The 71,336-nt window shown below is 35.2% G+C and overlaps 5 protein-coding genes and 3 long non-coding RNA genes across 12 annotated transcripts; 3 read left to right on the top strand and 5 right to left on the bottom strand.

Annotated features, from left to right (window-relative positions):
* The first annotated feature begins 12,116 nt into the window (after nucleotides 1-12,116).
* LOC125471522 (probable serine/threonine-protein kinase PBL19) lies at nucleotides 12,117-15,512 on the top strand. Of its 3 annotated transcripts, none has more exons than XM_048572005.1 (5): nucleotides 12,117-12,265; nucleotides 12,663-13,036; nucleotides 13,275-13,535; nucleotides 14,533-14,655; nucleotides 14,763-15,512. In XM_048572005.1, the coding sequence occupies exons 2-5, from the start codon at nucleotides 12,680-12,682 to the stop codon at nucleotides 15,309-15,311; spliced, it is 1,290 nt and encodes a 429-aa protein (XP_048427962.1). In that variant the 5' UTR covers nucleotides 12,117-12,265; nucleotides 12,663-12,679; the 3' UTR covers nucleotides 15,312-15,512. The 3 variants fall into 3 exon arrangements, with proteins under 3 accessions (XP_048427962.1, XP_048427966.1, XP_048427954.1); XM_048572009.1 differs by lacking the exon at nucleotides 12,117-12,265 and adding an exon at nucleotides 12,308-12,554; XM_048571997.1 differs by lacking the exon at nucleotides 12,117-12,265 and having other exon boundaries at nucleotides 12,308-13,036.
* Nucleotides 15,513-15,591: 79 nt separating this feature from the next.
* Nucleotides 15,592-19,658, bottom strand: LOC125471527. Of its 2 annotated transcripts, none has more exons than XR_007253660.1 (3): nucleotides 16,540-19,658; nucleotides 16,303-16,454; nucleotides 15,592-15,992 (listed from the first exon to the last, which is right to left on the bottom strand). It is a non-coding gene; the product is annotated as an uncharacterized LOC125471527 (long non-coding RNA). The 2 variants fall into 2 exon arrangements; XR_007253659.1 differs by having other exon boundaries at nucleotides 16,545-19,654.
* A 6,710-nt stretch (nucleotides 19,659-26,368) lies between these two features.
* LOC125471519 (FCS-Like Zinc finger 3-like) lies at nucleotides 26,369-27,299 on the bottom strand. Its single transcript, XM_048571995.1, has 2 exons — nucleotides 27,081-27,299; nucleotides 26,369-26,922 (listed from the first exon to the last, which is right to left on the bottom strand). Exons 1-2 carry the CDS (start codon nucleotides 27,200-27,202, stop codon nucleotides 26,757-26,759), a joined length of 288 nt encoding a protein of 95 aa, XP_048427952.1. The 5' UTR covers nucleotides 27,203-27,299; the 3' UTR covers nucleotides 26,369-26,756.
* Nucleotides 27,300-31,746: 4,447 nt separating this feature from the next.
* LOC125471513 (ATP synthase subunit delta', mitochondrial-like) lies at nucleotides 31,747-35,029 on the bottom strand. The gene is made up of 2 exons (XM_048571979.1): nucleotides 34,656-35,029; nucleotides 31,747-32,382 (listed from the first exon to the last, which is right to left on the bottom strand). The coding sequence occupies exons 1-2, from the start codon at nucleotides 34,911-34,913 to the stop codon at nucleotides 32,038-32,040; spliced, it is 603 nt and encodes a 200-aa protein (XP_048427936.1). The 5' UTR covers nucleotides 34,914-35,029; the 3' UTR covers nucleotides 31,747-32,037.
* A 6,158-nt stretch (nucleotides 35,030-41,187) lies between these two features.
* Nucleotides 41,188-48,486, top strand: LOC125471502 (putative disease resistance protein At1g50180). 2 transcript variants are annotated; one of them, XM_048571950.1, is made up of 3 exons: nucleotides 41,188-42,898; nucleotides 46,434-48,148; nucleotides 48,249-48,486. In XM_048571950.1, exons 1-2 carry the CDS (start codon nucleotides 41,857-41,859, stop codon nucleotides 48,143-48,145), a joined length of 2,754 nt encoding a protein of 917 aa, XP_048427907.1. In that variant the 5' UTR covers nucleotides 41,188-41,856; the 3' UTR covers nucleotides 48,146-48,148; nucleotides 48,249-48,486. The 2 variants fall into 2 exon arrangements, with proteins under 2 accessions (XP_048427907.1, XP_048427902.1); XM_048571945.1 differs by having other exon boundaries at nucleotides 48,246-48,486.
* Nucleotides 48,487-48,839: 353 nt separating this feature from the next.
* On the bottom strand, nucleotides 48,840-53,012 carry LOC125471516. Its single transcript, XR_007253653.1, has 2 exons — nucleotides 52,874-53,012; nucleotides 48,840-49,343 (listed from the first exon to the last, which is right to left on the bottom strand). It is a non-coding gene; the product is annotated as an uncharacterized LOC125471516 (long non-coding RNA).
* Nucleotides 53,013-58,693: 5,681 nt separating this feature from the next.
* Nucleotides 58,694-59,566, bottom strand: LOC125471517. Its single transcript, XR_007253655.1, has 2 exons — nucleotides 59,053-59,566; nucleotides 58,694-58,973 (listed from the first exon to the last, which is right to left on the bottom strand). It is a non-coding gene; the product is annotated as an uncharacterized LOC125471517 (long non-coding RNA).
* Nucleotides 59,567-61,404: 1,838 nt separating this feature from the next.
* Nucleotides 61,405-69,379, top strand: LOC125471497 (putative disease resistance protein At1g50180). Its single transcript, XM_048571940.1, has 3 exons — nucleotides 61,405-62,938; nucleotides 67,294-69,060; nucleotides 69,160-69,379. Exons 1-2 carry the CDS (start codon nucleotides 61,900-61,902, stop codon nucleotides 69,039-69,041), a joined length of 2,787 nt encoding a protein of 928 aa, XP_048427897.1. The 5' UTR covers nucleotides 61,405-61,899; the 3' UTR covers nucleotides 69,042-69,060; nucleotides 69,160-69,379.
* The last annotated feature ends 1,957 nt before the right edge of the window (nucleotides 69,380-71,336 follow it).

Here is a 71,336-nt window from a genome sequence, read left to right as displayed (position 1 = left end):
TGAGAATAGACATTTGATTAGATTTTTCCCACTTTGCAAAACTATCCCTCTGCAATGGTGTGTTTTCTTCACTGAGTGCAGTTGGTTGAGGCAACTTGAAAGCTATGCCAAACTCTAGCATCCCCAAATGCATTTCAATCTACGTTTACAAGACTTCGTGTATATATCAGTAAACCCTAATTGGAGAAGCTATTAGGGGACTTACTTGCAGTGGAAGACATCACGATTTTGACTAGTGTTTGATCTTCCCTTCTCTGAAATCTTTTAGTGTTCATTGCTCTCAATAAGACTAGCAATCATAATAGCATGATATTGATTTGAGGGGATCAAACCACTTATATGACAACTGCTTTTCCTATCATGGAGACAGTTATTATCAGTTTTTAAAGAGTTTGTAACCAACTCTAATCTAGGAATTAATTATATCATTCAATATTTTGAACCCTTGACTAAGAATATGCTTACCGCGTGGTTTGAGGACTGTCATTTTGATAAGACAATTTTCCCGCCATTAAGGGGAGAAAAAACCATTACAGAAGAATGATGAGAAAATACTGTTCTAAAAGAAACACAAGAAAATACCGTTCCAGAAGAACAATGAGAATTGTCGTGGAATGTACCCATTTTGTCTTATTTTGATTCACGAAGCAATCAATGTGAAAATGAAGTGAGCATAATTGAATGATGAAACGATGTGACAATCAAATGCCAAATGCATTTAATGATGCTACGAAAGTGATAAAATCACATATACTTGCTGCAAATGTGCCTATAAGAATTGATGTTCTTGTTGGAAAAAATAATGTGGCAGCAAATGATTTATATGTTGCACGCTTGAAGTATGGCAGACCCTTAGACTCAAAAGATTCAGTCCTTCAAAAGAAGAAGAATATGGCACTACTAAACTATTGCATTCCCGAAGCAATACTGTTGCATGCCGGAAGCATGACAGTAGCCGCATAGATACACATCCCAGAAAGGACAATCCGAGAACATGGGAATTTTAATGTCTCATGCATGAAGCATGATAGACGTATAGGTTCCAATGACTCAACTTTCTGAAGTGGAGATTAAAGTCCAAGCTCTATAACCCTCAAGAGGAAGTTATGATCCGCATTCTCTAAACTATGACTATCCCATAAAAGATAGTGTAATGCCCTTGAAGAGGCAATGGATATCTAAAGAAATGAAAAGCTTTTATGCATGCACATGGACATGAGATTATGGGATCACAAATTAATGATAACCAATGGTAATTTTGGTTTTTACAAGTAGCTACTAAATTCATCAATGAGGTGTGTTGATATTGAGTCCCATTCTTTTTTTGTCGATGAAAAGGAAAAATTATTGGCAAAAAATGAAGAAAGGCAATTCCATTACAATTTGTAAAAATGTGGAAAAAAAATGGACCTATATATTTGTATATAATACAAATAGCCAAATGATGTTGAACCAAGGAGGTTACATATAGGAATTTGTAATACAGTAAAATACACTCACATGATATGACACAAGGTTACTAATTGAAACCTGAAATTGTACTCCTGTAAACAAGTTCATATGAATGGAGAATTATATATGAAGGGTTATGAGTCGCCCACATCATACCTCCACAAGTAAATACCTCAAGTATACATGGAAGAAAATTGCTCTATATAAGTTCTAAAAAGGTAATGTGTCATGAAGTTTAGAAAATCCATGAAGGATTCAAATTGCTTGAAGTAAGCCCTGGAAGGGTAAAGCATAAATTATGTACTTAATACCAATAAATGGTATAAATTGCCTTAATGAGTACTTTCAATGTAATATTGTTGCAACACACTAAATCTCTTGCAAGAGTTAATGATATTAGATTGGAACTCCTGAAGAGTCTAGAAAGATTATAAAGTGTCGAAAAGAATATTGTCTTGATCTGTAGATCGAACAATATGCCAACACGAATCTTATCCATAATGTTTATGATATTAAAGAACCATATGGATTAAAGATTATGAGTTGAATACCCAAATGATTAACCAATATTTAGACACTAAGAAGGATCATTTATGTTTGTGAGGATAAAGATAAATTGATATTTGGTCCAGAAGTACCACATCTTAGTGAAGTATATGTTGTATTACATTTAGCACAATACATTAAATGAGATGAAGCATTTCCTGTGAAACACAATACCAACTTATGTGTATTGGAATGAAATGAAGCTTATCTATTAATATCTTTGAGAAATTACATACAAATGCATACACATGAGTTACAACTACAAAAACAAATAGAGGGAACCTTCACAAAGGTTGATCATGTGTAGCCTCAGTACTTGGCAGAACCCTAGAAGGGGGAGGCACTGAAGATTGATCATGTGACGCCCCAATACTTGGCAAAACACTAGAAGGGGAAGACATCAATTGCCTTCGGAATCTAGCCACGAATCTCTGATGATCACTTTTAATCCGACTTTCAGATTCTTGTTGCTGGTTGAGCTTTCTTGTCATGCTTGTTGAGTAATTATTTGCAAGCATGTGCAACTCTTTATTTTCGTGCTTGAGCCCTCTGATCTCTTTTCTAAGACTTGCCACCTCAGCCATCAATGATTCAACTTGGCGAGTTCAAGTGAGTAGGCGTTTGCCCATATTAGATATAGAGCCCGCACACTGAACGCTGAAAGCCAGAGAGTCTTCAACAACCTATTCGTCGAAATGTTTTGAAAGTATCATGTTACCCTTAGGAGTGAGAAGATTCATAGGTACCATTATAGTGGTTACATCATTCTTCATCACAGGGTCCCCAACTGCAAGAGAACCCTTAGAGGATAAGAAAGATAGGCTCCAGATATTGTCTTGAAGATACATGTCTGCATCTTTCACAACATTCAAATTAAAACGACAATTAGATGGGCAAGCCATTTTCAAAAATGATGAAGGAAAAGGAGGTCAAATAAATTGAAATCTTAGAAGTGCAAAAAGCAAAAATTTCTACATGCAGCAACTTTCCAAGTGTGCATTTTGAACACAATTGATGCCTCTATAAAATAAGAGGCAACATGCCACTTATTCAAATATCGAAGAGGCACCACTTTCCAAATTTCAAAAGCAGGATTTTCCTGAATAAAGTTCGTTGGCACTTTTCATATGCAATCTTAGCTTTTCAGATATCATGGGCAACTTTGTCAAAAATCTCTGATAAAGTTGAAACACATAAATTTTACAGTTCCAATTACACCATTGTTGCTGACAAGCGTAAATGAAATGATCCCAACAGCATCACTACTTGTTATTGAAAAATCTCTATATATGTCGACATTCGTCCTTCATAAGCAAGGCAGACCTGCAAGAATGCCTAACTCTCCATCTTCTCCGAGAGTACATTTTCAACGAAGCATCTTGAAATACTCAGTTTTCTTCTTCTCCGAGAATACCTTTTCAACCAAGTCGCTCAAAATGCTCAACTCATTTCCTCAGTAAGAAAATAGTTTTGATCGAGAAGTTTTACATCAGTATCAAAATCTTCTACTGTTTTCTTCAAAAACAAAAGTATCTCATATCATCAGGGTCGAAAGCAAAAGTATCTCATATCATGTTTTCCCTTGTCCTTTTTCTTTGTTGTTGTTCTTACCTGCAAAACAAGGAGAAAGAGAGCAATTAGTCAGAACCTGAAATCAAACTTCCAGTATGGAACTGATTGCCTGGAACCCCTTCCCTGATTGCTTACCTTGCTCTCGAATAGTCATCTTCAACTGTTGTTAAGTCTCGAATTTCCTCAGCAAATACATCAGAACAGTTGATATGATGTTAGCTCTTTACACTAAAGCTGCTAAGCATGGATCATTCAAGGGCAAAGGTTGCGCACCACTTCTACTATGCAAGAGACTGAAGCAGAAGGATCAACGATGAGCCCACAAAATGTCAAGTATTGAATTGACACACATCAGCCTAAAAGATTTGAAACCAGTGGGAGATACTCATCAGGGGGAGCATCCAAAACAAATTAAGATTTGAACAAGTTGATTGAAGACTTGTGGTCATCCAAAGGGGAGTGTTGTAATATAATACGTGAATAGTTTGTTACTATTCATCCAAAGAAAAATCAGATAAATTACTATTCATATGAAGAAAAACTGATAGGTTACTATTCATGCACAGTATTTTCACTATTCATTTGAGGAAAGTTTGTAAAGTGAATAGTGTTGCTACAGTAATCTTTTTGCCTATAAAATAAGTGCATATGGAGGACGGAAAAGAGACGTTATAGAAGAAAAGGAAGATAAGAGAGGAAAGAAGAGAGATGTGGAAGTAATTACCAATGAGCCTAGCTAGAGAGAAAGGAGAAAATGGTGAGAGTAAACTTTATACTCATATTATTCCAGATTATAAATGAAAGCACCACTACTACCCTAAGGACGTACTCCAGTCACACTGATTATAAAGGAACCTCGTGAATATTGTATCTTGTTTAATTTATTCCAATGCACACACACCACCAATTTTACAACATATTAAACAATTTCAATTGTATGTTCCCACGCAAACTAAACTACTACAGGTACCCCTAATAGAACAATTATTTTATAAACTGCAACCCACAAGCCACCAATATGTGATATATACAAGAGATTGAAACATATAAAAAGTGAAAAGTATTAAAATAATAAAAAGTAACACGAGCAAGACCCAAATTGTTGACCACTATTTTAGTCGAGAAAGGTTGTTTCCTTAAAAGTAAGGAGGAGTTTCTCTCAAATTCATTTAGTATTCGATTCACAAAATTTTGTATCTATAATTAGACTTAGTTATATTATAAATTATTTTGTAAAAATTATTTTAAAAAAAAATCAATTAAACTAAGGCTATTTAGTCGATTAATTGTAACAAGCAAATAGATAGAGAATTCGTAGTTCTTTTACCAAATTTTTCACTATGTCAATATATAGTTCGATGTCTAAATGTTCTCATATTTAATTGATCTTTTGCAACTATGATCTTTATATAGAATATACAACATGAACAATTCCTATCATAAGCATAAAATTTCATAAACCAGCCTTGGCATGTAGCATTGATGTTTCACTTACATTATAACATAAGGGTTTTTTTAATTAAATAGAAATGAAACATAGCAATCATATCGTTCACTCTTATTACAACAATATGTGGATATATGTACTACTTGACCTGTGAATTTCTAGAGATTTTTTTTCAATAATATTTAGTATTGAATAATACATAAATGAATATTAAAATTCAAAATAGAAAATCTAAACAATTGTAAAAAAATTAAATATAACGGCTCAAGCACGTATAATATTAAACGATATGTAACACTTAAACCACACTCCGTTTCTAGAACGTATAAAATTTTCTACAAAACAAAAGTTGTTTTGTTCACATCCTTCAAAATTCTCAACTGGGTCCGATCAAATTTTTTTTGTCAAAGTCTTGGTTTATTTTTCAATGGAGACGGGAGTGATATAGCTCCAAAATTTGATGTGCATGTGGAAAAATAGGTTCACGAGTAAGATGGTGTCCAATAAACTCCGAAAGCTTGAGCTTTCGATTTAACTAAGAATTTTTGGTCAATTTTTGAGGTCTCATTTGTCCTCAAGCCGCTTTCCCAGCAGATTTCATGGGTCGCTTTGCAAACTTCTTTGCCAAGATATTTGTACGTAAATGTTAAAATGACTAGGCTTCATGCACGCTCTCATACGTGTGCATAAGGTATTTTTTAAATCACGGCGTGTTACGCGCGACTTACACGTTTTAAATGTATTTATATGCGTGAATTGCTTTAAACAACTGATTGAATCACATTATTGATAGCTCATTGTGAGGGTAAACCCATCATCTCCCCTTAGTGTAGATAACATCGTTTGTTAAAAAAAATGATCATTTGACAACCAAAGTCGGCCCTGAGGGTATGCAAAAGGTGTCACCGCACAGGACCCCCAAAATTTCTAAATATGTAAGCAAATACATATTACATACTTAAAAGTGCAAGATAATAATAACTACCGTACCAGAGCTAGTGGTGTAGGCCTTTAATCTTCTTGTACATGGCATGGATTCAAAAAATCATGCAACATATTTCGAACTGACGACCTTTCAAGACAGGAAACACTCTTGTCCACTCAAATAATACTTATAATTTGGTGCTCTAATTTGTAGTATTTAAATTTTATAGATACAAATTGAAAAAAAAAATAACAAAGAAGGTACAGTATAAAAAAGATGAAAGGCCTCCATCTAAATCTTGCACATGGCCCCTAAATTCTCAGGCCGGCCCTGTTGACAACTAATTGAATCACATTATTATGCGCGTGCAAAAAACCTTTTTTATAACTGAAACTACGCACCTCTTAAGTGTTTAAAATAGAGAAAAGAATATATAATAAATAACTAATTGAATCACATTATTGTGCGCGTGTGAAAGACTTTTTTTTTATCACCGGCTATACACGTCTCTTAAGATGTTTTGAACGTGTTTAAAAATAGAGAAAATATTATTTAATAAACAACTGATTTAATCACATTATTGATAGCTCATTGTGAGGCTAAGCCCACCCCCCTCTTAATGTAGATAATATCGTTTCTTCAAAAAAAAAAATTTCATTTGACAACTAATTGAATCACATTATTATGAGCATGTGAAAACTTTTTTTATAACCGGCGCTACATGTCTCTTAAGATGTTTTGAACGTGTTTAAAACTAGAGAAAATAATATTTAATAAACAACTGATTGAATTGCTAGCCTATTGTCACATCTCGGCCCGGGGCGGATCACTTCACGGGCCCGCTCCACCACCGTAGCACGATATTGTCCGCTTTGGGCTTACCACTCCCTCACGGTTTTGTTTTTGGGAACTCACGAGCAACTTCCCAGTGGGTTGCCCATCATGGGATTGCTCTAGCCCCCTTCTCGCTTAACTTCGGAGTTCCTACGGAACCCGAAGCCAGTGAGCTCCCAAAAGGCCTCGTGCTAGGTAGGGATGGGAATATACATATAAGGATCACCCATGGGCGATGTGGGATGTCACAATCCACCCCCCTTAGGGGCCCGACGTCATCGTCGGCACACACGCGACCAGGGTTAGGCTCTGATACCAAATTGTCACATCCCGGCCCGGGGCGGATCACTTCCCGGGCCCGCTCCACCACCGTAGCACGATATTGTCCGCTTTAGGCTTACCATTCCCTCACGGTTTTGTTTTTGGGAACTCACGAGCAACTTCCCAGTGGGTCACCCATCATGGGATTGCTCTAGCCCCCTTCTCGCTTAACTTCGGAGTTCCTATGGAACCCGAAGCCAGTGAGCTCCCAAAAGGCCTCGTGCTAGGTAGGGATGGGAATATACATATAAGGATCACCCCTGGGCGATGTGGGATGTCACACCTATTATGAGATACTAATTAAATAACTAAAAAACTGTACAAAAAAAATTAATTATTAAAAAACACTGTTTATGACAAAAATACATCTGCATTATTTAGTGCATTATATTGAACTATTTTTTAACTTTTTGTTTTGAAGGCATTTTGGTTTAAAACTATTTTGGTGAAGCCGCTACCCCAAAAACGGCTCTGGCTTTATATATAAACAACCTTCATACATGCGCTCAAGAGAGTGCAAAAGGCATTTTTTGTGACACGTCCCGACCCAGATTGTCCCCTAGGACTTCGAATCAAGTTGTGCTAGCCGACACGAGGCCCATAAACAAAAACGTGAGGGCGTAGTCAGGGCCCAAAGCGGACAATATCGTGCTACGGTAGTGGAGCGGGATTGGGATGTGGTGGACCTCGGGCCGAGATGTGACATTTTGAATCACTATGTTACGCGTGACTTACACATTTTAAATTTATTTAGTCAAATATTTGAAGTAAATGAATAATCTTAGATCATGCTAGAAGAAACCCCTCATAAACTAATTAAAGCAGCTGAATTCACGTAATCAAATCGATCTCTATAGAATTTACATTAAGAATAGAGAAAATAACATTTAATAAGCAATTGATTGAATCACATTATTGCTAGCCCATTGTGATGCTAAGCTCACCCCCCCCCCGGGCCTTAATGTAGATAAATATCGTTTGTTAAAAAAAACAATCATTTGACAACTAATTTAATCACATTATTATTCACGTGCAAAAGACTTTTTTTATAACCAGCATTACACACCTCTTAAAATGTTTTAAACGTGTTTAAAAATAGATAAAATAATATTTAATAAACAACTGATTGAATAACATTATTGCTAGCCCATTGTGAGGCTAAACCCACCCCCCCTCTCCCTTAGTATAGATATAAAAAAACAATCATTTGACAACTAATTTAATCACATTATTATCTGCGTGCGAAATACTTTTTTTATAATCTGCATTAGACACATCTTAAGATGTTTTGAATGTGTTTAAAAATAGAGAAATTGAATCACATTATTGCTAGCCTATTGTGAGTTACTAAATTTTTTTTTTTTTTAAAGAACAAAAAAAATATTGTTAAAATGATTAAAATGCCCCTACCTTATTTGATGCATTATTTTGGGATGCTTTTGAAGTTTTTGGTCTTGGCGGCATTTTTGTCCAAATATTTTGTTGAAACTTGGTGACACCAAAAACACTATTCACTTTTCCATTGGTTTAATATATAATTAGCATGTAGAAGGTATTTTTTGAATCACAGCGTGCTACGTGCGACTTACACGTTTTAAATTTATTTATATGCGTAAATTGACAAAAGGAAAGTCTAATATTTAAAGTAATAAATAATCTTAGATTATGCTAGAAGAAACCTGCCATACACCAACTAAAACAGCTAAATTCACATAATAAAATCAGTCTCTATAGAATTTACATTAAGAATAGAGAAAATAATATTTAATAAACAATTGATTGAATCACATTATTGTTATCCCATTATGACGCTAATTTCACCCCCTCCCTCTTAGTGTAGATAATATCATCTGTTAAAAAAAAATCATTTGACAACTAATTTATTCACATTATTATCCGCGTACAAAATACCTTTTTTATAACCGGCATTACACGCCTCTTAAGATATTTTGAACGTGTTTAAAAATAGAGAAAATAATATTTGATAAACAACTGATTGAATCACATTATTGCTAGCTCATTGTAAGGCAAAGCCCATCCCCTCTCCCTTAGTGTAGATAATATCATTTGTTAAAAAAATAAAAATAAATTTGACAACTAGTTTAATTACATTATTATCTGTGTGCGAAAGACTTTTTTTATAACCGGCATTACAAACATCTTAAGATGTTTTGAATGTGTTTAAAATAGAGAAAATAATATTTAATAAACAACTGATTAAATCACATTATTGCTAGCCCATTGTGAGGCTAAGCCCAACCTCCTCCCCCCTCCCCCTTAGTATAGATAATATCGTTTGTTAAAAATAAAAATAAATAATAAAAAACAATCTAAACGTGTTTAAATATAGAGAAATTGAATCACATTATTGCTAACCTATTGTGAAATACTAATTAAAAAAACAAACAAACAAACCATTAAAAAACAATTAATTATTAAAAAAATACTGTTAAAATGACTAAAAATACACTTGCCTTATTTGATGCATTATTTTGGAATGCCTTTGAAGTTTTTTGTCTTGGGGGCATTTTTGTCCAAATATTTTTGTTGAAGCATGGTGACACCAAAATACTATTCACCTTTTCCATTTTCGTTATATATAATAGATTATTAGTCATAAAACTTTAGAAATCTCCATGCTTTTGTATCTCCCCATGGCCATTACCCTTTTCCAAAACTAAGGAAAAAAAGGGGAAGAACAAAGATATTTCTTGAAAGGGATATTATATTCACACACCCCAAATTATTTCTCCCACATCTTTTTAATTTTTTAATATTTTTCTATCAAGTGTTAGTGGTGTGTAAAAAATATTAAAAATTAAAAGAGTATCTGATAAGTAATTTGGGTTGTGTAAATATAATTTCTCTTCTTGAAACAATTTCCTCGGAAGGTTGACCAATTTAATAATTCTATGGTGAAATTCATCATCTTCTAGTTTTGACTATAGGGTACATATTTGGACATGGAGCATTATTGCTCACTAATATAAATTTTAGTGTATGCTTAGTACATTTAATCATCTGTGACAAGTTCTTGAACTTAACATTGGTTAGTTTTTTTTTTTTTTAAATTGAAAAAGTAACATTTAGTATGAAAGTTAACAAAAGTCAAATGATATGACACATGACAAATAATTAGGTGTGTAAAGAGCATGCATAATAGTTATGGTTGTTAGTAAAAATGCTCCTAGGTTTAATTTCATGTCAACCCGTGTGAGAGATATGTGAGTTTCAAGAACTACATATATATATATATATATATATATATATATATATATATGTATGTATGTGTGTGTGTGTGTGTGTGTGTGTGTGTAGACACATACACATACCCTTTATGCAAAGACATTCCCATTTTTTTTAGAAAAATGGGGATTAGGTGTGAGGCCCACTCCACATCAAACTTCAACAATCCGAACTAAGTATTTTTTGAGTCTTGATTCATAGATCATCTTTGCAAAAATTTAATTCAATCCGAAACTATTTGCCTATTTAATGATCAAGATAAAATTTCATTGTTTTTTATATAACAAAGTAGTCATTAATTTCTTTGAACTTACTTAGATGTCATATGTTTCCAATTTGGCTAATATTCTACCAGAATGGTCTATGAGGTGCAACTTAAAAAATAAACTATTCAGATCGTTAAAATTTAATGTGGTATGGACCCCACTACTAATTCCCACTTTTAAAAAAGAGGTATTCTTCAATTTCCCCCCTGAACTTGTGAGCATTGGCCAATTTCCCCCTCAACTCTCATAATTAGTCAATTTCCCCCCTCAACTTTAATTTGGCCAATTCCCCCCCCCCCCCAACTCTCATAATTTGTCAATTTGCACCCTATTGTTATTTTATTTTTATTTTTTTTTTCCATATATTCTTTTTTTTTTAATTTTCAATCTTTCTAATAACTTCCAACAAAGTACTAAAATTAATATAAACTCACCTGCATAATATAGGGTAAAATGTACAAAAACATAATACAATTAGTATGTGATATGGGTTGATTATAAGAAAAAGTTATGAATCGGGTTTAAAGCATGTAGAAGAAGAAATAATAACAAAAAGAAATAATAATCCTAAACTCATGGATCAAACCTATTTCAATAAAATGGGTTATTCTTAATAAGGAGTCGAAAATTATGAATAGACCAGCCATTTTTTCACTAAAGCTCGATTCTTCGCAATTTACTTGAACTTAGCTTTCAGTTTTATAAAGAAAATTGTATTCACATACAAAAATTTACACATCAATCCTTTTCGTTATCAATTTTGTATAGTCAAAAATCAAATAAAATTACTCCATACTGATTTATTATGACTAATAATACTATTTATGATAAATTGTAAAATTCTAAATTTTAATCCATTTGTAATAGGATAAAGATATAGGAACATGATTAACATACATCTTATTTAGTTTCTTACACACACTTGTTTAATTATGATCAAATTAAAATATTCACAGTAGGGTGTAAATTGACTAATTATGAGAGTTGAGGGGGAAAATTGGCTAAATTAAAGTTGAGGAGGGAAATTGACTAATTATGAGAGTTAAGGTGACAAATTGGCCAAAATTAAAGTTGATGGGGGAAATTGGCTAATGGTCACAAGTTTAGGAGGGAAATTGATAAATACCTCTTTATAAAAATATAGGGACCCTTTCTCTTGTTTCATATGGAACCGGATCCCCTCCGGACCCAAATGAACTAAGCCTAATCATCAAAAGATCCTGACCATTGAAATTTGATCCAACGGTTACAATTATTATAACTTTTAGAGAGTCCCTGTTTGTAGTCGTTTGATTAAATTTCAATGACCTAGATCATTTGATGAGTGGTTCAGTTCATTTGGATCCAGAGGGAATCCAATTCCGTTTCATATATTATTTTATATTATGATTACCAAAAAAAAAAATATTATATTATATTATATTACTATTAGTGTCAACTTGAATAGTTGATGAATTCTCCTTTTTTTTAATCCAACCTTGAACTCTGTTCTCCTTATATTGTCTAACCTTTACGGCTAAAGCTAACCACCTACTTTATTATTCACATAGGGAAAAAAAAAAAAAAAAAGCCAAGCAGGGAAAGAAATCCGTGCAGGTCTCTCCAACCTGAACCTCCCAACCCTGTTCAAATTATATGCAGAAATAATTGATAGAGGTATCTATTTTTTTAAGATTTAGGGTTTAATATCTGGTTCGTTCATTCATTCGTGGTTCTTTCTTTTGTTTTTGCTCATCTGAGTTAGGATTTCTGATACAATTTTTGTCAGTTGCCTTCTCTCCAAGTTAATTTGTACTTCCGCTCTGATTTCCCATCTGGGTTTTCACTCTTTTGATCTTCTCTTTAATCTTCCAACCATTTGTGATTTCATCTCTTTTTTCCTTGGGGTTTTTCTTATCTTGCATATTACTCTGTTTTCATTGAATTACTGCGTTTCGTTTCTCTAGTATGGTTCTTGTTAAATTTTTTTTTTTAAGTAAACATTTTTCTCCATGATTTTCTTGGTTTTGTGTTCTACTGTTTTAGCATTTCCATGAAAAATCGTTGTATTCAGGTGACGGATTCTATACAATGAAGTGCTTCTACTACTTCAAGGACAAAGCTAGGAGCAGGGAACAACGATCAGCACCAGAACTGAAAGAACAGAGAAACTCGGAGTACTCAGGTCCCGGCGATAGGGTCATTAAGTCTTCCTGCTCCGCGAATTCACCCCGTGGTATACCAGAAATGTTTGAAGAGAAGGCTCATAACTTGCGGGTGTTCACTTTCGTGGAGCTCAGGCAGGCAACAAATGACTTCAGTAGGCTGCTTAAGATCGGAGAAGGCGGATTTGGGAATGTATACAAAGGTTCAATTAAGCCTGCTGATGCCAAGGACCACGATCCAATCTTTGTCGCCATTAAAAAGCTTAACAATGATGGCTTACAGGTATGGGAGTTTAAGCATCTTACTATTACTTAATGCGCTATTGTGATTAAGATACTTTTGGTAGACTGATTTTCCTTAATATTTAATCAAAAATTATTTAAACCGCTGTCGCGATTATTGTTAATCGAGTTCTGAGTCTTCCGGCATCCTCTCATTACATTTCTGTTCAGTCTCTCACTTTACATTCTTTTTCTGGTTACGAATACCATTTCTTATAATTCTCTGTTCTTTCGTACAGGGTCACAAGCAATGGGTGGCAGAAGTTCAATTTCTGAGTGTTGTGGAGCACCCGAATCTTGTCAAACTAATCGGATACTGTGCTGTTGATGGAGAAAGAGGGATTCAACGACTGCTCGTCTATGAATTCATGGCGAACAGAAGTTTAGATGATCATCTATTCAACAAGGCGTACCCAACTGTACCTTGGGAGACAAGGTTACAGATAATACTTGGAGCTGCTCAAGGATTGGTGTATCTGCACGAAGGATTGGAAGTTCAGGTTAGCTCTAAACTTCGATATTGGAAATCGGTTTCTACGTACAAATCAACTTATATACTTGATTCGTAAAGTTGGTTGTTTTAACTCCCTGACCTAGAGCTTGTTGCATCTGGCATATTTCAAATATGTATTTATCTGCTTATTTCAGATTACATACTTTATCCTTCATACGATCTACGTTCGCTTCTGGTTCTGGGGTGGGGCGGTTATCCAAATTTGAGAATGTAGTTTCTTTCTTTGCATAAGGTCAACCCTGAAATTTTACATTCACCAGTCTTCCACATCGTTTTTTCATGCCTTAATCTCGGCCTAGTGGCGGAGCCAAAAGTCTGGCTCTAAAATGCTCTTAAGATATAAGAAAATTATGGATCTGACGTACCCTAGCTAACTACAAACCACTATCATTTAAGTTTGGTATGATGTCGGTGTTGTTATCCTCTTCCTCAACTCAACCCCCATGCCTATAATGACTCAGATTCAAAATATATGCCCCTTTATTCGGAAGGAGGGAGGAAGGAAGGAGGAGGGGAATAGAAAAATAAGAAAAAAGATAAAACAAAAGTAATAGTATTAAAAGACTTTAAGAAATACAATAAAAAATGAAGCAAAAATAAAAATAAGATCTCTAGCCTACTTCTTCTCTCTCCCTCTTCTCTCTCCCTCAAAACTCACAGTGACGTCCAATAATTGCATAAGAACCGCCAGCCTCAAATTGAACCCAGCGAAGAAGAAAAAGAAAAGATTCTGATTGGGGCTCTAATACCGTAAAAAAGATTTGGAAATCAAAGGGATAACTCTAGTTTTTTCTATGTGAAAAAAATATCAGATAGGCCCGAGACCATTATGGTCCCTTCATGGCTCCGCCCGCCCTTCCCTGCGGGAACTGTTCCATTAGTTTTGTTTTCTGCAAGACATGTTCTATTTCATGTTGTTTTCATTATTCAAGCTTAGTCTTAATCTTGGTTATTCTGATTTTTTTCTTATGCTGTTGACGAAGGTAATCTATCGAGATTTCAAATGCGCGAATGTGTTGCTGGATGAGAATTTTAAACCGAAGCTTTCAGACTTCGGGCTTGCTAGGGAGGGGCCAATGGTTGGCCATACTCATGTTTCAACTGCAGTAAGTATTGCATTCACTTATTTCTCACTAGCATTTGTAGCTTGGATAGGAACCTACCTATGCAAACTCTGCTTCGAAAAATGCTGAAGAATTTTTCTCATGATCAGGTAATGGGAACTAACGGGTACGCTGCTCCAGATTACGTCGAGACAGGCCATCTCACAACTAAAAGCGATGTATGGAGTTTCGGTGTGGTGCTGTACGAGATTCTTACAGGCAGACGGTCATTGGAAAGAAGCCGACCAAGAACAGAACAGAACCTTTTGGAATGGGTGAAACAGTTCCCTCCCGACGGTAAAAAGTTTGGCTTGATAATGGATAGCCGGCTGGAAAACAAGTATTCGATCACTGCAGCAAGAAAGATTGCTAAGTTGGCCGAGAGTTGTCTGTCAAAGAGGGCAAAAGATCGACCAACAATGAGTCAGGTAGTAGACAAATTAAAGGGGATTATTCAAGACTCCGAAGAGGGAATCCCATCGGAGAGAAGTCCTGAATCCGTTGAGAATGACCAAGACGACTCAGTAACAAAGCCGGGAGAATTCGAGGCCTCGGAGTCATGGAAGAGACGAATGGCTCACCTGGCCAAACTAGGCGAGCATGTGGAGAGCGCTAGTAGAAGAAGATTCATGATTATGCAGAGGGCAAAGGTGATTTGATCGCTAATTCATCCTGTATAGTTGTAACTTGTTTTCGGGTCGTTTTGGAGATCAATAGAACTTTTTATCGAGTAGGATTTGGATGGTTATTTTTGTAAAGTTGTTAAAGCCATCAGAGAATTCTAAGATTGGTTATGTGAGAATCAGCCTTTTACATCATATAGGTGATTTAATGAGAATAAGATAAGGCCGTTTCTTTTCTTCCTTTTTTGCCCTGTTTCCAGATGAACAGAAATATAACCAAAATCCCCCAAAAGCACTCATTCATGGTAGTATTGTCACCACACAATCTTGTAAAATCATTCATAACGTCACGGAAGTTAAATCTTCGACAAGAATCGCCCATAACTCATTCCCATAGAAATTACAAGAATTCCGAAAAGGAAGCCCAATGCATCATATGAAAAACTGCAGCGACCAGAACCAAAACCTTCTGATGCTCCCTCTCAGCAACACTCACTCAAAGATGCAAGGCCTTGACTAAAGAGTTGGCTCATGTACATCATGCGGTGTGCCTTGCATAGTGCCATGACAATTCGGAGACTATGCAGCCCTTCAAGCTGCAAATGGAAACCTACTAGACATCGACCTTGTTCTTCAGCGCTTACTCTCGAATCTGCATAGCAAATTCACTTGGAGTGTGGTTCGCTGGGCATCCTACATAGGTCCTAGAAGGTGCACCTGCCCACACAAATAAAATAAGTCATGCAACTAAACTTTATCGGTAGAAACAAATTAACCCTTGAATTGCCTTATTAACATATAAAATGCCCCCACTTCCAAACCTTGCCTTCCATCCTATTAACCCATGTATACTTTGCCTACTAGTCTAAAACCTTGCCTTTCATTATTCAGCATACACATTGATAATTACCCAAATGGCAAACCGTTATAAATTTTCGATTACAATAGGTTACCAATCCAGGTTTATGACCTCGGATTTTAGATTATAATCTGAATATTCGAAGTCAAATTTGAAGAGAATACTTACAAAAAGGGTCCTTGTCAGCCAAGAAACCGTGATTTCCCTCAAAATAAATTTTTTTATGCGTACGTGCATGAATACAATCCTGGGTCCACCGGTTGGAGCTTTCATTTTGCTTTGCCATCTATTTTGGGTTTTCAACCTATACACTTGTTCAGCTGCACCATAAAATTAAAACACAGTTAACATCAGTTGCCACATTATATCTAAAAGTTGGCATTGCTCTTTTATTAACTTCAATACCTCACCTAATGTGCCCAGCACATTATGACCCCTTTTCATAAATTCATGCACGGCATTTATCCAACATTTGCAGTTGACGGCATAACTGGAAGGCATGACTATTTTCGCATAACCTCAGCCCACTTTCCCTTCCATCTCCTTTGTCTTGACTGTTTTCATTTGCTCGCCTATCTCTTCCCTTTGAGTGATCAGTCTCCCTTGAAACCATCAAGCCAGCAGCTTTTTGGTTCTTTCTGATTGTTGCTACTTCAATCTTGTTGCCACAAGAGGCATCAAACATGAGACCAGAAGGGTATAATCATGATAACATCAGAATGTCATAGATCATAATCATTGTAGTGAAAACTGATGAACTAAATCAACTTTCAGGAGCCTTTAAAATCAATTAACTTAAGAGGATTTTAACTTGCATCTCTGCAAGGTTTATTTCTACATAAATAATCATACGTAATGTACATGACGAAATCCAGGAAGAGGCTGTTTTCAGCTGTTCCACTGGAAATTTCAGAATCTTCTTGCAGATTATGATAAGCTCTGTCCAATAATATATATGTAATTTCGTCAAAGCAAGTGGAAAACTCACTCAACTTCTGACCCCACATGAAGGCCTTCTCAGGCATCCCCTTGCTTGCAGAACTGGGACAATAACACATTAATTGTAACAGTATTTGGAAGAAACGCCAACTTGAGCAATTTAGCCATTAAAATCATAGCACAATCCAACATGTCAACATAAGCACCATTCATCATCCTGTTGTATGTAACTGAGTCTGGAACAACACCTCTTGAAACAAGCTCATCCAGCATCATCACAGCTCGATTTATTTTTCGACTACTACAAAAACCTTGAACGCAAATATTATAGGTTGTGATATCAGGTTCACATCCACTGGCATACATTTTGTACAAAAACTCATCTGCTCCAACCATGTCAAACGCTTTACAATAACCACCAATTAAGGTATTGTAAGTGACAATATCTGGGGTTAACCCAGTTCTGTACATATCCACAAATGTATCAATTGCAGACTTCATTCTCCCCTGTTTACAGAACCCATTAATGATCATATTGGTGGTAAAGATATCCGGAAGAAGACCCTTTTGCCTCATATCTCTCTCTAACTTCAGTGCATAACTCAACTTCCTGCGGTTGCAAAACCCACCAATCAAAGAATTATAGACAAAATTGTTGGGCACAAAACCTCTCCTTGACGTATCCAGAAATATATCATATGCTTCCTCCACTAGACCCGCTTTACATAGTCCACAACATCAGGACATATCCCTCTTCTTTCCATCGCATTCCATAAATTTTGAGCCCCATTTAAATCGGCAATTCTAAAGTACCCATCCAAAAGCACAGTGAAAGCAGCTTTTTTATAGGGAACGCCTTCTCTATCACCTTACACAAAAACTCTCTGGCTTCTTGCAGGTTACCCTTCTTGGATAAACCCATAAGCAAAGAACTACATGTAGAAGATAAAGGAGTTACACCAAATGTAATCATAAACTTATAGGCCTTATGGGCCTTTTGTTCTAACCCTACTCTGCTACAAGCTGCAATAACAAGTTGAAAGCGACCACACTCAGGGGTAATCCTTTTCCTAGCGTACCCTCTAAAAATTCAATGGCATTGTCCAACCGACCTGCCCAACATAACCCAGAAACCATGATGTCATACAATGAAGAATCTGGAAGCAACCCTGATACAGATATATCCTTTAACAAATGGTCTCCAACCTCTTCCCTTCCATACTTGTAATGCCCTGCAATCAAGATATTAAAAGTTATGCCATCAGGAGATACCCTTTGTTTCTCATTTCTTCATAGATCATGCTGCCCTGGCCAATGTCCCTTGCCTTAACGTACCCGTCCATCATGGTATTGTATATATAGTAGTACTTGGAGAATTACCCATATCTGGGATCCCATCAAAAAGCTTCCTAGCTTCCACCATATTCCCCTCCTTACACAAGGCATTTATGACGGTACTAAATGTAACGGTGCTTGACTTACAGGCCCTTGCAATCATCAAATGCACCCAATGAAGTGCATCGTCTGCCTGCCCCCTCTCACAGTTTGCATTGATCAGAATGTTATACGTAATAACATCCGGATCACACTGAAATTTCCACATCACATGCAACAAGCTCTCTCCCACCGTAATCAACCCTTTTCTACAAAACCCAAGAATCATCATATTAAAAGTATAATTACATGGGCGAGGCCCCTTCCAAAGCATATCCCTAAACACCTTCCACACGCTACCATAATCACCAATTCTAATCAACAACCTCAAAAGAATCACAATTGCTGACAAGCTCGGCTTCAAACCCACCTCCCTCATCCTACTCACAACCTCCAATGCCTCCGCACCCATTTCGGCATTCAAGAAACCTCTCATAAGAGTATCAAGAAATGAAAAATCTGACTCATATTCACAATGACCTCGCCACATAAATCCCACCAAATCTATACTCCTACTTGGCCCAATTCGCGCAATCACACACGAAACTACATCCTGAGCTAGAAACTGCAGATTATACCCTGCCAAAAAATGTGCAGCAATACAACAACTCCTCACAATTCCCTCACTATCATCCCTGAAGGCTAATTTGAAAAACCCAAATGCAGTTTCTCTACAACCTAATAGTTTCATAACTTTTACAAGAAATAATCGGCAAAACCGGCTGGAAAAACCCTTCAAAGCATAACCCTGTTGGTTCTTTATTATCCGTGACAACCCAACCGTGACTTTAGGCCTTTCGTTGGAGTTTACAGAGCACAAGGATTTGGAAGTGGAGTTATTAGCAAATGGCAAAAACTGAGTAAAATAATCGAAGCTTTGAGAACTTGTAATTAAGATTCGGGAGGAGTTGAAAGTGTGATAGTGTACTTGAGAGAAGGGTGCACGTGACGGAGGTCAGCGGGCATTGGAGCTCGCCTGAGAGCCGCACTGGTTAAGCTGCGAGACCCGAAATCTGGGTCGGGTGTTTGGTGGGTTTGCAGGGCACGAACATTGTACTGTGTGGAACAAGTAGATACTGTTGGAGGAGAGTGAAAGTTTGAGACTTGGAGTTGGGCACTGAAGAAGAAACGAGCCTCTACTACCCCCAAAATGTTTGGCATCACAAATTATAAGACAAAACAGATGTTTGGTATTTTTTATTAAATAAGTATTGGATTATTTAATCTGGCCCCACTTTTTTTTATTCTCCTGCCACTCGCCTATTTATCCTTACCAAAACCTCTAAGGGACGTTTGTTGCGCGCCGGACTATCTCGGACTGAATTAGCTTCAAGGACTAAGCTGGATTGGCTTAGACTAGACTAAACTGGACTAACTTAGTGAAGCGTTTGGTGCAGTATTGGACTAAGAAGCTGGATAATAACAAATTCTAATATTATTTTATTTAATATATAAATTATTAATATTTTATTATGATCTTATCTTTTTCTCCATCTTTTCCTACCATTTCCGTCCCACTCTTTTCCTCTTCTCTCATCGTCCCACCCTCTCCCTTTTTTTTTTCCTCTCAGATCTCTCAATTCATGTCTCTTTCTCATTCCTGGTCAAACTCCTTATTGATTCCAGTCTCTATTTCTCTGTCCTCCCTCTCTCTCTAGCTATGCGTTGTTCGAACGGAACCTCACGACTCCAATTTTCCTGACGAGTTGCAGGTTTCCCAATGTGTTTTTTTGGCCAACCCTCATTAAATTGGATGAAGTTAGCACCGCCAAAAAATTCATCACCATCCCTGGACCGAGATCTTAGCTTTGCATGCTCGAATTTGTCATGGATTTGAAGAATCCCAAATAGGCCGAGACTTCCAAGCCATTTTCCGGCCACATTTTGGCCTCGATTCAAGTAAAATCGTAATCTTGTCACTCCCAGCTTCAATTTGGTATATTTTATATGAAAGTTGGTTGTGAAATGGATCTGAAAGAGAGTCGGGAAGTTAATGATTGATCTAGGTGACCGGCGATGACGAGGAGTCTGTCGCGAGTGGTCGTTGAGCATGACAAGGACGAGAAATAGAGGATAATCTTAACTAGTCCCATGGTTATTAGGGGGGTCTCACTAAGACCTCTTAGTGAAGGGTTTTGTCCATTAATGTTAGTCCCCTTTAGTCTCATTAATGTTAGTCCCAGCATGGAACAAACACAGTATTGGACTAATAGCTAGTCCAATCCAGTCCAGTCCGAGTTAGTGAGGGCAAACAAACGCCCCCTATATTATTAGTCGAGTAGGATCTCACTCATTCCATCCCTCTCTCGCAACACTCTCTGTCCACTCTCTCGCATTGCCTCCTCTCTCTCATCTGAATCCCAAGTCCATCTTCGTCGTCTTCCTTTTTTCTTTTCTTTTTTTTTCTATCTATGTTCCTCCCTGCTCCTCACATGCACACCCCTCCCACCTCTTTTCGCCCGCCGTTCACCTTCAATCTTTGACAAGTGATAACAAAACTTTTCATGGGTTGAAGGAGGAAGACAATGATTCAAATTCTTTCGATTTGGGCTCCAATGAAGAGGAGGACGACGAGAAAGGGGATAGCAATTTGGATTTGGGCTCTGACAAGGTGCTAGGCTCCGATGATAAAATGTTGGTTTATTACCATTGAAAATATGGGATGTAATCAAATTAGGATTTTATAGGATTTTAATGGACTTTAAAATCCAAGTAGTTAATTAAAATTTTAAAATGGATTTTAAAGAATTTTGAAATCATAGTGTAGTCAAATTAAGATTTAAGATGATTTTAAATAATACACCAAAATCCAGGATAATCAATTACTATTTTGAAAAAGACATTGAAATTCATGTGTAGTGAGAATGCTAAAGATTTGTTAAGATTTTAATGAAAGAGGGATTTTGATGGATTTGAAAGGAGAAGTATAAATAGAAAATGGCTTGAAGAATCCAACCTTCACCCCTGGGATTCCATTTCAAGGCCAAAAAGTTCTGTCTGCAGCAGTCTTCCTCTATTTTTTGGCCCTGCTTGAGATCCGGTGACTATCTCACCACCTATACATACAAGGTTTCCCAAATCCCCATTTCCCTAACGTCCTTTCGCCGCCCCTCATCCCTCCCGAGACCCACCCACTGTAACCGCAGTTTGCTCATCCATTTTCTAAATTTTTATGGGTTGAGAGGAAGCGGCTGCGTGCCAAGCAAGAACAAGCCACCAACGGCATTTCAGATCATGATCTTCCAAACCCGAAGCCAATGGCCCTGTTTTAGACCAGAATTAATTCCAAACTACACCAGAACAAAACCCAATTGATATTGGGCTCCCACAGCAAGAAAAACAAGCACAAAGGAAGTTGAGGGTTTTCATAGTGTTTTACTCAATGTATGGGCATGTGGAGATTTTGGCCTGGAGGATAAAGAAAGGGTTTGATTCCATTGATGGGGTTGAAGGGTTTCCATTCCAAATTGCTTCAAATAGAGGAAGATAAGGTTTTCTCAGTGCAAGAGTTAAGGGATAGTGAAGATTTTTGGCCAATGCTGGGATGAAAGCTAGTGGAAAAGTTATCCGTCTTTGCATCTTTTGGTGCTTCCAATTTGAGTAATGTGAATTTTTTATTTATGTGATGTTGACTTGTGGTCCCACAGCTAGAGATGCATGTGTTATTCATCTCCATATACACCATTGACCAGAGTGCTTTCTATTATTTATTAGTTTTTCATTGCTATGTGTAAATTGCTAGAACGGAATTGGTATTCATAAGCCTTGTAATATAAATAGTGGTCGGTGGCTTTGGAAGTTTATAGAATGTAGTACCAACTCGTTTCAGAAATTCACTTATGTTGCTAGAGTCTAAATCCTAAGAAATCCTCAAGAAAGTCTGTAAAAATTCAAAGAAATCTATAATAAAAATCTATATAAATCTGTCAAAATTCATATAGATTTTAAAGTCTCTTAAAATCTTTTGAAATCTATCACTAAAAAAATGTTCATTAAAATTCTCTGAAATCTAAATCGACTACATCCCCAAATTTTTGCGATTTTTATTTTGGTTGGTGAATCGATGAGTGGGTTCGTATGGGGGGTGGGATTTGATGGGGTGGGGGGAAGATGGTGAAGGGACTTGGGTTTTTAACCTTCCTTTTTAATTTTTAAAGTTTTGTCTCTGTAATGATGTTTTATTTTTACTTTTTTTCTTCTGTTTTTCTTCTTTTTTTGCATTTTAACAATTATTATGTGAAATTATTTTTGAAAATTTTATTAAAGTTCAACATATCATTCGATACACAAGTTAATAAAAAACAACACCAAACACCCAACTAATTTACTCAGTACTATTCGACGACTATTTATCTTATCCAACAAAAGTAATAAGTACAGTTCGAGTTACCAAATAAGGCCTAAAAGTATAATCGAATTTAATGTACAAATAAATAAATGAGAGGTGATAATTGACAAGTGATGGTGGTGGTGGCTATGATGATGGTGGATAGTGGAGACAGTGCATATGATGGGTGGTGGCGGTGGTGGCGGTGTTGGTGGTGGTTAAAGTTGTGTTTGTGGGATGGTAACGACAACAATGGTGTTGACAATGGGGGGTGGTGGCAAGATGATGATAGGAGTGGAAGTTGATGGTCATGGTAATGTACACGTGGCGGTGAAGTGCTCGTGGTAGCGGCTAGGTGATGATAAAATGGTACTAAAGGTGGTGGTGGTTACATTTGCTCTTAGTTATGACCTTTGATTCTCATTTGATTTATTTAATCTAATGCATAAAAAAAAGGGTCGTGTTGTGTTGTGAAACTAGCTCTCAATTTGAAGTGGAGAACATGAATTTGGAAGCGAAGATCAATTGAGCAATCACACGGGAGAAGGAGAAAGAAGTGGAAAAGAAGGCAATTGCATGGCGACCAGTCAATTTGATCACCTGATCAATCGGATCAAGCCGACTGGTGGACCCCCATATCGTGTTTTGAACTGAAGTCCCATTTAGGCTACGTTTTGTCTAACTGGACTGGATTTTGATTTCATATTTGGACTTGTATTGTTACCGGGTTGATTCCCATGTAAATAGGACTTTGGTGAGCGTTTTTGTGTGTTTTCTATTTGCTTGGTGTATCAGGGTTTTTTTGGTTTGGTTATTATGTGTGCCATCATGATAGTACAATGAAAACAAGATTTATAAACCAAAAGCTTACCAACCGGCAAAGCCTGAAATTCTTCAACTCCATACTACCCACTCATAGTTGACGTATAATTTCTCTTCGTAAAGAAAAAAAAGGAAAAGAAACCAACGAACACTTGTGCTAATATTAATTAGAGAAATTGCAAACTTATCTATAGGGTTTTTATTATAAATCGTCTTTGAAATTGACTTAACTAATCATTTTAATTTCTTGATTAGCAAATCAATCAATCTAATTAGACCCTGAATTTTATCACTGCATATCAATATGGTCTTTACCGTCAAAATCCTTAAAATTTTCTGTGAATATTTTTTTGGTAAATTTTTTTTTTTTTTCCTGTGAATTTGATGACACGAAACACAGAGCTTGTATAACCAATAAGTTAACATAACGTGCACGATACAAGAAAAAGTAATTTTTTTTTTAATTCCAAAACCAATTAGAAGACAAATAAATAAACAAAGACAATAAAAAAGCCCATCCGCATCTTCCACGCCATATCCACCCAAACCCCAGCTGCATCTCAAAAAAAATTTCGATTCTCTGCAATTCATTTTATCTGCGGTTCACTTTTGGTTCGTACAATCACAGGGAGAAGTGAAGGACCGGCGATCGGGATTGATTCTCTGCAACTAGGTTGCTATGGACCCGGCAATTGAAATCCTTTCTTTTTTTTCAAGTTTTTTGATGTTATGATATTGTTTTGGTGGGTGGTTGTGGCAGATGGTGGTCTAGGGGAGAGGGAGAGAGAGACGTGGATGGCGATGGGGGAGGCTGCAATCTGGGCTTTTTTTTATAATTTATTTAGTTTTTGAAATATTTCATTTGTTTTTTTTTTCTAAATTTAAAAAAAAGTGAAATTTTTTTTTTTCACTTCACACCAAGTTATTCGCTATGTAGCTATAGGCTCCATGTGTGTTATGTTATCAAACTAATAGCAAATTTAACGAATTTTGATGGTAAGAATTGCATTAACGTGCAGAGATAAAATTCAGAGACGAGATAGATTGATTTGCAAATTAAATAACTAAAATGATGAATTAGATCAATTCATATATTATTTGTGATAAAAATCTCTTATCTACAGTGTATAAGAATACCACCCATTTTATTTTATTTTTACAAATTAAACACTCAAATTCTATTTTCAGTGTGTATCATCTTTATTAATTTTCGTAAGTAATACGATCAATACGCTGCTTTAGTATGAATATACCTCCTCCATAAAATTCAGAAAGAAATTTTTGTACAAACATCACATACCTCGCACACGAGCCTTTTTGAATGATACTTTTCGTCATTTCAAGACTTATTGACACCCTCAGACGTGAAATTTGCATGTAGAAACAACTTCAATGCAAATATGTGTGCCGATGAGAAGTAGCCAATATAATCTTGCCCCCTGTGTTGTGGCGCTTGCTAGGAGGAACTTGTGGAGGGATTTTTCGGTGTACCCGGCACACCAAAAAAATTTGGTGTACCCTCACTCATAATGGTGAGGGTGCACCAAAAAAATTTGGTGCACCCTCACTTTTTGTACACCAAAAAAATTCTAATGAGTGAGGGTACACCAAAAAAATTTGGTGTACCCGGTACACCTAAAAATTTTCCGAACTTGTGTCTGGGATCTTTTGATTCGACGTCCACAAATTTCCTTAAATCTTCATTCTCTCTTGGTAATGTTGGAACTGCTCCTTGTTTGATCAGTCTTCGAGTTTTGTTCATTTTGGTCGACTTTTATGTATAAGTAATGTTAGGTATACTAAATTTGTTGATTAAATTTACAAACTAAATGATGTGTTACCAATAAAAAATAAGCATGTTAATCAACATTTAAGTAACAATCTAATCATCAACTTTCATGTCGTATAATTTATAATGTTTAGTCTCTAGCATTAGTCATTTTGTACTTGTGCGGTTAGCCTTTTGGCTGTTTTGAATGGAATTGCTACTTTCCAGTAAAAAGTAAATATCTTACCCCGAGTCGTGTTAATAAAGGAAAAAAAAATCTCCTATCATGCAACAGGCGAGGGTTTTTAATTGAATTTCTCATGAAAACAAATAGATTTTTAAACGTGTCAAACACACGGTTAAAAACTTGAAGGTAAAATTTTTAACCAATTGTAATATACCACTTTATCCACCGAACCGTATTTCAGAAACATTTAAAATTTCCTTCATGAAATCTCTAAATTCGCATTAAAAGTAGAATCATGGTTAGTTGTCAAAAGAAGATATTTTAGGGGATATTTGCAGAAACCCTAATTGTCCAAGCGGTGTATGTGCAAAATTCCCAATCGATTGTTATTAAAACAAAGAAGAAGAAAAAGTTGAGATATTTTTGTAATGGTCGATCATGACATCCATCATGCTTTTGGCAAAGATGAAAGCTGTAAAGGCCTATTCTTTTGTTCTTTCTACATTTCCTTTTCTCTTTTGGCATGGAAAGTCACATTATTTGAGAAATTTTACATCAAAATTAAAAGACAAAAAACAAGAGGTGAACCTGATAGTTAAAAGAGTGTTTTTTTTTTTTTTAATTTTTTTTTTTCATTCCGCTGCGTTTTGTGGTTGAACTCTTCTTCTTTTTTCTTTGTTGTTTAAGCTAGCGCAGAATCTCGTTTGTTTAAAAAAAAAATTAAAAAAAAAACACAAAACAAAATTATACAACAATCTGTTTGAATGGACTTTTCATCAATTTCTCAACCAACATCCTTTGAGAAATAAACAAAGATGATCGATCACTAACAAAATTTTACAAATTAACCATCCCTTACATTTCAAAGGATGCTCTTTGCCTTGTAACATCTCAACCAAAAAAAAAAAAAAACAAAATTCTCTTGGTGGGTTTTTCTTGATTTCTCCTCCATAATTTTATCTTTTCCAATTGGCCACAATTTCCTATTTACTTCGTTTTCCTTCAAGCCCCTCTCACCCACAACCTCACCTTTACAAATCACAACACCCAGTCAACCTTGATCACCTCCACCATGATCTTGCCACGTGGAATGATCTGAAATCTTAAAAACAAACTCCACCAATAATCTCTCGGTCCCAGATCAATCAGGCTACAGTAACAGACCCTGTCCGTACAGTTTTGTTAGGGGTGGAGTTCTTGTTGGGATCTGACTTTCTTCTGCTGGAAGAAAGCTTCCAGCTCTTCTCTTTGTTCTCGTCAAACTTTATCTGTTCTTGCCTACAATCTTTACTGCAAAACGGTGTGTTACCCCTGAAAAAAATAATTCCCAATCCCCATCAGGACATGGAAAACCAAATTTCACATAAACAAAAATCGATAAAAACGATATTCTAAACTACCCTAATCTAATCTAGCAAATACCGCAGTGCGGCGGCACGCTGCTCTGATAAACTGGAACATAAAATTACCTGTACATGAAGATGTCCGAGTTGTTTCCGAGTGGTTTTCTACAAAGATGACAAGCATCAAGGAAGTGAGGCTCGTTTGTTTGATCTTCGTAAGTGGTGTAGGAGAACATGCCGGTCCTCATGCTTAAAAAAATAAAACCAGAGGAGCCGAAGAGGAAGAAGAAAAGATCGATGGACCGGTTGCTAATTTGCTACAAATTCGGAGCTTGCTGCAAACTTGGTGCCAGGAACAAGCGAGTGAATGAGTGGGGGGAGGAATTAGATGGGAAAGTCCTGCCACATATAAAGACTTGTTCGGTGGACTTGGGGGGATAAGCTGCTTTGTGAGTCTATATGGGAGAAATGTGGTAAACCAATCAAGTTCTTCGGTTGAGTCAACTTCCAGACTGTTATGCAAATTCAAGGGTTGTGATTATCTGGGAGGATGAGAGTATTGTGACCTCAGAAGCACGGGAATTTTGCTTTCTGCATGAAGGAGGTTATGGAGAAAACAGTGGGTGGTGGTTTTCGAGATTGGACCCATCGAGATTCCATGGTGCTCTCAATCTATTGGCTGCAGTGCAGTGCATGCATCAGCATCTGTTTCTAGAACCACTTCTTCTTTTATTTATTTTTTGCTACATTAGTTTTTTCCTTTTTTGCATTTGGTCCCTTTTGTGTTGGGTATTTTTAGTACATCCATAAAAAATAGTATTCCTTTTAATTGGAGGTCCTCTTCCCCTAGACCATTGTGACGAGGGAGGTTAATTAGTGTATTAGTGCCACTTCCATTTGTGTTTGCTAAGATTAATACCAATTACTATTTTACTAATGGTTATTGTACTTATGTGTTCCTTTTTAGAGTATTAAGGGACACAATTTGGGAAGTATGCGGGAATCTTTTCTTTCTTTGTTTCTAGGTATCCTTTAGAATTAACTATTAATAGTGCATGTGAGCTTAGAGTATGATATGATATCTAGCTCCCAAGAAAAATCTATTAGTGATGCTATTTGGAAGTCTTTTTTTTTTTAAATTTTTTTATAAATGAGTGTTGGTGGTTTAAAATATTAGTTGTTGGAAGAGAGGAGAATCGGTGGACTTTGAACATGTATCAAGATTCATAGTCATTGTTTTCCGCCACTGCGATAAAACATCATTTACAAGTTTAATTTAAGGTTCTCTATCTTCATATTCTACATTCGTTGAGTAGCTCAAATAAGAGTTAGAGATAGTGGCTTTAGTTTTGGTGTCAAATTAATGAGTAAACTCTCCGATTCTCATACAAGATAGATGGGTTGTAACCGTTCAATTGTCTTAAAAGTTTTTTTTTTTTTTTTTTCTCAAATGTTTTGGTAGTGTTGTTTGGTATATAGTGCTCATAAAGCTTAGTACACACCAACTAATACTACCATTCTATGGTATTCTTTTACTTATATTTGAGACGTATTAAGTTTTATGTTTCAAATTACTGGACATCAATCTAATTCTTTGATCAGGTGTGTAATGTGCAGGTCTAATCAAACATAATTTCATTGCTATAAAGAATGCAAATGCAAACCACCTGGTTTATTGTTTACGCATGATTTGATGAAATAGTTTAAAAAATAGCATTACACGGGAAATTAACAGGTTTTAAGAGCTTTAAGGACTTATTTTGTCTAAAAAAATAATTAATGGCATTAATTTTCACTTGATTAATAATTCAAGAAATGAAAGTGGTGGATTGCTCTAGTAGTTATTCATTTATTTTTAACCTAATGCATCATGAGTTCAAACACTCTCATCTCTTAGTGTAGTATCCTAATGGACACACTGTTGGGTTTCAACCCAAGCATCGCAGGTTTAAAACTCCTCCCTCCCCTTAATTATTATATTAGTTTCGAACTTTTCCCTTCTCCTTAATAAATTTAACCATCTCTCCATACTTAGTGTAGTTTACAATAAGAGTAGGGCTTATATTCAAAAAGTAATAATTCGTCACGTAGTACTACAATTTAATGATGTTTCTCTTCATTTGTAAATAAAATGTCTTAGGTTCGAATCTCGTCAAAAATAAAGTTGAATCACATTATTATTAGTTCATTGTGAAACTAAACCTCACATCTCTGCCTAAGTATAGATAATAACGGTTGTTAAAAAAATAACAATTCTTTAGAAAATAATCGGCAATTTACTTTTTTTTTTTATACGTACAACAACCTTATATTATCTTTTGCGTTTCATGAAAATTTTTAATAACTCATTAGTTATATAACTTCTTAGGTAAGTTCTAATTGCAAGTAAATACTCCAAGAACAGAAAAATGAAGAGAGATTTGTGGGTTATGGAAGGATTTGCAGAAGCTTTGGGACAATGTCAAAAGAATCCAAAAGTATAACCCTCTTTCCAATTGTCCTAGTTTTCTTTTCTTAATTACAACAGCACCACCGACATAATGCATGCTAGAGAAACGTCTTTCGAGCCTAGAGTGTAACTTCGTAGATCTCATCAACACACAAGGGCATATAAGTAAACAAACATAAAATCTCTCTAGAATCCGGACTTTGAGCAAACACTGGGCCCCAAAAGCCCATAAGAAAACAACAGCGGAATTAAAGACCCAACCGTGGAGGTGACTCGGAGGGGACCCACACCCACCAAAACCATCTAAGGGGGACCCACCTGACTCAGGACCATGCTGGCTCTACTTCCAAGGTCCTTGTCTCCCCGGGCCCACGACTTCGGGCCGTGCCCCACGGGCAGCTCCTTCCTTTTGCGTCCGTTACACGTGTGCCCTAAAAGAACTACCAGCGCAGCACCATAGATTATCACACTTGCTACGTGGCAAGTGGCTGCGAGAAAAGACATAAAGTTTGCAATGCACCAAGTTCTTGGAACGGCCACGATTTCGAGGTGGAGTATGGACGGTGAAGAACGCCCCACGCTCGAAGGGGTTCCAATTATTTGGTGGGTCTGTAAATTTCCATTTGGTTTCTCTCCACGTGGACCATACCATGTGGCTTGCTGAATGAGCTGTCGGACTGAATATTGTCATTGGCTGCTTCTTTAATCGATGAAAAAATGCTATTTGCGTCGAGTGATTAAGTAAATGTGGGTTGCAAAATGTGCACTCTATGCTGCGTGCAGTGCATGCATTTACAGTGTTCGACATATAAAAAATTCGTAAGTGTTACGGAGTATCAAATACTAAAGCACCCAAGAAAGTTCCTTGATGTGTTCAAAAGTTTTGTTGTGTTTCTGCTTTCTTGGGAAGAATCTGTGAGTTATGATTTTAGTGTTAATTTTATTTATTTGTTGGTTCAACATTTGTTAATAATATTAAAACTACACACGTTTCATTGTGAGATTTTAGACAAAGAATAATCAACCATATCGAGGAGCACTGACAAAATAATTAGAAAAATAATACGATACAAATAATGCGTTATATAAACTTTTTATTTTTTTATTCCAATGCTTATGTGTGCATTCAATAATGTGTATTCTCTTCTATTAAAAAAATGTGAAACGTGTAGCACTAACGGAAAAAAATTATTAAAAATATAATACAAATAATGCATCGACAGTGACTAACTTTGATAAATCTCTCTTTAATTTGTCTTCACTTGGTTAGAACTAAAAAGATTTTTTTTTTCAACAAACGATATTATTTATACTGAGAAGGTGGGAGAATGTGTTAAGCCTCACAATAAACTTGCAATAATGTAGTTTAAATTTATTTTTGGATGAGAATAAATATAAGATTTCTCACTTATAAGTAAAGAGGAATACAATACTAAGTGTCAGAACTAAAAAGAAATTTAAAACAAGAGAAATACAATGAACTTGAAACTTGGAGATGTGGTCTTAAAATGCAGAAAAATAAAAGCACATAACAAAGTTCATCTTTTGGATTTGCTATCGGTAAAAATAAAAGTTTTTCTTAAGTCAAAATAGTAAAGTGCCTTGTGGTGCTCGTTAATGTGTGTGAAGCTATAAAGCACGAATACGAGAGTGAAAATTGGCGATTCTTAAAATTAAAAATTTTCTGATTCGAGAGAGGCAGGAATTAACAACTAAAAATGTATTAAATATTCTACTTTCATTTTTTTCAAAACAAGAAATTATGAGCTCTAAATACCGAAATTGCCCTTGACGGCATGAGCAGTCCAAGTGTTCCGACGATCAATTCAGGATGTGAGGAAGAGGGCAAAACGAAGCACTCTGAGTGAGGTAAAAAAATGTTGGGGTGTGATATCCATACATCCCTTTTTACTTCTCACACATCCTTTTAATTTTCGACCGTTGAATTGGATGAAGTGAAGAAGATCAATGGATAGAAATTAAAAAGATGTGTAACAAGTAAAAATGAATGTGTGGATAGCACACACCAAAATGTTTAACCCATTGTGAGGAGTCGAAAGACCTATTTATAGGCGTTTAACGGTCAGTCTTTCAATTCTTTGCCAATTGTCTGAGTTATCAGAGTAGTTATTTGATCCAACTGTTGAAAATTCAAATTGTGTAAAAAGTAAAAATAAGTATAAGGATGCCCTATACAAATTTGTCCATGGCCAGAAAAGTCCTTTCATTTTCTTGCTTTCTTCATTCTTAAAAAACAGAATAAGTAACCCTTTACACACTGCCCATAATTGCTTACAAATCCATTGGAATTATGGGATATTGGGATTGGATGCCACGTTGCAATTGAGTCCAGGAGACTGGAATTATTTCTACAATTACTTGTAGAATTATATAACTGCATTCTACATGCTGACCAAAAAATATTAGCTTCTTTTTTTTTTTTCTTGTATGAAACAAGAATATCAAATTCCAGTATTATTTTATCACCAATTCCACACCGAACTACAAGAGAAACAAAGACGACAGTTTGGAGAATATTGGCTCCAAGAGACCGATCAGTGTCGAATTGCAGCACCTTAAAGATGTGACAGAGGGTACAAACGGACTATATCAACATCACAAAGACTAGTAAAACTAGCCGGTAAGAGCAGAGTTTAGCGCACTATGCACATCAACTCCAATCTGGGCTTCAGCTTTCTCCAAGTCAGTCGACGCTGAGTTGAGCTTCTGGGTGAACTCTGCAAGCCCCTTCTGGACAAGACTTGCATCGACACGATCAAGAGGGACAGCCTCTACAGCAATTACGTCTGCAATAGAGTTCGCGTGGATGAATGCAAAACCACTGCTGACAAAATATTTTGTGACATCAGCTCCTTCATGTATTGACATGACCCCGGGTTTCAACTCGGCAATTGTTGCTACATGTCCAGGAAGAACACCCATATGGCCAGTGCTTGCTGGTATTATTACCATGTCCACCTGTTAAGACATGAATCGTAAAAAGTAAAACTTAAGGTACAAATATCATCTTCGTATTTCTGTTTCGGAATCTGCAGATATACAATTAAATATAAACACAACTTAAGACCCTTGCCATCACATCTTTGAATTATCGATCACACACTCAACAGATAATGTTAAGTCTCAAAAGTTTCAGTCTCAACATAGTCATAATGTTTGGCAAATGACATGGTGGGGCTCATCCACTAAAAAAAGTTGCCTGTTACATTATCGAGTTCTGTCATAGCAAGGGCCATCTGTTGCTCATCATTCTTCAACAAACACTAGTTTTTTTGTCTGGCAAAACAGTAGTTTTGGCACTAAAAAAAGGCAACAGCACATCTTTAAAAATATGGTTCTGAAAGATATCAGAAGATGGACCATGGACGTGAACTTAACCACTCTCTACCACTCGCCAGTTTGGGAAGAGACTTTGGGTCATAACATTGAACGAAGGAAAAAAAAAAACTAATTTTGTCTGAGATTAAAATTAGTCAGTCAACTAATCATTGTGTTTAGTTCCATATTCTTTTAATCTGTCAGAAGCAAGTTATGCTAAAAGATTCAGTTCCCTTTATCACTGTCAGAAATGCAGTGAAAAAAGGATACTAAAGAAGGCTTTCAATGATTGTCTGAGGCCAACACTAAATATGCAAGTCTACTATGAAACTGAGGATAACAAAAATATTAAAAAAGGAAGAGCACGTTGATCTCCAAATGCACCACCAACAACTTTTCTTATTTATGAAAAAAAAAGGGTCATTTCGTTCTACCGGGATAAATCCAAAGTTAGCTCCAAATCGGACAAATACAACTAAGACACAATATTCCATGATATACTTACCTTACTTATGCACATGAGGAATGCAGTACACAAATCACATGGGTTGAAAATGCCAACGGGACAATGTTTTTTATTTTTGGCATGCAACCATGCACCATCTCACCCAGCTATGTTACTCAAGTCTGATTTCCATACCCATTTACCAATCAAAATGACTAAAAGGAATCACAGAGCTTGATGAAGGAGAGGAAATGGAATTTCACACTAGACGTTTTCCATCACTAGATGGAAATTTAGTTTTCAATACAAGCAGTATTGGTTTCTCTTCAGATTGACAACTCCACAAACTTTTTAAAAGAAACTTAGTTTCCACATCTGTTCACATTTGAATTGACTTAAAAACTTTAAACAGTATAGGATATGACTTATAATAGAGAAAAATGTAACACACATAAAGCATCCTTACATACACTAAACTAAGATGAAGTTCAGCCTACAGCAATAACGGATGAAAACTAGGTGTATATTGCACCACCATAATCAGTTGCAAAAGTCAGTGTGAAACACAATTAGGAAGTGGGATATGAGTACTGGAAATGTTTGAAAAATATGAAAAACAAGCATTAAGTGCAGGACTAAATCCTTCATGGGCCAAGCAAATCAAACAATATGGATTCAAAGTTCCATTTTTTTTTTCTTCCATCACTTCTAATAGAAAGTAACAAAAAGAGATCAAAGTGAAAACATGGATAACGATGATTGGAAAATGTTATAATGCATCCATTCAAAATTCGAAACAGAGAAATGCTTAAGATCAATCCAGCCAAGGCAATTTGTGTAACAAGAATAATCACCACGATTTAGATGGAAGTTTGCCATCGAAACAAAATACTGAACCAAGAACCAAAAGGTTAACTCTTATTCTGAAAAAAAGGGGCTTCCACAAAGAAACGCAAAACACAGAGTCCCATACAAGAAACGGCAGAAAAATATTAATGCGGCGGCATCTTTTGTAAGTAGCATTGCATCACTGTGAAGTTATGAAGACCTATTAGATGAAATGGTTAAATCCTTCAATACACCTTAGAACTTATATATCATAATCCACCTTCCTACATTGATCAGTCAATCAAAGATGTACAATGACACTGAACTTGCAAGTCGTATAACGAAAATGCTCGAACCAATCAATAATCCGAAAACAGCTCCAGCCCCAATAAGTTCACAACAAAATCAAAGCGTGAATTGACATAAATATTGGATTAGCTCCAAACCGATTCAAACCTACTAAAAACAACAGAATAACCAATTCAAACTAGAGACAACAAATTCGACCTGAAAATCACAATTAGCACCAAACCCAGATAAACCCACACTAAATCATACAAAACCCATATCACGTGAATCTCAAATCAAACCTCAGATCAAAAAATTGCAAATGCCGCACAACAAATCTCCGAAAACTGACCTCTTTCGCCGAAAGTTCGGACGCATAAGGGAGCACAAAATTGACAGTCAGCTTAGTGGGGATCGATGACGGGGTTACAGGCCTAGGTTTCATGAAGGTCAATGGGGTCCTTGGGGGATCTATGTGAGGCACCACTTTCTTCCAGGCGTCACTGAAAGTCGAATCGGCTGGGGCAGTCTCAGCGACGTCGGTGGAGAAGGGTCGGGCCCTGAGGGGGATCGTGGATCGGGTCAAGAGGGTGGTGGCTCGGCGCAGCATGTTGGCGGATTGAAGGGTCGCTCGGGTCTCGCAGGGTCGGAGAGAAAGAGAGAAAGAGAGAGAGAGGGTGGAGTTCGACTAGAGGTTTTGGTTTGGGTTTCGGAAATCGCTTCTGCCGTTTCGGCAAGTGGAAATAGAGGAGGAAATGGGTATAGGATTTTTTGAGGCCGTTGTGGGCTTATAGTCAGTTTGGGCCCTATTAAACATATTTTGGTAATAACAATGTTTGGCTCCTCATTTTTCTTCAATTTACTTAGTGGTTGATTCATATAAGATAAATTTTATTTGAACCCATATAACTTTTTTTTACATCCAATTTAAATTTTAAATGTGAATTGTCTTTTTTACCCTATAACATAATTACCATTAAGTACAAGGTAAAGTTAACAATAAAATTTATTAATAAACTCACACTCAATAATCAAACATTAAATAATGTTTAGAGAAAATTAGAATTGGATGCCTCATTTTAGACTTTTATAGACTAAAAATTTATGCTTTTTGAGTTTTTGATTAAGCTTTTGAAACATTTAATTAAGATACTCAGACTTGAACTACTTCAGATTAATTGAAATTGATTTACATTTAAATATCTGCTATATATTTTAAATAATTTCAACTATATTTAGATCTAAAAATTTTAACTTTTCAAATCTAAATGTACATCCACACCAAATAGAAACGTACCAACATTAAATGAAAACGTACCAACATCAAACGAAAATGTACCAACCCCGAATTAAAACGTACCCAATTATAAACTATATTAAAATGAATATTCATCTTTTTGGAATGTTTAAAAATATGTTTGATTCATATATAATGCTCTAGATAGTCTTGTTTTTTTGTAGATAAGTCTCTGAAACAACTTTTAGTTGATTGGAGATAAATCCTTATTATTGTAGATAATGCTAAATAATAATGATAAATCATATAATTTTGAATTAACAAAAAAGCTATTGTCCGTTGATTAATGACTCTTTTTATAAAAAAAAATAATTAATTAAAGTAATTTAAACTTTTACATTGTTAACGACTCTTTCTATATATAAAAAATTTAATTAAAGTAATTCCTCATTATTAGGACAAAAAGTAATAAAATTATGTTTTGAAAACAAACGTACCAAAAATTCAAATGTACCGAAAATTAAATGTACCAAAAATTCAAATGTACCAAGAAGTCAAATGGACCAAAAATTCAAATGTACCAAGTAACTAAATGTACCATCACAATCAAACGTACCAATATAACCGAACGTATCTAACAACGAGTTTTGTGCATTCTATTTAATTTACTAAAATAAATATTTTAATAAAAAATAAAAAAAATCTTAAATCATCATAATAAGAGATGCATAAAAATAGGATAAAAAAGGGAATGCTAACATGAATAGATTTCTAATGAAATAAAATTAAAGTACCAAAATTGTAGGGAAAATGTTTAATCAAATTTGCAAAAGGAATAAATGTTTAGTTTATGACATTTAAAAACGAGGCGTCTACATCAAAATGTCCCTAATGTTTATTCTACATTCACCCTCCATCAAACTGGTTGCGCGGAAAATGCAACCCCTAAATGCTTGGAAGATGTTGGCATATATTGTCTGGTAAACTACCACTTAAGTTGTTTAGGGTTAGAGCCAAAACTATCAAAAGAGGACATGTTGAAGACAGCAGGAAGATGACCTATTAAAAGAGCATTAGCCTGCACAAACAACCACTCCACCTGATCTTTACTGCCAATCAAGTTTTGAATTCCTGATAAATCAACACATATGTGTATGTATTGGAATGGTTCCTTTAAAGATTCAAGTCATTGGACTAAAGCTAATCAACTTCAACATGTGTAGATGAGACAATTTTGATGGCAAGGTACCAAACTTGTTGTTTTGAATTCCAACTCAACAAGAAATGATAGGTTGCCTAGGTGGGGATTTGAGAGCAAGAAGATCAGCTTGGTTTGTGCTAAAGTTGGCTTGTGCTGTTACTGAACCTTTTTGTTCTTTTTTTTTTTGTTGAATGCATCTATATTTTTTACACTAAGGGGAGGGGGAGCTCGACTAAGTCACACAATGGGCAGCTTGTTTTGGTATCAAATTCGCCATCCACAAGATTCGAATCCATTTTTAAGATAGGTATATATATACAAAAGTATTGGACAAGTAGCAACAACATTTCAATGAGGGGAAACGAGTTGTCGCCAATGTTCTGCTCTGTGAACCAAGAAATCAGAAGAAATAGGAACTCAAACGTAGTCTTTTAATCTATTGGGTAAATGAATCTTTGGCTGCAATTACATATTGTCAACCCGGTACGTTTAAAAGTGTATTGAATTTTACGTGGTTTTTAATGTTTTGAACGGGTGTAAAGATAAATTTACATACTGAATTGGGTTGTGAGAGTGATTTAGGTAGTAAATTTGGCTCTAAAGAGATATCAATAATTTAATTAAAAATAATATGGGTGTAGAGACTAACTTGGGTGTAGAAAGAGGTTTATGAGTTCAAATAAAATTTCCTTTTATATAATTTCATATTTACAATCAAAATTGTTCCCATTATAAATACTCTTTATTGATGTCTCTACAAAAAAAAAATTAAAATTAAAATTAAAACTAAAGTTTATTAGCAAATAGATGATTATTAATGCTTTTGATAATTAGTAATACAAGTGAAAGTATGTGAAACTATAATAATTATTTTAATCAGATTGACTGATTTGTTGCCGGACTTTATTGGTTATATAATTAAGAGTATGGTTTTGTGTCGGAATAAAAAGTTGATTATGTTATATTATGGTTATGCCATAGATAAGAGGTCATAGAATTGTACGAAAACTCTTAATTATAAACAAGATAAAGTCAAAACCTGAACAATCATGAATGAAAGATCCATTTTAATTGGCAAATGAAGGAGTACGTGATCCCTAATCCACAATATGTTGAGATCAGCATGAGGGGTATAAAAAAAGGCATATCACCAAATATGATGGGATGCAGAAATTAGCAAACAAGGTCGGCCCCGAAGGTAGTCAAAGTAGGCACCCGCTTAGGATTCCACTTCGGAGGGCCCCCAAATTCGGTAAAAAATTCTAAAAATAGAATCATAGGCAATTGAAAAATAATTGATTGAAAATATGGAAACTTAATTAGTACATTTACATTTAAAACGCGAGAATTGTAATATTTAAATAATGTTTGTACTTCTTTTTTCTTTTGATATTAATTTTTAACGATATTTGTTATAGAAATAGACTATTTTTCATCTATTTAGCGGAATTTTTTTTTTATACATATCAATGTATAAATGATCGAAAGTTAGACAACTCTAGAGCCTTACTTCAAAGGCTCCCCTAGAGCCTCCAAATTCTGAGGGCCGGGCCCTGTTAGCAAACCCTCTTTTCAGGGCAGTTGCAACAGAACGTCTCTTTGATCGAAAATCATCATCTTTTTTTCTTTCCAGAAAAACAAACACCGTTAGCGAATTGTGCAGAGAAACCTAACCATGAACAAGTGGAACAATGTGTAGCAAGAAACTGTATAGAAAACATGGGAAAAAAATATTAGTGTACGAGTAGCAAACGAAGGATCAATACAACATGAAAAAAGCTTTATCCCACTAAATGAGGTCGGCTGTATGAATCCCTATGAGAATTAACCCTCAACAAAGAATTAATAGCACAAGAGAAAACTAACAACTTAAGATTTCTTTTTTCCTCGTGGTAGAAGCTGAGACTTTTTGTCTCATCCAAATTACTAATGGGCACAATATCCGTGGTGGATTGCTATCTACCACGGGCATCAACCGTGGTAGATGGGCTTTTTTCTACTAGTGACACACTGTTGTTGCACATTAGCTGTATTTTGGGAAAATTTTGATGCTAAAGAAAGCTACAGAAAGCTGAAATCATAGTGAGATAAACCATTTTCAAAAGAATTCTAAATAGAAATACACCTGAATGATTTTTTATTTACTTTTTGGCATAACGGACTCCCAATCATATAATTGTAGAATACCAGATCAAATCAGATATTTTAATGGTTTTCTTGGGGCTCTGGTGTTATATGCAAAGGTTTGTTCTTCTCTTCGATCAATTACAAATGTTTTTAAAAACACCTAATCCGAACACTTAAATATCAATGATCCACTCAGTTTCAGTGATCTTTGGTCAAAAGACTCCCTAACATTGAAGTTTTGAAAATGTATTGAAACGTTTTTATAAAAGTTTGGTAGATACCCACCTGGGGAACCTTTTTATGTAATAAAACTTGATGAGAAAATCATGGATTGAAAACAATGAATAAAATAAACAACAATGTGGACCTAGCAGTCAACTTGTCATCTATAACAGAAAAGTTACAGAGCTGATGGCCAAACAAAAATGCAAACAAAAAGTTTGTTAAAAACGCCCGAGCGAGTAGCGATTTTAATATTTAGGACTACTATTTCAATATGCACACAGTGAGCTAGCTTAAACTTCTGACAACTTAAGCTAAAGGTTCGTTGGTAATGCGAACTTCACATAACTTAGCATCTGAAAATGGCTAGCTATCCTGAAGTAGCTAGATATGTGGACAAGAATGGTTTCCTCTACCAGCCACTGTCACTGAATGATGATCAAAGCGTGGAACTGTTTGAGAAGATAGCAATGTATGGAAACGCAAATACAGGTACGTTCTCTCACAAACTTTCCATCTCTGTTTTTATTTATTTATCAATTGATCATACATATCCGCCCATTGATCATACATATCCTACATCCACGAAGGTGTTCCACGCCGGTCTCATCTCTAGAGTGTTCGAAAGTTTAGTTTTGGAATATTTTGGAGCTTTAAATCATCTAATATTCAAGATAATGATTACCCAGTTTTTAGAAGTTTTACTTTGTAATCATAGAGTTTGATGTATTTTACTCTTAGTCTAGGTGTTATAATTGAAGACTTGTTTGGGTCTAGGAAAAAAATATGTTGAAAATGCATGAATTTTCTTTCCAATATGCTTGCTCGAGTAATGAGAGATATTTTGTTAGTAAAAAATATCAATTCTTAGCAAATATATTATATTATATTACCTTCATTGATAATAGCTAAAACTAGAAGTTTAGCCTGCGTGTTGCTGTGGGGTGTAAAAATAAATTATAAATATTGTCGGTAGATATGTAAAAGTTATTTGTATAAAACATATACAAAGTATTTACACAAAAATATATAGTAATTGTTGAAAGTTTTATCATTTACACTGATATTATTTACATGCAAAGAGATGCCAAATATAACTGCTTCTGCTTTACAAATGTATTCTCAAAATTGTAGTGCTTTGACAACTGAGCAGTAGTTCGTAACTGGACTATATGTTACATTAGTGCTGATCTTCACAGCTATTCCACTTTTGAGATTCAATCTTTTTTCATCAACATAAGATATCATTATTTGCAACATCCTGATAGATAATGTGATTGATAACCCCGCAAGCTAAATGCTCCAATAGGAAATTTAAGAAGCAGTGGAAGATTAGAAGAATATATATCCAAGGATTTACCTTTTCGACCCATAATTGAAGTAGTTTTGTGTAATTTATCTTATATAGCAAAATGATCCACATTTCCCTTAGGGAAAAATAAGCACGCGACTGTCAAAGCAAAGCAATGAGGAACATGTCAAAGAGGACCGTACCAGAGCAAAATGACGATGTAAAAAAAAAACGAGAGAAAATGACCAAGGGAAAGAGGGGAACTTTATTCATATTATGAATTTGTCTGCAGCCATGGTAACTAAAGAAGTGTCAATTGGTAAATTTCGAAGACTTGCCATCTATTTGGACGGAGACGAAAATGTCGATAAATATACTCCTGCAAGTGATGGACATCTGAGGTCTTTGTTATATGAGTCATACTGGGAGAAAAACCTAGTACGGTCACTGTTCACGCACTTCACATTGCTTAGAGTTTTGAAGTTTGAAGGTATGATGCAAAGTCTTGACCGAGTGAAATTGGGAATCTAGTTCACTTAAGGTTTTTGAGTCTGAAGAACACACAAATTATATAGTTTCCATCATCTGCAGCTAATTTGGTATGCCTGCAGACTCTAATTTACAGAGTCTATGGATGTCGATGAGAATCTTGGGTGTGTTCGGAAAGATAGAACAACTGAGACATTTATATTTACCCCGACGTTATAGAGCAAGTAAGAAATTTGTCGTTGGCTACTCTAGGCAGTTTGCAGACGTTAGCCAATGTTTCAAGTAGCTACTGTGATCTAAATGATATGGTTAAACTAACCAATCTTAGAAAATAAAAAAACTGGGATAGAATAAGCTTCACATTTAACCATCTCCAGTCGCGGACTCTGGAGAATAAGTTATACCATGGAACATAGTATACATTAAGTTGTCTTGAGATATACAAGCTACGAATAAAGGGAAAATTGAGAGCTACCAGAAGGGATCCTGTGCTTTCCAAACCTTACCAAGCTAACACTGTCCGGAATACTAGAGAAGCTGCCAAGCTTAAGAATACTTTTCCTTAATAATCACGTTACTGCCACGGCTTTTCCAGGACCACACTTTTTCTCCAGTGGAGGCTTTCCTCATCTTGAGCATCTTTCCCTTGGTTGTTTCCTTGCGTTAATGGAGTGGAGGGTGGAAAAAGGAGCCTTGCCCTAATCAAAATGTAAATTATACCCTTATGCATATGCACTCTTTCAAATGTAAAATATTCCTTTTATGCATATGGACTCTTCCAAATGTAAATCATTCCTTTATGCATATGCACTCTTCCAAATGTTTAAGCCAACTGATTCGCTAAACAATTGAATAAATTGCATGTGAAGGAGGAGAAAAAACAGAAAAGACTTCTCCAGTTAACCACTTTAATCAATCAGAAAAACAGAAGTCGAAAAAGAAAGCTTGTTTAATTTTTTTCTTTCTTTTTGGTGGAAATCAGAAATATGGCTGAGGCGGTAGTTTCAATGGTAACTGAAGGGCTCAAAGGCGGTCTCGTTGAGGAGGTGAAGTTCTTGAGCGGAGTTGGCGATCAAATTAAGGATGCACAAATTGAGCTACTTTTGATGCAGGGCTTCCTGAAAGATGCAGATGCAAAACAAGAAGACAATGAAGTAGTACGCATTTGGGTTCAAATTATAAGAGATGTTGCTTATGATTTGGAGGATGTCATTGAATCTTTTGCTTTGAAAGTGGCTCTCAGAAGGGGAGGAAGCGTGAAGCTTGTTCTGAAAAGGTTTGCTTGCATTTGTAACGAAGTCTATAATCGTCACAAGTTCGGTTCAGAAATTAAGAGCATTACGACCAAACTTTCCAAATTGAAGTCGAGTTTGCAAGGTTATAACATCAAGCAAATAACGGGCACACAATATGGAGGTGCCACTTCTTTTGAGAGGCAAAAGGTTCAAAGGGAAACGTATCCTCATGTTATTGAACGTGATGTTGTCGGGTTAGAGAAGGACATGGAGGAACTAGTCACGCAATTGGTGAAAAAAGAAAAATGCCCCCAAGTTGTATCTATTTGGGGGATGGGCGGTTCAGGAAAGACCACTCTTGCAAAACAAGTTTATGGTCACAATGAAGATGTTAAGCGTCACTTCGATTGTTTTGCTTGGGTATGTGTGTCACAACAATTTCAAGAAAAAGAGGTTTTGGAAGATATTTTGAACCAGCTTACTCGCGACATCAAAGATAAAACTAAAGAAATGAACAAGAATCAAATAGTAGAGAAGCTTTGTAGCATCCAACAAGAAAAGAAATGTTTGGTGGTTCTTGATGACGTTTGGACTCGTAAGGCGTGGAACTCTTTAAAACCTGGATTTCCAAGAGGTGCGGAAACAAAGAGTCGTATATTGCTCACCACTCGGAAGAAGGACGTTGCTGAAATTGCTGGAGAAAATGGTGTTGTTCATGCATCTCATCCGCTAGATGGTATCGAAAGCTGGGAATTGTTTAAGAAGATAGCAATCTCTGGGAGAGATCAAACAAGTATGTTTCTCACTTCTCAGTCAACTCTGTTATTATTAATTGGTTTTTTTTTGTGGTTTATTTGTTAAGCCTAAAAAAATAGAGATTAGTGCTTTTCACTTATAATGAGTTTGATATAGTACACACATCATTGTCCCTATGTGTCATGCACGGACCTGAGTTGCTGGAAAATTCTGAATCCCTAATGCAACCCAAAAGTAAAAAATAAATAGAATAAAAAAAACTGAAACGGACTAAAAAATAAATTATTCTTATAAAAAGAAACTCAAGAACTCTTTACATGGCTACAAAGAAAATTAATTTGAACTTCTAACCTCACTTCTAATTCAATCTCATCCCGTCTACCCTCTTGACTGCCTAATTCGAAAACCTGCATAATAGAGGGGTGAACTTCAACAACTCAGTAGGGACATAACTTTACCACAGTAAATTGACTAAATTAAATTAAGTGTCATGGAATAATTTAATCAAATATATTTCCCTCATCAAAACCAATGCATGAATGCAATGCAAAATGTTCGTCTATTTCCATTAATTCATATAATAATGCATGAGGACCTGAACGCCTAATACTTGGTATTTTACCACTGCAGTGGTGGTTAGAATGTTCCTTCATACAAACTAACTCACATAACACAGTCATCCCAATTTCCCTTTTTGTTAGTCATCTTATTAACTCTTTGTCATCAGTCTCAATTTACCCGATAAAATCATGTGTACATCAGGTTGACCTGAGAGAGTTAAACTCAACTTTACAAAGACATGTCATTTCATCTTTCACATATATCAAAATGCTTTTTAACAATTCCACAACCAACAGCAATAACATTTCAATAAATCAAAGATGCACAATATTAACATTCAACCACATTGATTACCCAATAAGGTCAAATATCACTTCATGAAATTTAATAAAGCCAATCTTCATAAATGTCAATCGTATTTTCCCTACCTGAAGTCCAAATCAAAGCTTATGCCACCGTTATGTCACAGTGCACCGTTGCTTAGTTTTTTCTCCAATAAATTTGAAATTTCTAGTTCCATAAAACTAAAAGAAATAAATACGTAACTATATAATCCCTATACAGCAACCACGAACTTAGTCCTCTATTTCAAAACTCTAGGATTCCTGTGTTACCATTTAACGTCCTTTAACACAATTAGGACCTGTAAACTGTATAAATTCACTTAGGTCCACAAATAAATCTCACATTTCTACACGCTGCCTTGCTGGACAAATGGCAAGTTTCTGTGCAATTGAATTTCAGAAATCAACCCCAAAATTTTGGGTAATTACAGCTGGAACAGAGTGAAAAATAAATTCTTCGTATAACTTGGGATAGATTCATTCACTTTCATCTTATCACTATTAAATTAATTCTTGAAAAAAATTATTTAAGTTCTTACCTATTTAAAAACCAACGACGAATTGTCAAATCCAAAGAAACTCCAAAATTCTTCAAAAATTAAAAAAACACTTTGTAAGCACTACAAAGTTTCAAAGTCTCACGGTTTGATACACTGGATTAGCTTGGATATGACTAATTGTAGGGAGTGGCTTGGAAATATTGATAAGAGGTGAGGTCATTGTTCTAATCGATCGCTAATAAAATTGATAAATGTTTAGGATATCATCCAAAAAGCGTGTCAGTGTTGGGTTGGGTGCAGCGTCTGTTTAAGTTTAGCGGGAAGGGATCCCATCCGGATCCTAACGGTGGAGATCCTAGGGATCCTCATAGACTAATTGTTCATTATATATCATGCAGTCAGTTTTCGTCAGATATTATTTGTGTTTAATTTTAAATAATAAAATTCAAATGATTTCTGACCGAACGATGTACAATAAACGGCTAGGATATGTTTCTGTGCAATTGAATACCATAAATTAACCCCCAAATTTTGGGTAATTACAGCTATACCCCTAAAATTCTGAAAATTATAAAATAGCTCCAAAACTTCAACCGATCTTACAATAAGGTCCTAGTGAACCTTACAATAAGGTCCTAGCTGCAGGAACTGTACAACAGGGGTAAAGTTCCACATTCATTCTTCCATTTTCATACCAAGTTCTCACCAAAATCAGATTCAACAACAAAACAATTCGAGATATTCAAATCAAGCCCGTAACATGATCTCTAATTCTCAACTGAATTTCCAATAAGATCAACTCTACATAAACACTTTAAATCATATAGTGATAAATCCCCTATATGGCAACATTCGAGATCTGTAGTAAACTCAGAAATTCCTACCTTAGATTGTAAATTGTCATACTCTCCTCCAGAAATTCATAAGCGAAAACATAATTGAATTTGGTGAAGTAAATAAAAAATTATGATAGAAAATTTGATTTGGGTGTTTGATTGAAAGAAATAATATTATTTGTAAGGAACTGTTATTGTCATTCTAAAACTTTTCGTTACTCTTTACAAGTTTTTTTTTCTTCTTAAATATAAAATTTATTTTTTACACAAAACAATAAATTTAGAATGTCAATAACAATTTTCTAACGCTAATGTTTGTGCACCCTTTGCTTCAACAAAGAAGAAAAACAATCAGGTCATATGATTAGGATCAGGTGCACCGCACCGCTCCAACTCTCTTTGCTACTCGGTCCCATGGCAGCCCGCCATGTGTCCAAACGAATAAAAACTGCTTCCTCTCTTGCTTTGTTTTCCCTTTTCTTTCAATCCTTACATGGATTGTCGACACACCACCATAGCAGCTGTCACATGACAAGTCAGCCACTCTTAAGCTGTCTTATGGCCTTGCAAAATTGTATTAAAATTCGCTGGGTTCCAAAAAATACTTAAAAAATGCTATGAACTTGTCATCTTGTCGATAGAATGGTTTAGTTTGGATAAATTTTAGGGATTGGCTTGAAAAATATTGATGAGAGATAATGATGAATATCTAGGATAAATTTCATCGCTCTAGCAACTATAACATAACAAATTAGCTATTACGTGACGTTTTAAAATTCTATTAAAAATTCACCCAAACTCTATCGTAATCTTGTCCACTTTCATCTTATCAATTAAAAAAATAATCCTTGACAGAAAAATTATTTAATTCCTCACCTATTTAAAAACCAAAGACAAAGTACCAATCCAAAGAAACTCCAAAATTCTTCAAAAATTAAAACAAGACTTTCTAAGCACTATAAAATTTCAAAGTCTCCCAGTTTAATACACTTGATTGGCTTGGAAATATTGAAGAGAGGGTGAGGTCATTGTCCCTAATCAATCGTTAATAAAATTGATGAATGTGTAGGATATTAGTAAGACATTTTCTTGTTTAAAATGAAAAACATGCATGTTGTAGAAAAGCCCTTGCGCCGAGTCTGCCGACCCCTTCACCCAAAACTAAAATATAGATTGTTGTTTGAGAGCAGCAACAAAGCAGGTCTGATATTTACGTTCTACGGCAAAAAACATTCAACAACCCAAAAGGACAGTGACAAAATATATAAAATATATTAGGAATGACTAGAACATAACTGTTAACCTATTTTTCTTACATTTTTTTTTTTCAGACTCTCAAATTGATGCTGAGAAGGAAGAACTAGGAAAGAAGATGCTTGAACATTGTGCAGGTCTACCATTAGCCATTACTGTGCTTGCGGGACTTCTAGCTAGAAAAGTCACAGTTGAGTGGAAAACAGTATCCAAGAACGTCGATGTGTATATACGGAGAGGAACTAATCTTGACCAAGAATACAAAGGCGATCAAGAACGTGCAGGTGCATCATGGGTGTTGGCATTGAGTTATGACGACTTACCATATCGTCTAAAACTATGTTTTCTATATTTAGGCCACTTTCCGGAGGATTATGAGATACCGGTCAAAAGATTGGCTCAGTTATGGATAGCAGAAGGTTTTATATCTTCGGGCTCCCAACGACATGGTTCAGTGGAAGTATTGGAAGATGTAGCATATGCTTGCTTAATTGAGTTGGTGGAAAGATGTATGGTTCAAGTTGGAACATTTGGTTCAACTAAGAAGATCAAAACATGTCATCTTCATGATCTTATGCGAGACTTGTGCTTGGTAAAGGCAGAAGAGGAGAACTTTCTTCACGTTGTAAATTTTACCAAGGCAGCGACAATTCCTCAAGTTCGAAGACTTGGTGTATATGTGGAGGAAAAATGTGTTGATAGATTTGCTCCCACAAGAAATGACCACCTTAGGTCTTTGTTATTCTTTGTCGACCCAGAATATGGATTCTCCAACTGGAAGAAAAAATTCTTGCGGTCAGTAGTATGCAACTTCAAATTGCTCAGGGTTCTAAAGTTTGAAGGCATACGGAGAGAAAAAGTAGAGTTGCCGAGTAATATTGGGAATCTAGTCCACTTGAGGTTTTTAAGTCTAAAGGGAAGTGATGTAAGACGGTTGCCATCATCTTTAGGTAATTTGGTATGTTTGCAAACTCTAGACTTACGTGTGTTTGCTTTACCGGGGAAAATAAAAGTACCAAATGTGATTTGGAAGATGAAAGAATTGAGGCATTTATATTTACCCTGGTGGGGGTACGGAGGGAAGTTGAAGTTGGTTACTCTTGGGAATTTGCAGAGTTTAGTCAATGTTGCAGGTGCTGATTGTGATTTGACTCATCTTGCTGAATTGACCAATCTCAGAAAACTGTTCATAACAGGTTATGAGGTGAAAAATATGGAGGAAATGTTGAAATCTACTAGCATCACATTTAACCATCTTCGATCTCTATATCTGGATAGAGTAGAAGTTATACCAATGAATATGGTATTGAGTTGTCCTCATATATACAAACTTGAATTGAGGGGAAGAATAAGAGAACAATCATTGGAAGGTCTCCAGGGTTATGAGAACCTCACTAAGATGGCGCTGGGGTATACTGGTCTACAGTTGGAGAGTCTCAAAATACTTGAGAAGATCCCAAACTTAAGAATGCTTTGGCTTGTTCGTAGTTTTGATGAGAATGTTACAGAAGTAGTTGTCTCAGAAGAAGGTTATCCTAATCTTGAATTTCTTGAAGTTTCTGGTTTGATGGGATTAAAGAGTTGGAGGATAGAGAAAGGAGGCATGCCTAGACTCCGCAGATTGTCTATTTCCCACTGCGGATTGAGGGCAGTTCCTGAGGGGCTTGAGAATGTTACTACCCTCAAGGAATTAAAATTGTCGATGCCTAAGAGATTCTGTAGTAGGGTTGGGGAAGGAGGAGAGGATTTCTACAAAATTCAACATGTGCCTTCTCTTCTCATTACTTAACTGGTAAGTATGCTGCTACTTATATTTTGTTCGCTATTTTCCTCTGTTTCTCATGGGAAAAATCATAATGTGTCTTTTTTCCTTTTCCGGTTCCTTAAAGAAGAAAGTGGTGGGGAGTGGGAGTGTGGCAAAGGTGGCGAATGCAGCTGGGAGGGCAGTTAGCGTATCCATGTGTTATATCGTATGTACAGGTATATGATTTGCTTAATTTCACTTTTTATTTATTTAATTTTTTTTTATATACTTGGAACTCGGAAGCTGTAAACCTTGATCATCTGTAACATATGCATAAACAGTTGTCGATAGTCGATGCGTTGCTAATAACATCGAAGTTTCGAAGATGTATTGAAACCTTTTTATAAAAGTTTGGTAGCTATCCTGAAGCTGATAACCCCGACTCAAACAAATCTCCCCTCGTTTCTCCGCGAGGAAGTGAAAGCAAGAACAAGCATACCAATTGATAACAAGACGTAATGCCTTGCATTATCCAAACTCTGCACTGCGACAATGGCAAGAGACAAAGTCAGGTGATACCATCTCATGAACGTTCCACCCAAACATAAACCCACTTGTATATTCAAAGGCAATCAGAACCGGGATAAAGGTTGTCGCAGGGGTCACCTACCATTTCATCGATTCACAAAAAATTAGGACCCAAAAACATTAAGAATACGAAGAAATAAAATCCTGTTTCTATCGAGTAAAATAACCTAGTTCTGAGTAGGATAAATAGAATATATCGTCTCATCAATCAAGGGCACTCAACATACTAATTCATATGCTCAAGCTAAACATTTGAATTAGGCATTGGAAAGTCTTTAGTTACTTAATTGCTTTGCTAGTTATAGAGCGTAAGGTTGACAGAAAGCTGACTACAAGAACCAGAACAGCCCAAGACCTACCACCTATTCATAATTTCATGATGTTGCACCATCCAACCGAGTTTTGTTTCCCCATTTGATTGGATAAACTAAAGTGTTAACCTATTATATTCCCTCTCCTTCCAATTGACCATTGAGAATTACCTGAGGCAGTACAGCAAAAGGGGATGAATTCCCACCTAGCCCACCAGTGAATGAAGTTGCTGGTGCCTGAATATTGAACCCAAGTTTTCCTAGAACGAAAGCAAGCACCTTATCTAGTATGATATAGAACACCCAAAAATTTGGTGACCGCCCAATAGGCAGGGCAAGGTCCCCTGCCAAAAGGAAACATGCAATGGATCACTAATTGCTTCTGCAAGGTAATGTTGAACAATCAATGCACAACACATGAGAAAAATATGATGGCATAAGCTATTGAGGCACAAGAAAAATTAAATGACTTGTCCAAGATGCATGCAAATTGTTATTAGATGGTCAGGGAGCAACATTAATGGATAACCATCTTGGCATAGTTAATTCCCTCGCATAATAGTAGACTGGGTGTAATATCTATATTCCGGCAGGAGTTTCAATATTCATCCCTCTCCTCCCTCACTATGTTTAATCCTTATTGTAGAGAAAGTGCCATACAACAGCAAATAGGAAACTTGAGGCCTTCCATCCTGTAGAAAGCATCCTAAATCCCTACCAAGAAACGTCAAGAAATGGATATACATATAAAAATTTTATGATCTATATTAGCTCCGAATGGGGTAGTATCAATATTGTGGAAACAGATACTTAAATAGTAAAATTCTATCATACGAAGTGAAAAAATAAAAAATAAAAAAATAAAATAAAAAAAGACTAAAGCAAAATAGCTTTTCAGTCATTAAAAATAGCTTCAAAAGAACCATACCAAAAATCTGAAGATCCTGTCACAAAAGGGACACCCAACAAACCTTATACCACACAAGTGATCCACCTCCTCGCGCCTTTCTCCCTAAAAATTCCACCTACTACTCTCCGTCCATACCACCCAAAAAAAAGTGATAAAATGTAAAGTTCTTAATGCAAAATGACAGACACAAGCAAGGGTGGAAGCTAGGATTTTTCAGACGGGTGGGCTAATATAATTTGAGAAAAAAGGGAGAAAAATTATAACCAAAGACGACCAATTATTAGATTAAAAAACTACCAATTATGACTTGAAAAGGGGACACCGTAGGAGAAAAATGGAATGTTAATCAGTTTAATAGGCTTACTTGCACCTATAATGAGTTTAATGAGTTTTGATTGGACTTAAGGATCCAACTTTGAGTGTGAGCTCAGATTCTGTAATGAGGTTTCAGTTTGTCTACCTAACACAAACCTCATCAGTGGAACTAACTTATAGGCCACACAGAGATGGCTCATTACATCCTTCACCATTCTTGCAATGTTTATAATTATATGAGAACCCTAATGCAGATGCTTCAGTTTCTTTGTGATTTTATCTGCTTTTCTGACAGCAGAAAGAATCCCAATTTGCTCAGTATTCTATCAATGAAATCTGTCTTCCCTTGTGTTCATGGCTCAGACAACAACTTATAGTTCAGAATTACTTTTTGTCAGGAAGCTCAGTGGCTTTATGACTCTAATGCAATATTATCGAGTAATCAACTAATAAAGATACGATTCCAGATGGTCTTGATCTCCAATAGTAAGATATACGAAACACAATACAAAAGGATGGCACAACTAGAAGTCTCTTACTAATTGTTTGCAAAGAGATGAAGCTAATGCAATATCATCTTCGTATTTCTGTTTCAGAATCTGCGGATATATAATCAAATACAAACACAACTTAAGATCCTTGCCTTTGCATCTTTGGATTACTGACCACACAATCAACAGATAATGCTAATGCTAAAAAGTTTCAGTCTCAACAAGGTCATGATGTTTGGCAACTGAATTGGTGGCCTTCACCCACTAAAAAAAGTCGAGTGTTACATTATCAAGTTCTGTCAAAGCAAGGGGCATCTGTTGCTCATCAATCTTCAACATACACTAGTTTTTTTGTCTGGCAAAACAGTAGTTTTGGCACTAAGAAAAGGCAGCAAGCACATTTTTAAAAATATGGTTTGGAAAGATAAAAGAAGATGGAAAACAGTAGCTTTGGGTCATAACATTGAATGAAGGAAAAAACCTAATTTTGTCTGAGATTAAAATTAGTCGGGCAACTAATCATTGTGTTTAGTTCCATATTCTTCTAATCTGTCAGAAGCAAGTTATGCTAAAAGATTCAGTTCCCCTTATCAATGTCAGAAATGCAGTGAAAAAAAGGATAGTGAAGAAGGTTTTCAATGATTGTCTGAGGCCAACACTAAATATGCAAGTCTACTATGAAACTGAGGATAACACAATAAAAAAAGGAAGAGCACGTTGATCTCAAAATGCACCACCAACAACTTTTCTTATTTATGAAAAAGAAAAATTCATTTCGCTTTACCGGGATATATCCAAAGTTCGCTCGGAACAAATAAAACCAAGACATGTATAATATTTCAAGATGTCCGTACCTTGCTTATGCACATGAGCAATGCATTACACAAATAATAAATGTAGAAAACTAACAATTCAACTGCCAACAGGACCATGACATTTTTTTTTGGCATGCAACCATGCTCTAACTCACTCAGCTATGTTACTCATGTCTGATTTCCATACCCATTTACCAATCAAAAGGACTAAAAGGAGTCACAAAGCTTGATGAAGGAGAGGAAATGGACTTAACACTACACTTTTCCATCACTCGTTGAAATTTTAGTTTTCATTACAAGCAGTATTGGTTTCTCATCGGATTGACAACTCCACAAACTTTTCAAAAGGAACTTAATTCCACATCTGTTCGCATGTGAATTTGAATTATATACTTTAAACAGTATAGCATATGACTTATAAGAAAGAAAATTGTAACACACATAAAGCATCCTTACAACAACAACGGATGTAAACTAGGTGTATATTGCACCACTATAATCAGTTGCAAAAGTCAGCATGAAATAAAATAAGGAAATGGGATATGAGTACTGGAAATGTTTGAAAATTATGAAAACCAGGCAATAAGTGCAGGAGTAAATCTTCCATGGGCCACGCAAATCAAACACTACGGATTCAAAGTTACAATTTTTTTTTCCAACACTGTCAATAGAAAAAGTAACAAATAGAGATCAAAGTGAAAACATGGTACCCATGATTGAACATGCTATAATGCATCCATTCAAAATCCGAAACAGTGAAATGCTTAAAATCTATGTAGCAAATACAATTTATGTAACAAGAATAATCACCACGACTTAGATGGAAGTTTGACATCGAAACAAGATACTGAAACAAGAACCAAAAAGTTAACTCTTATTCTGAAAAATGGACTTCTACAAAGCAACGCAAAACACAGAGTCCTATAGAAGAAACAACACAAAAATATTAATGCGGCAGCATCTTTTGTAAGTAACATTGCATCTCTGTGAAGATATGAAGACCTATTAAATGAAATGATTACATCCTATAATACATTGATCAGTTAATCAAAGATGTACAATGTCACTGAACTTGCAAGTCGTATAGCAAAAATGATCGAACAAATCAAGAATTCGAAAATAGCTCCAGCACCAGTAAATTAACAATTAAAAACCAAAAACCATATAAGTTCACAGAAAAATCAAAGCATGAATCGACATTAATATCGAATTAGCTCCAAACCCATACAAACCTACTCAAAACAACAGTATACCCAATTCAAACTAGAGACAACAAATTCGACCTGAAAACCACAATTTCCACCAAACCCAGATAAACCCACAACAAATCCCTCCGAACTGACCTCTTTCGCCTAAAGGTCGGACGCATAAGGGAGCACAAAGTTGACAGTGAGCTTAGTGGGGATCGACAACGGGGTTGCAGGCCGAGGCTTCATGAAGATCAATGGGGTCTTTTGGTGATCTATGTGAGGCACCACTTTCTTCCAGGCGTCACTGAAAGTCGAATCGGCTGGGGCAGTCGCATCGACGTCGGTAGAGAAGCGTCGGGCCCTGAGGGAGATAGTGGATCGGGTCAAGAGGGTGGTGGCTCGGCGCAAAATGGTGGCGGAGTGAAGGGTCGCTCGAGTCTCGCAGGGTCGGGGAAAGAGAGAGAGAGAGAGAGAGGTTTTGGTTTGTGTTTCGGAAATGGCTTCTGCCGTTTCGGCACGTGGAAATGGAGGAAATGGTAACGTTTTTGTTGAGGCTGTTGTGGGCTTAAGTCAGTTTCGGCCCATTATACGTATTTTCGTGATAACAATGTTTGGCTCATTATTTTTCCTCAATTTACTTGGTGGCTGATTCATTGAATTTTACGTTTATCTTTGAAATTGATCATATTGTAAATACTATTTAATGATATAATTATAATAAAAGAAAAGTAAAATTAAAACTAAAGTTTATTAGCAAATACACTATTATTAATGCTTTTGGTAATTAGCAATATACGTGAAAGTATGCCAAACTGTAATGATTATTTTAATCGAATTGATTGATTTGTCACCGGATTATACTGACTATATAAATAAGAGTATGGTTTGGTGCCGGATTAAAAGGTTAATTATGGTATATTATGGTTATGGAATGGAAAAGAGGTCGTCGAATTGCACGAAAACTCTTTAATTATAAATAAGATAACGTCAAAACCTGAACAACCATGAATGAAGGATCCATTTTAAATCCAAATGTAAGAGTACATAATCCCTAATCCAGATCAGCATGAGGGGGGTATAAAAGGAAGCTTGTCACCAAATATAATGGGATGCAGAAACCTAACCACATAATCATGGGGTGCAGTAACAGTTAGAAACCTTTATTAGATACTCCTAGGCTTCATGAACTAGTGGGAACAGTGTGTAGCAGGAAACTGCATAGAAAACAATGGAAGAAATATTAGTGTATGAGTAGCAAACGAGAATCAATGCAACAACAACAAAAAAGTTATATCACACTAAGTAAGGTTGACTGTATAAATGCTTATGAGAATGAACATAAACTAAGGATTAATAGCACAAGTGAAAACCAACAAATTAAGATTTTGTTTTAAATTCTGTTACACATACTATTGCCGTGAGGAAATTTTGATGCTAAAGAAAGCTACATAACACTGAAATAATGGCACAGATAAACCATTTTAAAAAGAATTCTAAATGAAAATACATCTGAATGATTTTTTATTTGTTTTTTGGCATAATGGATTCCCAGTCATATAATTGTAGACTACCCGATCAAATTAGATATTTTAATGATTTTCTTGGGGCTCGAGTGTTGTATGCAAAGGTTTGTTCTTTTCTTCGATCAATTACAAATGCTTTTAAAAACACCTAATCCAAATACTTGAATATCAATTATCCATTCAGTTTTAGTGATCTTTAGTCAAAAGACTTTTTAACATTGAAGGTTTGAAAATGTATTGATACGTTTTTGTAAAACTTCGGTCGATACCCACCCGAGGGACCTTTTTATGTAACAAAACTTAATGAGAAAATCATAACAGAAAAGTTACAGAGCTGATGGGCAAACAAAAATGTAAACAAACCTAAGCGAGTAGCCATTTTAGGGCTACAATTTCAATATGCACACATTCCAGTTACCACAACTTCAAATGCACACATTCTAGTTTTACTTCAACTAGCTTCAACTTCTGACAACTTAAGCATAGGTCTTCGCTGTGACGGATCTAGGATTTGAATCTTGAGAAGTCTCAGTGCTAATATAAATTTTTTTAGATAGTAACAAAGCGCAAAGCGAGCAAAAAAAAATCTGTTTATTCACCAAGACATTTCGTCGAATACTTGGTCAGCTTATTGTCATCAGCCAGACCATGTTGTTCACATGTCAACAAATATCGGCATACGTGAAGCAATTTGATGAATGACATGAGAAGATTTGTCGAGTAATGTCGAAGTAATCTGTCGAGATATAATTAACATGCATTACATCAAACATTTAGTATGGGCAAAAGAGTTCTCGAAAGATCTTCACATGTATATTTTCTGAACTCCAGGTGGTCCTAGGGTCTCTATTTTCATCCGCCCCTAAGCTTCCAGCATATTCAACTCTTTTTCTTTTCTATTTTCTTTCCTTATTTTTATTTTTTGTGGCAACATCAAAATCCTGAGACACATAGAACAAACAACAACTCATACCCATTAAGAGCAAATTAAGTCCTGAAGGATCAAACATGCTCTGATACTAAGTTGGGTATGCGGTATTAGCAAACAAACAACCTAATCCTAATAGACAAGAAAACAAAACATTAATTCTAACGAGCTAAGCCCAAATTCAAACAATAAAATAATTCTAAATTCCAACACATAAATTTTACTTTCAAATCATAAAAACATTTCAAGTATCACATAAACATTAATTAATCTAGAAGTGTGAAGAATATAAGAAAAAAAAATCATAAAGTCTCGTAATGATAAGGATTACAACTTTCATGAATGACTCAACTTCGAAATTCGCCACTATGATCACATAATTATATATCGAAATTTAACCATTAATTGTCGTTTACATTTGTACTAAATCCTTCTTACCAAATTTTTTTTTTTTTCAGATTTTGTTTTTTTGAAAGGGATGTGACATCCACACACCCCATTTTACTTCTCACATACATTTTTAATTTTCAGTTGTCTGTTTGAATGAATTAAAGAAGATCAACGGACAAAAATTATCAAGAGGTGTGTGAGAAGTAAAATGGGATGTGTGGATGCACACCCTTTTTTGAAAATACGATCTTTTAGAGGATGCAGGAAGATGACCTGATCGTTGATATCAAAGTCAAAATTTTACTGTTAGTGAAAGTATTGCTTATAGTTTATAGTCTCTAAAAACTATATAATATCGACTCATATTTCAGTTAATCATAAATATCGGAATGTGATATCAACGATCTGAATCGTTTATTTTTCTACACGCGCTAAAAGATCATGTTTTATAAAAAAGAAAATCTAAAAATTGAAATTCGGTGAGAGAATAAAGCCTATGACGATCGACGGTTGAATATAAGCTAAGGTTTATAGATTATGGTGTCAGATTTCAGAGTTCACCCCTTCACGAAAGTTGTAAAGCTTGTCATTATGAGTGATTGTATATATTATTTTTTTAACATTTTCACACTTCTACAATAACTATTATGGACTTCATTAATTTTGCACTCAAATTAAAAACATTATTCATGAGGGTTTGGAGGGTTTTAAAAATCAAAATGAACATCGTCTATGCGTGGATAATGCAATTATGAGCGTTTATATATTCTTTCACATTTTTCACTATTGTGCACAAGGTTCTAAAAGACGTTAGACGTTAGTCAGACAGTTGGCTGGAGCCTAATGCCTAGGTGGATTTAAGTAAAATTATATTATATAAACAAGTGCTTATTTACACTTAAAAAATTATAATTAAATAGAAATTTGGGTTTCTTATTTTAATTACTTTTATTATTTAACATATGTCATACAAAATTCAAGTAATTTGATGATATGAAATGAAAATTTAAGTGATTAAAAGTTCGTAGTACTTCACTAAATATATTTGACAGTTCTTATAACTTTATGGTAAATTTAAAAGAAATAATAGTTTTAAACACATGGATTTTTGGCTGAGTGGTGGAGAAATATGAGACATTAGCCATCATATCTCCCAATTTTTTTATTGGGATATGTACCACCACTTAATTCCTAGAAGTCTTATTAATTAGGATGACATGTGGCAGATCCTCATTAGATGCACTTACAAAAGAAGACAAAGGTTTGGCTTGTCACATGAAATGGGAGAGAGAAAATGAGGCTTTGCCTCTGCATCGTCTTCTTCATTGGAAAACAGAGCTCCTTCTTTTGTAGATTGAAATAGAAAAAAAAATCGTCATAATAATCTCACTTCTCTGACTTTTAACCACACCCGGAGCACCTATGTCACATCTTGGTCTTGGCCCCCATCACATTCTAGGCTCGACTCCACCGTAGCACGACATTGTTCGTTTTAGGCCTCAACCACATCCTCACGGTTTTGTTTCTGGGAACTCACACAACTCGAAGTCAGTGAACTCCCAAAAGGTCTCGTGCTAGGTAGAGATGAGAATATACATATAAGGCTTACAAGATCCACTCCCCTGGACGATGTGAGATGTTACAACCTAGGCTTCTTAGCACCCGCCTAAGTTATTCTCTTATTTGCCTTCCAAATTGGGCTTAATCCCGACGGTTGATCATCGCGTACTGCTTAGGCGCCCATCTAGGTTGTTTTTAGAACATCACTTGTGCATTAACTATTATTAATTTTTATTTAATTTGAACTCCTCTAAAAATATTATTCCTGAGGGTTTGTAGGGTTTTAAAGTTCAAATGACAATGTATCGATCTCAAAGTGTAAAGGATGGGATCATATTCTCTACATATTTTTTTTCTCATTTTTAATACTTGTAAATTAATTATAATCTTTTTAATGTGTTTGATATTTTAAAATTACTTTGATATTTCTATTTTTTAATATGTTTTATAATGTTTTAATCTCACTTTTAAGAGGATAAAACATTTATGAATATGATGTATGTGAGAGAGTAAAAAACATTATTAGGTCGCTAACTCTAAAAGTTGAAAGTTTGTCTTTTTGCTTATACTATATTAGTTGATTTGAATTTTGGGCAATAGGTAAAGTAAAATTTAGGGAGCTTTATATATAGAGGCAAAAACTTTCACTATATTTCAAGAAACTCCACTAGTTTTTAAACATGTCAAGGAGAGATAAAAACATAAAAATAATTAAATAAAAACAACTAAAACCTAACCCAAAAACATGGATACAATGTTTTAAAATACTAGCCATACTCCTAAGGCTTTAAAAGCTATTAATAGAACACAATCCTCATAACTCTAACAAAATTAATATGTGTCATAAGCTCAACCCATCCTCGATTATTTCTATAGAATTAGTTTTGAAACTATATGTAGAATCAATTTGTATCCTTTATTACTAGAATCAACTTAACCCGTCCTCAACAATTTTTGAGAATTAGTTTAATCAGTCATCGACCATTTTTGCAGAATCAGTCTAACCCATCTTCGACCATTTTTGCAAAATCAGTCCAATTCATCTTCAACCATTTTTGCAGAATCAGTTCAATCAGTCATTGACTATTTTTGCCGAATCAATTTAACATGTCCTCGACCATTTTTGCAGAATCAGTTCAACACATTTTCGACCATTTTGCATAATCAGTTCAATCAGTCCTCAACTATTTTTGCAAAATCTGTTCAACCTATCTTCGACTATTCTTGTAGAATCTGTTCAATCAGTCATCAACCATTTTTGTAGGATCGGTTCAATCAGTCTTAGACCATTTTTGCAGAATCAGTTTAATCAGTCATCATCCATTTTTGTAGGATCACTTCAATCAATCTTAGACCATTTTTACAAAATTAGTTCAACTAGTAACTATAACCTTATGTGAATGGTATCTTTTACCCGTTAGTAGAGCAAGTGGTTAAGGAGGTTTTTTTTTTTTTTTTTTTCTACTAAGGTTCTTTACCCACTTAAGGTGCTTTATAAAGAGGGAAATGACTTCAACTTGTGTATGCATGTATCATTCCTTTCATATAAAAGATAACGGTTTCTCTATAACAGAATGAATATATGAAAAACTTATACATCAAGTATTAAAATCCAATCAATTCAACCTCCAAAAAAAATATCTGGAGGTCCTTAGTATTGATGGAGTGATTGCTTACAAAATGTGGAGAGCAGGAGCTCTTCTTGTTCTCTTCGAATGAGGTTGTCCATGACTTTTCTTTTCCTCTCTGCTTTCGTAACCAAAACAAAGCATCTACACCATTTATAATTCTCTGCATTTTTTTAATGTGAGCCAAAAGGCATAGATTGTCTTTCACCGTTTTTTGTCCGCCACTGAAAGCAAAAAATGGGCAAATTGAAATTGGCAACAAATTCAACAATTAGACAAACAAACAGACAGATTCAGACATACATGCATACAAAAGACTATTGAGGAATAAGGAAGCAGTAGAAAGAATTGAGGAGGAGGAGGAGGAGGAAGGTGGCTCCAGCCTCCAGGCTCTGATCATGTCTGCGAATTGAAAGTAATCAGAAAGAGAAAATTTTAATGCAAACCAAGCTCTTTCTTCTTTTATTATTATTATATATATATATATATATATATTTTTTTTTTTTTTGTCACGAATCAAATCCCTCGTGACTTGCTTTTCGACTTCGATTGCAGCTTCAAGTTGGGCAAGGTGGGATACAAGTGAACTGATTCAATACCCTCCAGAGAATTGTAGGCCTTGTCAGCAAAGAATGGTAGGCATTTAGGTATTTTTGCAACTTACGCTTCAAAGAAAAAATGCCAATGATGTCATATATTAATTTTTGTTTCTTTTGAAATGTTTAAAAAGTATTGTCTTAATAAAAAAAAATTAAGTATTAAAAGTATTCTTAATGTGTAATTTCCATCAAAATTTATCTCAGCAAGGATAATAAGAAAGTCTCATAATAAAATAAATAAATAAAACTTAAATGTTTTTAACTTTATATAAAATAATAATAAAATAATACAAATTTTATATACAATATATACCCTACAACTGTTGTATTTTATAATAAGTTTTTTCAGTAGTTTAATTTAAAAATTATCTAAATAATTTTTTTTCATAATGGGTCGAAATGGATTATTCATGGATTACCCATGTGTAAACCCATTAAAGATTGTTATTAACGGGTTCTTAACAAGTAACTCGACAACGACCTGATTAGTTATTGTGTCAACTTGAAATTCGTTATTTTTGTATCGTGTTAACGAGTTATTTGTACATGCAAATTTTACCTTTGAGGCTGTCAATTGAAATGACGAAAAATGTTATTGAAAAAGGCTCATGTGCGAGGCAAGTGTTGTTTGTACATAATTTCTTTCCAAAATTTATGGAGGAGGTAATTCATACTAAAGTAACGTATTGATCGTATTATTTATGAAAATTAATAAAGGTCATAAATTCACACTAAAAATAGAGTTTGAGTGGTTAATTCGCAAAAATAAAATGGGTGGTATTCTTGTAGGTAAATTATTAACTTGCAGATTTATACACATATAGCATATAATTGTTAAGTCAGATTCTTAAGGTTAGTTTGTGCATACTTTCTTTCAGAAGTTTAAGTAGCACGGAATGTTTCATACACAACAATATTTTATATATGCTTTATTTTATAAGTGGGTTTAATATTTTATTTCTGGGTAAACATGGGTTTTACAGTAACTAAGTTCTAATGATAAGGGAGGAAAATTAATGTCTTATTTCTTTTGATGCGGTTAGAATTTTATGAAGCAATGGAGGGAAGTAGCAAATTTTAAAGGATTTAGGTAACTTCCTGTCGAATATTATAGTAGTTTTCTGTAGCTGTTTGCTGAAATTTTCTTAATTTTTCATTATCAAAGAGTAGGAAAGCTTCTGGGAAAGTATGAAGCAACCCAAAAATAGTATTCATGAAGTTAATGCAGAACCAATTGTGCAATGCATTTTTTGATCTCTCTTTGCTACAAAGTGATGGATTCTCAATTATTTTTTTTCCGTTAATGGGGAATTATCAAGTCTATATCTTCATTATTTGAAAGGGAGAAGAAACAACAAACAAACCATCTCATTATTCGAAGAAACAAATAAGATCTTTGGTTGACTTCATGCATTTGCTTTTATGATGTAAAGAGTGTAGGGTGTATGTAAAAAATTTAAGGTGTATGTTGAGAGTGTGAAGTGTGAAGGTATTATGAAAAAATATGTGCGGGTGTATGAAAATAAATTCGAATTAAAAAAATTAAATATGAAACGTATTCAACAATATGTGGGGTTCTAATCTAACAAGTCTTTCTTTTATTATTTAAATTGAGAAAATAAGCACTAATATTCAAGATTTATTGCAATCCTTGATCAAATTAATGAGGCTTTTTAGATAAAATAGTCTCTGAGATTTGCATAATTCCTCACTTTGGTCTCTAAGATTTGAATTTGATAGAATTGGTCCTTGAGTTTGTCCACAACCAATCATTTTGGTCATTCCACGAAAAATCTCTATAAAATAATAATAATAAAATGAAAAATTTGTCAAATCATTTTGACTTATTGTTTATTGAATTAGGGTAGTTTTGTCATTTTGATCCTTATTTAACATAATTTTTCACTGAATGACCAAAATGATTGATGGTGGACAATCTCAAGGACCACTTTCATTGATTCAAATCTCAGGAACCAAAGTAAGAAGTTATGCAAATCTCAGAGACTATTTTAACTAAAAAGATAATTAATGATATCATTCAATTTCAAAAAATAAAATAAAAGTTCTTGTATTTGAACTTAATATGCAATGAATTTATAACATTATGTATTTTTTCTCCTATTCTTTTTCTTTTTTTTTTAGCGCAAAATGATTAATCCACCTTATAATCCGCATAAAATTAATTGTGTACATAAAATATACAATAAGGGTATTTTCGGCATTTAAAAAAATAAAATGTAAAATGTCAAGCATAGTTGAAATTGCTTGTGTGGATCCTAATCACTAGATTTTCTTCGAGTAAACAAATTATGTCAAGTTTTACGTAGAGAAAATTAAATTTGAGGAGCTAAAATAATAATTTCATACTAAATTATAGAAAATGATGAATAGTTGACCGTTAATTGTACAAATCCAATTGAATAAAGAGCATGTGAATGAGGAGAAAAACAGAACAGACTTCTCCAGTTAACCACTTTAAACTATAAGAGCAACAAAAGTCGAAAAAGAAAGCTAGTTTAATTATTTTTTCTTTTTGGCAGAAGCTAGAAATATGGCTGAGGGGGTAGTTTCAATGGTAATCGAAGGGCTCAAAGGTGGTCTCGTTGAGGAGGTGAAGTTATTGTGCGGAGTCCGCGATCAAATTGCGCATGCACAAACCGAGCTACTTTTGATCCAGAGCTTCCTGAAAGATGCAGATGCAAAAAAAGAAGACAGTGAAGTAGTACGCATTGGGGTTCAAACTATAAGAGAGGCTGCTTATGATTTGGAGGATGTCGTTGAATCTTTTGCCTTGAAAGTGGTTCTCAAAAGGGGAGGAAGTGTGAAGCTTGTTCTGAAAAGGTTTGGTTGCATCCTTAACGAAGTCGTTAATCGTCACAAGGTAGGTTCAGAAATTAGGAGCATTACGGCCAAACTTTTTGATATAAGGTCGAAATTGCCAGGTTATAACATCCAGCAAATAACGGGCAGACCATATGAAGGTGCCACTACTTTTGAGAAGCAAAAGGAACATAGGCAAACTTATCCTCATGTTATTGAACATGATGTTGTCGGGTTAGAGGAGGACGTGGAGATACTAGCCAAACATTTGGTGAAAGAAGAAAACTGCCCCAAAATTGTATCTATTTGGGGGATGGGTGGTTCAGGAAAGACCACTCTTGCAAAACAAGTTTATCGTCACAATGAAGTTAAGCGTCACTTCGATTGTTTTGCTTGGGTGTGTGTGTCACAACAATGTCAAGGAAAAGAGGTTTTGGAAGATATTTTTATCCAGCTTACTCAAGACACCAAAGATGAAACTAAAGGAATGAATAAGAATCGAATAGTAGGGAAGCTTTGTAGCATCCAAAAAGAAAAGAAATGTTTGGTGGTTCTTGATGACGTTTGGACTTGTGAAGCATGGAAATCTTTAGAACCTGGATTTCCAGGAGGTGCGGAAACAAAGAGTCGTATATTACTCACCACTCGAAAGAAGGACGTTGCTGAAATTGCTAGAGAAAATGGTTTTGTTCATCCATCTCGTGAGCTAGATGACAAGGAAAGTTGGGAACTGTTTAAGAAGATAGCAATCTCTGGGAGAGATCGAACAAGTATGTTTCTCACTTCTCAGCCAACTCTATTATCATAATTTTTTTTTTATAATCTGTTAAGCCTAATAAAATAGAGATAACTGAATTTCACTTATGCTTTCAATATAGTACGCACATCATTGTCCCTAATCGTTAAACTTAGGTTGCGTTTGTGTCACAACAGGACCTGAGTTGCTGGAAAATCATGAATTCCAACGTGACCCAAAAGTACAAAAAAAAAAAAAATTGAATAGAATCAAAGAAACTGAAACAGAGTGAAAAATAAATTCTTCTTGTAAAAAGAAACTCAAGAACTCTTTACATGGGTACAAAGAAAATAAGTACATTAAACTTCTAACCTCACATCTAATTCAATCTCATCTTGCCTACCCTCAAGAACTCTTCATCTATTCCCATTAATTCATATAATAAAGCACATGGACCTGCACGTCCCATATCTGGTATTTTACCACTGCACTGGTGGTTGGCATGTTCTTCCATACAAACTAACTCCCATAACATAGTCATCCTAATTTCCCCTTTTGTTAGTCATCTTGCTTAACTCTTTGTCGCAAGTCTCAAACTACCCAATAAAATCATGAACACTTTGGGCTTACCTAAGAGTATAGATGGGCAAAATACCTATTGGTATGGGTAATCGCGGTCACCCGCCCATTTAAAACTCACGGTTACAGTTATGGGTAACCGTTCAAACATATAAATGGTCATGGGTATAACCTCTTTACTTGTGAATTTTAAATAGGTAGTTATGGATATTACAACGATTACCCATTTAACTGTTTATTTTAATATATGTTTAAAAAAAAAAAAAAAACCTAAAAAACTATATTGCCACTGTCTGTTTGCTTTGTCGCTGAGATTGAGTGCTTTTCGTTCTTCAAATTGAAAGACAAAGGAGTTTCATTGGAATTGTGGCTGTGGATTTTACTTTTGTCCTTAATTTCCAAAGGGATGAAAAGTATCAGTTGAAAGCAGTAAAAGATTATAATTACTTATTCCTAATAGTGTAAAACAATTAACCATTGGAATAATGATCCTATCATGTGTTTTTGCATAACTATATTGATAGTAGTTCATAAACTTATTTTTTTTATATGAGGTTTGCATATGTTCCATGTCTTTCAATTTTTAGCAAATATATTATATTACTATCATTGACGACACTTAAAATATCATCAATAAACTACTATTTCAATTATTGGAATGGTATAACTACTTAAAAGATTGAAGTATGGAAATGCATGTTAAATGTACTTATAACGGTGTTTAATTGTTAGAAGAAAAAAAAAAAAAGAAATTATGACAAATTTCTTTTTCAAATGTCAAGTTGTTAAAAAAATGTGTGGACAAGTTAAAAAAAGGTTAAACGGCTAGGTGGTTAATGTTAAATGAGTTACATGCCTGTCATAACCGCTGTCCATGACACGCTGCCTTGCTGGACAAATCTTAAGGATTTTGTGCAATTGAGTTACATAATTTAACCACAATGTTTGGGTAATTACATTCTACCCCTTACTTTCTCAAAATTACAAAATTGCCCCAAAACTTCAAAACAATAAGGCCCTAGCTCAGGAACTGTACAACATTCATTCTTCCATTTTCATAGCAAAATGGGGCCAAATCATTTATGATGACTTCCAATACCAAATCACCATTTTAGTCCAAAGTTCAACTTCCGTTTGTCAATCATACTACATAATTCAATCCAGCTCATCAACTTCTCACCAAAATGAGATTCAACAACAAAACAATTCCAGATATTTAAATCAAGCCTATAACACGCTCTCTAAATTGAAATGACTATGTTTGGATGAAGAAATTCAAGATTACTAAGAAATTTTAAAATGACGGGATTTTATTTTCTAAAATTTATGAATTTTCTTGTTTGGTTAACATAAAATAACAATGGAATTGACTACATAATTTGTTATGTTTAAATTTCAATCATAGAAATTAGGCAAAGACACATATTTACATGAAATTTAAACTTGAAAATTGGAGGTCCCAAATTCTAAGTTTTTTTTCTATGCGAAAATTCTAAATTTCTATGTTTATGAATCCAAACAAGAGAATTAATGCATGTTAATTTATAAATTTTGACTTTTATTCAAATTTAAGTTTATTTTTCTCATTTAAACATAGTGTAATTCTCAACTGAATTTCCAAAAGGATCTAACCAACATGAACACTTTAAATCGAAGATTAAAGCTTAAGTAGTCATAAATCCCCAAAATGGCAATTTCGAAATCTGTAGCAAAACTCAGAAACTCCTACCTCAGATTGTAAATTGTAATGCTTTTTCTCCAGAATTCCGGAATTGAATTTGGTGAAGTACATGAAAAATTATGATAGAATATTTGATCTGGTTTTTTTTTTTAATAATTTGATTTGAGGGTTTTTTTTTTTATTTGAATAATTTGATTTGGGTGTTTGAGTGAAAGAGATGGCATAATCTTTAATGTTTCTCCAGACTTTGCTTTGAGAACGAAGAAAAACAATCAGGTCTTATGATTTAGATCAGGTGCACCGCACCGCTTCAACGCTCTTAACTATTCGATCCAATGGAAGCCTGCCATGTGTCCAAATGAATAAAAACAGATTTCTCTCTTCCTTTTGTTTTCTCTTTTCTTTCGGTCCTTAACCGCTGTCCATGACACGCTGCCTTGCTGGACAAATCTTAAGTTTTGTGCAATTGAGTTCCATAAATTAACCACAATGTTTGGGTAATTACATTCTACCCCTGCATTTCTGAAACTTACAAAATTGCCCCAAAACTTCAAAATAATTTACAATAAGGTTCTAGCTGCAGGAACTGTACAACAGGGGTAAAATTTCAGATTCATTCTTCCATTTTCATAGCAAAACGGGGCCAAATCATTTATGATGACTTCCAATACCAAATCACCATTTTAGTCCAAAGTTCAATTTCCGTTTTGTCAATCATACTACATAATTCAATCCAGCTCATCAACTTCTCACCAAAATGAGATTCAACAACAAAACAATTCCAGATACTTAAATCAAGCCTGCAACATGCTCCCTAATTCTCAACTGAAATTCCAAAAGGATCTACCCAACATAAACACTTTAAATCAAAGATTAAAGCTTATGTAGTCATAAATCCCCAATATGGCAATTCCGAAATCTGTAGTAAACTCTGAAACTCCTACCTCACAATGTAAATTGTAATGCTTTTTTCTCCAGAAATCCGGAATTGAATTTGGTGAAGTACATAAAAAATTATGATAGAATATTTTATTTGGGTGTTTTTTTTTTCTTAATAATTTGATTTGGGCCTTTTTTTTCTATTCAAATAATTTGATTTGGGGGTTTTTTATTTAAATAATTTGATTTGGGTGTTTGAGTGAAAGAGATGGCATGATTCTTAATGTTTCTCGAGACTTATGCTTCGAGAACGAAGAAAAACAATCAGGTCTTATGATTTAGATCAGGTGCACCGTACTGCATCAAGTGAGTCTCTTTACTATTCCATTCAAAGGCAGCCTACCATGTGTCCAAATGTCATTAGACGCTACCATGTGTCCAAATGAATAAAAACTGATTTCTGTCATCCTTTTTGTTTGCTCTTTTCTTTCAGTCCTTAACAACACCACCATCGGCACCCCTCCTTGCTGGTCACTCCAGCAGCTATCACGTGGCAAGTCAGCCACACCTTGACTGTCACGTCGCATTCCAAAATTCCATTAAAAATTTTTCCTAACTCTGAAAAATAATTCAAAAAAGATGCTATGAACTTGTAATTGTGTTCATTGACATCTCTGTCATCTTGTCACTTAAAAAATTATTCCTCCTTGTTATCAACTAAAACTCTAATAATTTTAGTTAACTATTAAACCTAATTGATACTGATTAAACCTAACTGCATTTCAAGTAAATATGATTTCTTCCTTCCAAAATTCATTTTCTTGAGAAATCAGACACTAATATTTATGTTATGCTGCCAAATACATTCGAAAATCCAAAAGGACATTCACAACATATATAGAATATCTAAGGAATTACTAGTCTAGGACATAATAGTTAACCATTTTTTTTTCTCTTCATTTTCGGACTCTAAAATTGATGCTGAGAAGAAAGAACTAGGAAAGAAGATGCCTCAACATTGTGCAGGTCTACCATTAGCCATTACTGTGCTTGCATACTCTAGGATATAATAGTTAAACCTATTTTTCTTATTTTTATTTTTTCAGAATCTGAAATTGATGCTGAGAAGGAAGAACAAGGAAAGAAGATTCCTCAACATTGTGCAGGTCTGCCATTAGCCATTATTGTGCTTATGAATGACTAATCTAGAACATAATAGTTAACCTATTTTTCTTAATTTTTTTTTCCAGACTCTAAAATTGATGCTGAGAAGGAAACACTAGGAAAGAAGATGCTTCAACATTGTGCAGGTCTGCCATTAGCCATTACTGTGCTTGCGGGACTTCTAGCTAGAAAAGTCACAGTTGAGGAGTGGAAAACAGTAAACAAGAACGTCGATGTGTATATACGGAGAGGAGCTAATCTTGACCAAGAATACAAAGGAGATCAAGAACGTGCAGGTGCATCATGGGTGTTGGCATTGAGTTATGACGACTTACCATATCGTCTAAAACTATGTTTTCTATATTTAGGCCACTTTCCGGAGGATTATGAGATACCGGTCAAAAGATTGGCTCAGTTATGGATAGCAGAAGGTTTTATATCTTCGGGCTCCCAACGACATGGTTCAGTGGAAGTATTGGAAGATGTAGCATATGCTTGCTTAATTGAGTTGGTGGAAAGATGTATGGTTCAAGTTTGGACATTTGGTTCAACTAAGGAGATCAAAACATGTCATCTTCATGATCTTATGCGAGACTTGTGCTTGGTAAAGGCAGAAGAGGAGAACTTTCTTCACTTTGTAAATTTTACTAGCACGATAACCAAGGCAGCGACAATTTCTAAAGTTCGAAGACTTGGTGTATATGTGGAGGAAAAATGTGTTGATAGATTTGCTCCCACAAGAAATGACCACCTTAGGTCTTTGTTATTCTTTGTCGACCCAAAATATGAATTCTCCAACTGGAAGAAAAAATTCTTGCGGTCAGTAGTATGCAACTTCAAATTGCTCAGGGTTCTAAAGTTTGAAGACATATGGCTGGAAGAAGAAGAGTTGCCGAGTAATATTGGGAATCTAGTCCACTTGAGGTTTTTAAGTCTAAGGGGAAGTGATGTAAGACGGTTGCCATCATCTTTAGGTAATTTGGTATGTTTGCAAACTCTAGACTTACGTGTGCATTTGAATGCTACACGGGTGAAAATAAAAGTACCAAATGTGATTTGGAAGATGAAAGAATTGAGGCATTTATATTTACCCATTGGGTACAGAGGGAAGTTGAAGTTGGCTACTCTTGGGAATTTGCAGAGTTTAGTCAATGTTGCAGGTGCTGATTGTGATTTGACTCATCTTGCTGAATTGACCAATCTCAGAAAACTGTTCATAGATGGTGGGGTGAAAAATATGGAGGAAATGTTGAAATCTACTGGCATCACATTTAACCATCTTCGATCTCTATCTCTACGGGGGCATGAAGGTAAACCAATGAATATGGTATTGAGTTGTCCTCATATATACAAACTTGAATTGAGGGGAAGAATAAGAGAACAATCATTGGAAGGTCTCCAGGGTTATGAGAACCTCACTAAGATGTCGCTGTTGTTTACTGGTCTACAGTTGGAGAGTCTCAAAATACTTGAGAAGATCCCAAACTTAAGAATGCTTTGCCTTGGTCAATACGCTTTGGAGAATGTTGCAGAAGTAGTTGTCTCAGAAGAAGGTTATCCTAAGCTAATATTTCTTTTACTTGATTGTTTGAGGGGATTAAAGAGTTGGAGGATAGAGAAAGGAGGCATGCCTAGTCTCCGCGGATTGTCTATTTCATGGTGCAGGGAATTGAGGGCAGTTCCTGAGGGGCTTGAGAATGTTACTAACCTCCAGGAATTAAGAATCTTTGGCATGTATCGGAGATTCTGTAGTAGGGTTGGGGAAGGAGGAGAGGATTTCTACAAAATTCAACATGTGCCTTCTCCTCTCATTGCACATATTGAGGAGGATTGAGAAGTGGATTACGTAACTGGTAAGCATGCTGCTACTTATATTTTGTTTGCTATTTATCTGTTTCTCAGGGGTAAAATCATAATGTGTTTCTTTTATCTTTTCCGGTTGTTCCTTAAAGGAGAAAGTGAAGGGGAGTGAAGTGTGGCAAAGGTGGCGAATGCTGCTGGGAGGGAAAGGCCAATCTCGCAAAATTAGGTGAAGATTATGTTGTTAATAATTGAAGGCAGTTGGCGTATCCATGTGTTATATCATATGATTTGCTTAATTTCTCTTTGTTTAATACTTAGAAAACTGTAAGCCATGGTCATCTGTAATCTATGCAAAAACAGTTGTCGATAGTCTGACGCCACAATAGTTGCTAATAACATGTGCAATCGACTGCAAGAATAGGTTTTCGATAATCGTTTTGTAATCTATGAAAAAAATCATCAAGGTTGTCGCAGGATGACCTACCATTTCATCAATTCACAAAAAATTTGGACCCAAAAACATTAAGAATATGAAGAAATAAAATCCTGTTTCTATCAAGAATATTAAGAATATGAGTAGGATAAATAGAATATATCATATCCATCAATCAAGAGCACTCAACATACTAATAGGGGGTGAAGAGCTTTCTTCCTTCCGCTCGGTCATATGCTCAAGCTAAACAATTGAATTAGGCATTGGCAAGTCTTTAGTTACTTAATTGCTTTGCTAGTTCTAGAACGAAGGTATCCTTACCTGAAATGGGTATGGTTGAACTCCTAAGGACCTCATGAGCACAAATATGTAGTTTGTTTCCTCGATTTGTGACGATTTCAAGGGTTTGTGGTGTTGTCCGTACGAAAAGGATAGGAAAGGGAAAGAGAGAGTCTCGGGACAGGGCATAGAGAGAGAGAGAGAGAGAGAGGAAATGAGTGTGTGTATGTGTGTGGTCCAAAATCAACCAAACAAAACCCAAAAACGACCACACAACGAAACAAACATACTAGGGGCAAAATCGTCATTTCACCCTTACGGTACGAAAAGTTCGAGACGGGCTGTCACACTTATTTACACTTAAAAAATTATAATTAAATAGAAATTTGGGTTTATTATTTTAATTACTTTTATTATTTAACATATGTCATACAAAATTCAAGTAATTTGATGATATGAAATGAAAATTTAAGGGATTAAAAGTTCGTAGTACTTCACTAAATATATTTGACAGTTCTTATAACTTTATGGTAAATTTAAAAGAAATAATAGTTTTAAACACATGGATTTTTGGTTGAGTGGTGGAGAAATATGAGACATCAGCCATCATATCTCCCAATTTTTTTTATTGGGATATGTACCACCACATAATTCCTAGAAGTCTTATTAATTAGGATAACATGTGGCAGATCCTCATTGGATGCACTTACAAAAGAAGACAAAGGTTTGGCTTGTCACATGAAATGGGAGAAAGACAATGAGGCTTTGCCTCTGTATCGTCTTCTTCATTGGAAAACAGAGCTCCTTCTTTTGTAGATTGAAATAGAAAAAAAAATCGTCATAATAATCTCACTTCTCTGACTTTCAACCACACCCGGAGCTCCTATGTCACATCCCGGTCCGGGCCCCCACCACATCCTAGGCTCGACTCCACCGTAGCACGATATTGTTCGTTTTGGACCTCGACCACGTCCTCACAATTTTGTTTCTGGGAACTCACACAACTCGAAGCCAGTGAGCTCCCAAAAGGTCTCGTGCTAGGTAGAGATGGGAATATACATATAAGGCTTACAAGATTCATTCCCTTGGACGATGTGAGATGTTACAGCCTAGGCTTCTTAGCACCCGCCTAAGTTATTCTCTTATTTGCCTTCCAAATTGGGCTTAATCCCGACGGTTGATCATCGCGTACTGCTTAGGCGCCCAACTAGGTTGTTTTTAGAACAGCACTTGTGCATTAACTATTATGAATTTTTATTTAATTTGAACTCCTCTAAAAATATTATTCTTGAGGGTTTGTAGGATTTTAAAGTTCAAATGACAATGTATCCATCTCAAAGTGTAAAGGATGGGATCATATTCTCTGCATATTTTTTTCTCATTTTTTACACTTGTAAATTAATTATAATCTTTTTAATGTGTTTGATATTTTAAAATTACTTTGATATTTCTATTTTTTAATATGTTTTATAATGTTTTAATCTCACTTTTAAGAGGATAAAACATTTATGAATATGATGTATGTGAGAGAGTAAAAAACTTTATTAGGTCGCTAACTCTAAAAGTTGAAAGTCTGTCTTTTTGCTTATACTATACTAGTTGATTTGAATTTTG

This window comes from the organism of the source record quoted next, unplaced genomic scaffold (genome assembly GCF_019419815.1).
Source record: "Pyrus x bretschneideri cultivar Hongxiangsu unplaced genomic scaffold, Pyrus_bretschneideri_v1 Contig109, whole genome shotgun sequence".
NCBI classification, from domain to species: domain Eukaryota; kingdom Viridiplantae; phylum Streptophyta; class Magnoliopsida; order Rosales; family Rosaceae; genus Pyrus; species Pyrus x bretschneideri.
The sequence above is the reverse complement of the archived record's forward strand: the minus strand, read 5'-3'. Positions and strand labels throughout refer to the sequence as shown.

What these genes read in the sequence shown, in the direction of transcription:
- LOC125471522 (XM_048572005.1), top strand. Translation starts at nt 12,680, where the DNA reads ATGAAGTGCTTCTACTACTTCAAGGACAAAGCTAGGAGCAGGGAACAA. An exon ending in ACGAAGGATTGGAAGTTCAG is followed by an intron (nt 13,536 to 14,532) that starts GTTAGCTCTAAA and finishes CTGTTGACGAAG; the next exon opens with GTAATCTATCGAGATTTCAA. An exon ending in ATACTCATGTTTCAACTGCA is followed by an intron (nt 14,656 to 14,762) that starts GTAAGTATTGCA and finishes TCTCATGATCAG; the next exon opens with GTAATGGGAACTAACGGGTA.
- LOC125471519 (XM_048571995.1), bottom strand. Translation starts at nt 27,202, where the DNA reads ATGAGGACCGGCATGTTCTCCTACACCACTTACGAAGATCAAACAAAC. An exon ending in TCGGACATCTTCATGTACAG is followed by an intron (nt 26,923 to 27,080) that starts GTAATTTTATGT and finishes TATTTTTTTCAG; the next exon opens with GGGTAACACACCGTTTTGCA.
- LOC125471513 (XM_048571979.1), bottom strand. Translation starts at nt 34,913, where the DNA reads ATGCTGCGCCGAGCCACCACCCTCTTGACCCGATCCACGATCCCCCTC. An exon ending in CCGAACTTTCGGCGAAAGAG is followed by an intron (nt 32,383 to 34,655) that starts GTCAGTTTTCGG and finishes ATGTCTTAACAG; the next exon opens with GTGGACATGGTAATAATACC.
- LOC125471502 (XM_048571950.1), top strand. Translation starts at nt 41,857, where the DNA reads ATGGCTGAGGCGGTAGTTTCAATGGTAACTGAAGGGCTCAAAGGCGGT. An exon ending in CTCTGGGAGAGATCAAACAA is followed by an intron (nt 42,899 to 46,433) that starts GTATGTTTCTCA and finishes TTTTTTTTTCAG; the next exon opens with ACTCTCAAATTGATGCTGAG.
- LOC125471497 (XM_048571940.1), top strand. Translation starts at nt 61,900, where the DNA reads ATGGCTGAGGGGGTAGTTTCAATGGTAATCGAAGGGCTCAAAGGTGGT. An exon ending in CTCTGGGAGAGATCGAACAA is followed by an intron (nt 62,939 to 67,293) that starts GTATGTTTCTCA and finishes TTTTTTTTCCAG; the next exon opens with ACTCTAAAATTGATGCTGAG.